This window comes from Protopterus annectens, chromosome 12.part0 (assembly GCF_019279795.1).
Source record: "Protopterus annectens isolate FY-2018-M chromosome 12.part0, PAN1.0, whole genome shotgun sequence".
NCBI classification, from domain to species: domain Eukaryota; kingdom Metazoa; phylum Chordata; order Ceratodontiformes; family Protopteridae; genus Protopterus; species Protopterus annectens.
Window position 1 is genome coordinate 1323770818 of NC_056746.1, and position 72089 is coordinate 1323842906.

Here is a 72089-nt window from a genome sequence, read left to right on the forward strand (position 1 = left end):
CATGGCACTGCTGTTTACTGTCATACTATTTCCCTACCATTGTAACCTATGGGTACATCCATTGGGGGCCCAAGCCATACAGATGCAAGTACAGACAGACCAGGTGTGTTACCATAAGAGTTTCATAGTTTGCAGCACTATGTAGCAGACCCGTGATACATGACTTTATTGTTACTGTTTTTTACACAGGGATATCTGGCCAACAGGTGTAACATCCATCATGTGAGAGTCTGCAGCCCCTGTTACTGAGTCATATATGTCAAGATGTCAGCATTCCGTTACCTGCACACATGACCATGCTGTCTTTTTCTTTACTTTCTCACTTCACTATCTGCAGTACAACCCACAAAGTGACAACAGCAGGAGTCTGTCAGTGATATGCTCTTTACCTATTTTTCATATGTGTTATTGCTGTTACTCCTGTTTTTATCCTGCATTAATACTGTGTCCTTCTACCCATTCCAAGGCCAGATCACATCATCATTAAGGACACAAAGAAGTGTTATGTCTATGCAATACCCACTATATGTTTTAACGTTGTTTGAATGGTTCATGCTGGCAATAATGTGATTAATAATGCTGTTTGTTTTCTTCTACAATAGTTGAAGTTTATCTCTCTTCTTATAATAGTTTCATAGGTTGATATAGTAGTACCAGACCAACTGTCCTTGTTGGCCATTTTAAACCTAGCTAGTTACTGCATGTGAGGATCAAACCTTGTACCTTGTGTCTGTGGTGACTGAAGGCCCTGTCAGTGTGCTCTGTAATTTTTATTTATTTATTTATTTTATTTTATTTTACATTTGTTTAATGTGAAAGTCCTACAACTTTGAAAACCTGAAATAAACAAACTGGACAAACAGATTAAGCATAGTGTGAGACAAGATCAATAAAAATTTGAAGAAAATGTATATAAAATGTTGAGCATAATAGGAAACCTTTTTATAGATAAATAAGATTTGGAAGCAGTAAAGGCACACAAACTGATAAACTGTGTGCAGATTCCAAAATGTATTCTCAGACACAACTGATTATATAGTTACAAAATCTTATGCAAAACAGTTTGGATCCACAAAAGGGGTAGTAAGTTGTCCTAGTGACATTCAGGTAACCCCAGATACTGGAATCGAATTAGATTATATTGAAAAAGAACTGCTCAAACTTGATCCAAACAAAGCACAGGGAGGAAACAGAATCAGTAATAATGAACTGAGAACACTTCAGCAAGAACATACAGTACCAATTATATTTATTATTCACTAGGTCATATCAATATGGGGAGATTCCTCAAGATTGGAGACATGCACTTATTAAACCTGTCTTTAAGGGAAAGGGGAGTAGGACAAACCCAGAATCATATAGACCCTTAAGCCTACTTTCATGTTGTGGAAAAATAATGGAGAATGTAATATCCAATATGTTATTGTCAGAACTGGATAGGTTGGGACTTGAAACCATATATCAGCATGCATATGTTGAAAACAGATCTATTATCACCTGTAACATAATGTTCTATAACAATATAATAACAGCTGTGAATAAAAAATTGTAATGTGATATAATTTATGTAGATTCAATTTCAGCATTTGACTGGGTCATACACATAAAATTGATCAAAAATTAGTGCAGCTAGGTATTGATGTACTCTTGATAAGATGGATAGCTGCATGGCTTACAAATAGGACATGGCAAGTATCATACTGCAACTGGACTGGCAAAATCCTTGGTTACAGTCAGGGTGTTCCACAGGGTTCTCTCCTAGGCCCTTATGTGTTTAGATTGTATCTTTCAGATGTAACATTTTCATCTGAGGTGTTCTACAGTCTATATGCAGACGACCTGAAATTGGGTAAACTGATTACAAGTGTTACAGATGAGGCATGTTTGCAAAATAACTTGACTAAATTGACCATTTGGGCACAGGAGAATAATATGCTGATAAAAACATCAAACACTAAGCATATGAGATTTGGTAGGCATAAACTGAAAGGTGAATATTTAATACAGCACACAGTGATTGAAACTGTAGACTCATTTAAGGACCTGGGTATATGGGTAGATTCAGCTATGAGTTTTTATAATATCAGCCAATTGGTCAATGATAGTTATAGAACTATAGGCTGTATAAAAAGATTTATAAAGTCTAGGAAATCAAACATAATGAAGTCATTGTTTGTTAGTTACATTAGACCCAAACCTGAGTATGGAATAACAATATGGAAACTCTATAGGAAAACAAGCATGAATAAACTGGAAAAAGTACAACAGAAATAATACTAAGGTCATCCATGGATGTGAAAATCTAAGTTATTATGAAAGACTAAAATATCTGAACTTGTACAGTGTCTCTTACAGATATTTAAGAGGAGATCTTATTCTGGTATACAGGGCATTTAGGGACAACTACCTCTGGGAATGTTTGGGGTTATCAAAAAGTGCTAGAGAATCATCAGATAACCTATGTAGAAGATTCTACAGGAATGAGAAGTGTACTAATTGGTTTTCTGACAGAGTAGGTGATGCTTGAAACAGACTACCAAATTACATTAAAGCAAGTACTAGTTAGATATTTTTAAGAACAGCCTGAATACTTATTATGGGAACAAGTGTTTTGGTATATTGGCAAGCTAGAAGGGCATTAATGCCCATGCTTGAAATATTTGTATGTATGTTTGTAAATGGCTGTGAGCCCATTTTCAGGGGAGGCGCAGGGAGAAAAGCTCAGACATATAAAATAGACAAAAGTTACATGAGAACATTATTACAAAGACATAAAATAGACAGGAGTTTACATGAGAACATTATTACAAAGACATGTTGGTCCCTACGTAAGTAAAAATCTTAATAACAATAGTTAAAAGAGAACAAGAAATAAAATGTTCCTGTGTATACAAGCATAGTGGCAAAAATAGGGGTGCAGCAGTTATACAACAGACATAATAGTATTTTATCATATTTAGAGCACCATTGGATAGGAGCAGAAACAGAAGTTAAAGTATAAGCAGAAATGAGCAGAAGTGTACCCTTTTGTCAAGTAGAAAGTTCAAAATATAGTTTTAAGGTAGAACAGTACTAAGATATTATGGGTAAAGTACTTATACAGAATAGAAAAATGTTTTGTCTATAGGAGCTGCTTTACGTGAGTGATAAAGTTAAGAAAAGTGATCGGAATATTATGGCTGGTGAGATAGCAGTTAGAGTAAAGGAATTCAGGAAGACAGTGATTTCAGAAATATTTAATAGATTCTTAAAGTGTGTTAAAGTAATCGGAAGCAGAAATGAGGTTTGGGACACACTAATTTGTCCAGGGACATCTTCAAGGATGGGGGGGGTTAGATAAATAGAATAGCAGGAATTAGGAGGATAGGGGGAGGATAGGGTTAAATAGAAATGGATAAGGTTTGGGAAGAAGTGAGGTAGGGGTAGGGAGGAAGGGTGTTAGGCAAGTGTAACCGGAGTAGGAGTCACATTTCAGCATGAACTTGCTTCAGAGCAGGTCTACGTCCATGATGACCTTTAAGAATCTTGCTGGTCAGGTAGGCATTGAGTGAGTATTGCTACGAAGAATGAGGTAAGTATGGGGGTGCAGTATTTTTGTTTTCTATTCTTAGGTTTTAAGTCTGTTATAGTCATAATGGGGCTGTTACTACATTGGAGTTCCAAGTTGCTACAATTAAATTTTAAGGGATCATGAGGAACGGTGTAGGCTAAATTAGTTGGAGGCTATCCATAAGGGGAATATTGCTGTGTTGCCTTGTAGTTAAATTATGAGATGTTTTTGAGCTATGCCACAGGAATAAATAGGCTGGTATTAATAAAATCTTTCATTTCCTTCCATTTGTTGAATGTAGGGGGTTAGCTTAGGTGATGTTGGTGGTGGGAGGATAGGATATTCAGTGTGATTTTGGCTGGTTTCATGCCATGAGGCACCGTGAGTTGGAGGGTCACAGAATGCCTTGGAAACAACTTAGAGAAAGGTTATGCCTTTCCACGGTTAACACTTGTATATTATATAAAAATAAATAAATAAATAAATGGTACGTCTGACCGCTCCTTTTTAAGGTTTATAGGAGCAATATTTAACATTCACTCATCAAACGGCAAATAAAAAAAAAGTGGGGAATCATGCAGTTGGGAGGCAAGGGATCCTTTCAGTTAGATGGTCACTAATCTCCTAAAGTACCTGGTCTCCCTATCCCTCTGTAATGGCAGCTGGCAGTTGGCTGAGTTAAGTTATCTGTGGAGTTGGGAAAAACACACATTTTCGATCACTGAGATATAAGGCCAGCAACAGTCAGGTGCTGCACATGCGCACTAAGCAGTAACGGCTGCAAGAGGGAGGTTAGAAGTCTTTTGGGAGTCATTGGTACCTTCTAAGGCATGAATTTTCTCATGGTGTACTGGCTGTCATGGTAACTTTTGATGGTATCCTTATGCTGTATCTTTCTGTGGAGAAAATACAGTCTATTTTCTTTTTACAAGGAAAAGATTTTGTAGTTGTAAAGCGAAAAATAACTTATCTGAAAAAGCTTGGAGTGAGTGCTGTTCTTAAAGATGCATTGAGCATATAATCAAATCTTTAACCTGTTTAGGCAAGTTAGAAAGGAAAAATTCTGATGGCTGGCAAAGTGTAGGTTAACTGGCACTAGATGGACATCAGCAACAAGTACATAACCATGCCACTATTATTTAAAAGAGATATAACTGAAAGTGTTCGTATACAGTATATTGTCATTGTGTGAATGTGACTTTGACATATAACTGTGCATTGTAAAGTAGTATTTTGTGTTGGTAGTTATGATTTTTTTTTTAAGTTATAAAAGTATGCATTTCGATATATTGCACTATATGCACGAATGTAAGTTCTCATCCATCCAGATTATGCTGGGACAGTCTCCATCATTAATCATGTCATTTCAGAGGCTTTGAATGGTTCGGGCTTCCAGGAATTTCATGTGAATGCATACTTATCTGGTCACTTTAAAGGTATAAGTGAACAGTTGTGTCTCCCCCATTCTGTCTCTTGGCAACATTCCTGTGGCTCGGTGTTGTAGTGTGGAGGTTTAGTGTCTGTTTGCGGGCTTAGGAACAGCAGTTCAGGACTTTCCTTGGTCTGGATGTTTGTGAGCTTCTCATCCTGTGAGGGTATGGGGGATTTGGAGGCAGTGTCCTTAGTTACATGGAGTGTGGGGCCTCTTTCTCTTTTTGGAGCTGAGAGGGAGGATGGGGCTTCCTGATTTTTTTTTTTTGTTTGTTTTTTTTTTTTTTTTTGCAGCTGGTGGCCCTAAGGTAAAAACCTTTCGGGCCTTTCTGGTTGGGCAGTGGATGTGTCCACTTGACACCGCAGATGATGGGTCACACAGTCTGGGGGGAATTATCATTACTGGTGACAGCTACTTGCTCTCTTTAACTTTCAGATACATTCCTTGGCTTTGTTTGCCTGAGGATGGAACATGATTTGCATCAGTCAGCTTCTCCAACTAAGTGGGAGAACTGCAGTAAACTGAAACCGCAGTTTCTTTAACTCATCTTGGTACACTACTAATGTCATTGGTGTGCGAGGCCATGCTGAAATAGTTAAACATGATTAAAAAAAAAAAAAGGATCGTAAAGGAGTTGAAGTCAATCTGCTTGTAGGCCATCTAGGTGGGAAAAAGAGGGGAGTGATAAGATAGCATTTTGTAAGACCTAGTAGAAGAGTTCAGCTTTGGGTTGGACAAGTTGAAGCTAGTACGAAATTGCATCTTCTGTAAGGTAGGTGGAAAATTACTACATTTTATAAGTATATATATATATATATATATATATATATATATATATATATATATATATATATATATATATATATATATATATATATATATATATATATTTTTTTTTTTTTTTTTTTTTTTATCACAATATCATGTGAAACAGTTTGAAATTTGAAAGGAACTTCTACTTGTTTGATGAATATGAACTGGTAAGCTCATCCATGGTGAAGTATTACAGTCTAAAGAGAAGTCTTCTTTATATATATATATATATATATATATATTAATTATTATTTACTCTGACAACACTTGTGGGTATTCTTCTGTTTCTAAGAAAAGCCTTTATGTTCTGTGGTATCTTCACACATGCTTAGAAGAAATGTATAGAGGCTTCTGTCTGAGAAGAAAGAGATGGTTAAGATGTGTCACAGGCAGTGTGGCACCTGCAATTAACAGCCCTTCACTACACATGCACTGTGTGGCATTAACCATTATGGGGGAGGGGGAATATTACTATTGTAAAAACATTTGGATCATGTCGAGTTCTTCGCTATCTCGGTCCTAAGATGGGCGTTGGCAGGTTTCTGTTGAATTGTACAGAATATAGATTTTTCATATACGTGAGCTTATAAGAACAATACAGATGGCGCTCTTTGGTAATTTATGACTTTGCTTTGGGGAACTGAAAAATAAAAATGGGGTGAGACCAACAAACTTGTGGGAAGTTATTATGCAATAAAGGTGAGCAAACTTTCATTTGTTGGAGTATATTACATGTGGTAGTGATCGATTATGGACCTGAAGGTTAAAAGTTATACTAGGCATGTTTGCCATGGACCATTGGGGAGAATATAAACTAGAGCAGAGGTCACTAATGTTGGAGGTATCACAGAGTTAGAAATTGTTGAGGCTGGGGGTGGCAGAAATTAAGGTACTGGAAGGGATTCAGATACATGCTTGGGTTGCATCAAGCTAATGGCTCTGATTTTGTCAGATGTTTTTTGTATCCCTTCAAACTTATGTAATCGATTGAGGAAAAAATGCATCAGGAGATGCCTGTTAATTCAAGCCCTCTTATTCTGTCTTTCTAAATTAGCAGTAAGGTAAGAGCTATGGTAAAAGGGTAAAAGGCCCTTGTTATTATTGGCCATCTGTTTGTAATTTTCCTGCTGCTTATTGTACCTGTAAGGGTGCTACTGTGCCTATCAAGGTTGGGAATGGCACTGCTGCATTTTCTCTATCCATATGCTTCAGTGGAGCATTTTACTGTGATAGTGCTTGATGGACATTGGGGAATACTGATGGACTTTAAGTGTGCTGATTTAAGGGGTGGGGAAGGGTATCTATTAAAAAGTGTGGCAAATACTGTATGTGATCCTCATCACAGTTTGGGCATTAATGGTACTTTATGGAAATAGTTTATCTGGGTTGTTATTGCTACAAAATGTCATTTGGATGTAAAAATGACACACCTAATTGGCCATTGTGGGTTGATATCTGCCTTTGATTTTCACCGGACATGATTTTAATTTCACAGTTCTCTTTTCTTTACAGATTGATGTACATATGTTGGTGCTACATTGGGTGTTCCAGCAGCCAGAGTGCTATGAAGGTGGTCACATATGCTGTCATCGTGGAGTGCATCAGCTGGGAAGGAAGTGGTCTCATTGGTTGATGGGTGTGGCTGCAAAAGGGGGTTTTTGACTGTAGGGGTATGCACAGAGTGAGGTCTCAGGTGGTGATACAAGTTTATCTGTTCATTTCAATAGGTAGATGATTTGTTAACAAGTGTTTGTTTTGTACTCATTAAGGCATTTCAAGGTTGGTGAAGCTGGATAGTGTAAAGCCAAGGGAGGATAAGGTATGTTGAGGGCAAGTTATAGCAGGGTCTGATATTTGCATAGGGGTAGTTTAGGGTTCTTACTGGTGGGAGGAGTTGCACCAATTTCAGGAGTTGGGGTAGTTACTACGTTAATAACTCTAAGGTTTTGATGAACTAGCCAGCTTCATGTAAGTAAGATTCCTTAATCCAGAGTGCACTGCATGCTGCTCTTATTTAAGAGGGGCATGGGTGATTGTTGCTCATGTCCAAAATGGATATAGGTAGAGCCATAGGGGGGAATTTCCACCTCAAGTTTGATAATAGGCTATACTAGCATGTCTATGGATGTTTTTGTTTTGTTTTGTTTTTCTCTTTGCCTTAATTATGGTTAAAAATTTTGTTGGGAACTACTTGGCTGGGAAAAGAGTGATATATTTATTTATGGAATGAGCCTTTTACTGCAATCGTTTGTTTTATTTTGCATAGGTACCAGTTGCATCGTGAGGTATGGAGGAAATCTTATGGGCAGTTTTGTTAACACATCTTTAGTTTCATTGGTGTTTTGTATGTGGTAGTAAATGCATTTTTAAGCAGTTGATGAAGAAGATATGCCAGTGGTGGTGCATACTGTCATTAAGAAGTTGTGATTATGTGTGACTGAAGTATTTACAGTTTTTTCTTTTACAGATCCCTCGGAGATTGCAAATGGAGACAGGCTGACCGGGCATTACTTGGTAGGTTGAAGGAAGGTGGCTTCAACAGGTGAGAGATTGGGTCGAGGATGATGTTGGTTGATGGAGTGGTGTGAAAATAGGTCATGGTCTTCCAGCAAGTGGCCACATATGCAATTGTTTGTTATATTTTTTTCCCAATAGTTACAAAGTAATAGTTTGTTTTGCTTGTTTTAGGTGCAAGCATCAGGAGTGAATTTACACTGTATTATTGGTAGCTGGGTTTTTTTCTTGGATTGGCTCAGGTAGGATTGCAGCCTTCAGGGGTAGGGGATTAGTTGGTTGCACTGAATAAGTGGGTTCAGGTGGTGAGCTAGATGGGGTGGGGTTTAAGTTCCTTACTGTTTATAATGGGTAGTCGGTGTTAGCAAAGTGGCTGTTAAATGGTATTTGAAAGTTTTTGGGTTGTTTCTACATATCACTGGGCAAGTGAAAGGGGTTGTTATGGGATGGGTGGTATGCAATTGCTTTTATTTAGTTTCGGTGGCTGGAGGTTGAGCAGTTCTGGTCCAGTGGCAGATCATGCCTGGTAATCATTAGGTAATTGCCAGGGGCTGGTAATGTCCTGTTAATTATTGTACATCAAATTATGTTTGGCCTTATCTGCTAATGGTGGCTAGATGATGGAAGTTTGGTGGAGAGAGGGGGAACAGCCTGGTCAGGCTGGTGGGCGGAGAAGAGGGGCATGCTTGCCCTCTTCTGTTCCCCCTCTGGTGTTGGATGGTCAATTCAATAAGTTGGGAAAGGAAAGTGAGCAGTTACGCTGCTTAATAAGTACATAAGTAAGCAGAGAAAGCTGCTTATTTGGTTGATGGTATAATGCAATAAATACCACAAAAGAAACGGATGGTGCAAGTAAAAAAAACAATAAACTGAAGTCAAGCACTGTGGACTCAAAACAGGTGGCAAACAGGCTTTAATAACTAAATCCACCACAGTACGAATAACACAAATGTTTTCACAGCAATATCAAAGCAGCTTTAACTGATAACCCCCTGTTATGCAGATTCCATGACCCATACACCAACATGCCCTAATGATAAGTCAGTATTACTTGTAACATTGTAGTGATATACATGTGTCATATGACATTAATGATATACAGCATGTCATGTTAGCACATTCTCTTGATCATTGTCATCTGTCTCTTCTTTTAGTACATCAACTGTCTGTATCCTCCATTAGCCCATCCAGTGATCAAGATGTTGGATTTGATGTGTCTCAGTATGGCAGCATGGCCTGTAGTACAGAGGACAGCTGACATGTTGATTCATTTTGGCCAAGATGGTGACAGTCTTGTGGATACAACTGTAGCCCCAGATGTAGAGGTAAACCTGTCAGCCATTCTGACTATGAAGGAACATCAAATTATGGACAGGAAGAGCCCTGTGAACAACAGACTGAAGTTTAGACTGCTGCTGATGTTGACAGCTCCACACAACACATTTATACTTGCCATCTCAGTAGACATAGGAGTGCAGCTGGTCTGCATGGGCAGGTGTCAGAGGGTATACGTCTACTCTTACAGGCAAATGAACAACCCCAGCAGCATCATGCATCTGACATCAGTGCACTTGCCCACACCACAGATTATGTTGCACACCGGCTGGGTGCACTGCATGATGGACAGTAGCACAGATACGATGAAGTAATGGCATCATTTGCTGTTCAGAATGAAAGTGTATTATTGTGGCAAGGTCAAGAGATTCCCTGTCCTCTACAGTACTACAGCAGTGCCATAGAACAAGCAGGGTTCTGTGTACCATGACTGCGCTTAGCTCATTGCCAGATGGGAGAAGCAGGCCCCCTCTCAGCAAAACCAACCTTGATCATTGGACATTAATGTCAACTTTTCAATGTGCACACACTTCAGCTGCTGGCCCATCTGCTATGGGTCCAGCAATCTTGAACAGATAGTCAGGTTGCAGTCATGCTCCTTCACCTCCACATGCTGGTGTCACCCCATCAGTCTCCTCTGTGGAGTAACCTGGAGCCAAGTATTTCCACATATGGTAGGTGCAGACAAGACTGCTGTGTGAGCCATCAGTATGGGTGCCCTAGACTGTGTTAAAGTTACACAGTTGATCCACTGTGTCTGGTAGTATCAGCCTCACCATGTGGCAGCAATGATTATTGTGCAGAACATAAATAACATCATCTGTCTATGTTTGTTGACAAGTCTGATGCCATGGCAGTCCAACAGTTCTAATAAATATAGCTGACTCCATTTATTACATTACTTTATCCAAACTTTACAGTGATATATTTGGCTTGTGATATTAACAGTTCTGCATTATACCTGATTTATTGACCTGTCTGCAGCATTTTGTAGTAGAGAGACAGGAATGTCTTGGGCTGGTGTGTGGCCCTTATTCTGTGCCATACACTTGTACAACAATCTGAGTCTGCATGCTTACTTGTGTCAGTTGTGCCCTCACTTGATGATCTGTTCATAATGTTATATGCTATGATTATGGTTATCTGATGCTCAGTGTATACATCTAATAGGAAATTGCAATTAGATGCAACTCACTGTGGTGGGGAAACACCTGAATATTAGTGTTTAATCTGTGTACTTAAGTATGTGTGACTTGCTATGACTCAAAGTTGTGTGTCAAGTGTTTCCTGGGCCTGCACTTGTGGTCACACCCTACGTTGCTTATGGCTGTGTCTTCTGTCCCCTATGTCCTCCTACTCCTGCTCTGATAACTGTGGGTTGTCATCTTCAGACATATGGGGTTCCTGGGGTAGTTCACCCTCACCTGAACTGGAAGACTGCCATGTGCTCATGCTCAGCATGTTGTCCAGCATAGCACACACTGTTATCATCTGTGCTGCCTTGTCGGGTGTGTATTGCAGTGCACCACTGGATGTATTCAGACATCTGAAACTAGCTTTCTGTACATTGAACACATGCTCTATGGTGTTTCTCATTGTTGAGTGTAGTCTGTTGTATACCTCTTCACCAGTGCTGGCTGGTTCACCGTATGTGGTCATTAGATCACAGTCAACTATTGTGGGTAGTAAACACACATCTTGTCAGCATGGATATTGTTGGGAAGAATATCCTTACCCTACGTAGGTTCATAGGTTCATAGGTTGGTATTAGGCTATCGGCCCTAGGGCCTATACAAGCCTAGCCATAACAATCACCTATATATTTCTTCCTACAATATTTACTTCCCTGGACCCCTGTTTAGCAGGGCGACTGATGTGATCCCCAAGGTGAATTTCCTATCTCCCATCCAATCATCAAGGTTACTTTTGAAGAAGACCAAGAAGGTGTTCTGCTTGACATGTACGGGCAGTCTATTCCAGAGTATGGGGAGTCCCTGGGTCAGGAACTTACCCCTCCAGCATGTTTTGTTCATTGTGATGACAAGGTTTAGATCCCTGGAGTGTGTGGCTCTGAGGGATTGGGATTTCTTTAAGTGGAGCATGTCCAACAGCTCAAGGTTTGACATGGCCTTGTATGTTAAGCAGAGATCACCTCTGAGTAGACAATATGCCACAGAGTATAGCTGGAGTTTTTTTTTAGATGGTCAGCATAGGGCATTTGCTTTAGGCCTGCAATTCTTTTAGTGAGGTATTTCTGTGGCCTTTCCATCTGTTGCAGATGTCTTGTGAGGTACATACCAAACAGGGCATTGTACTCTATAATGGGTCTTATGAGGGAGGAGTACAGTAGAACAATGACTTCCTTTTTTCTGGATGAAAAGCCCTTAGTGATGAGGTGTGCCACATAGAAGGATTTCCTGACTGTAGTGGCGATGTGGTTTTCGAAGGTGAGATCACTGTCCACCTGTGTCCCCATGTCTCTCATCACACTTTCGGTGTTTAGTGTACTGCCACCTATGTGGTAATTCACGGGTACATGTTTTTTCCCAAAGTGGATAACTATACATTTCTTGGCATTAAACTTTAGCCCATGGCTCTGGTACCAAGCATCTGTTTCTGTATGGTCCTTTTGTAGAATATCAACATAATTTGGGGATTCAATAATGGCTCCCAGTTTACAGTCATCTGCAAACTTTGTTAGCCAGAGTCCCTTAGTGTTTGCCTGTGCTTCAGAGAAGTAGATGCCAAACAAGAGCGATCCCAGGACTGAACCATGAAGTAATCCACTTATCACTTGTATGGAGCTGGATTTACAGTTGGCTACTTTTACAGTCTGGGTTCTGTCAGTAAGCCAGTTGGCAACCCATCGAGTGATGTAGGGATTTATGCCCAGCTTAGTAAGTTTATCTATGTTTCCAGAGTGGGGGATGGTGTCGAAGGCCTTGGCAATGTCCAGATAGGATGTGTGTACTGCCTTACCCTCATCCACAGCTCTGGAGACTGATTCAAAGAAGTCAATCAGGTTTAGGAAACAAGATTGGCCCTTCACGATCCCAAACTGGGTGGGGTCCAGTGTTTAAAGGTTGCCAATATCTTTGTTTATAAGTTCCATGATAATGTTTTCCATGCCCTTGCAGATCAGGCTCATCAGACTGATGGGACAGTAGTTCCTGGTATCCAAGGTGGATCCTCCCTTGTGGAGTGGGATAATTGTAGCTGTGCGTCACTCAGTGGGCATGAAACCTGAGGTGAGGCTATGATTAAACATGACACTTAGGTGAGGTGCCAGTTCATTTTGTTGTTCATGTAGTACACAGCCCGGGATGTCATCTGGTCCCATGGATGCTATATTCTTAGCTTTGGAGAGTGCTGTTTTTACCTGTGTGGCCGTGATTACTGGAATTTGGCAATCTTTTGTTATTGAGATGGGCACTTTAGGGGGTGAGTGGGGGGTGAAGTTGGCACTAAATCGATCTGCCAGGATATTGGTAATATCCTTGGGATCAGTATATTTAATGCCATTCTGTTATAGCTTAGAGCAGATCTGAGCATTGCCATTTAGATTCTTGACATAACTATAGAATGCCTTGTGGTTGTCTTTGGAATCTTTGACAATTTTATTTTCATAACAAGCTTATGTCCTAGCAGTTTTCCTGCACTTACCCAGTAGTAGTCTCTTGGGTATTTCACCTTGCTGTAATGAGGTCCTCAGCCCACTTTCCCCCATATGGCAGCATCATGGACATTTCCAACGTGTGCTGCCATGAGATTTTTTATTCAGCCATCTGCAGCATACAAAGACTGTCAGGGATGGCCAGCCCTTTCTGTTTATGTATCGATCTGCTTCAGGATGTACTGTTGGCTTGAAAGGTGTGTGTGTCTTTGTGTGTGTGTGTGTGTGTGTGTGTGTGTGTGTGTGTGTGTGTGTGTGTGTGTGTGTGTGTGCGCACGCGCGCAATCTATTACACTGAGTACATGGGGGAAGTTTGCAATGCTTTGCATTACAGTTCACAGCTCCAACGAGGTGAATGGAAAGTGGATGTAGTCATCCACATTGCTGCATGTTGCGGCCAGGAATTTGCTATGATATGACTGGCAGCTGTCTGTGACACTCCCACAGCATCCCCACATCTCTCTGGAATGTCCCAGATGAAACTACAACCAGTCTCAGACACACTTTGGTTTGAAGGAGGCTGGGGTTTCCTTACTGAGTAAGCATAGACATATTTGGGGTACACACAATGCAGACAGCTTGCACCACCTTTCTGTCTAACCAGTACCTGTTGATTAATTGCTGGTCTGACAACTGGTTTAGATGCATTCTTGCCCTCACTCTAGCTGGCTGCCTTCTAGGGCATACAGACACATTCTCATTTATGGCTTCTATTACTGCAGCCTGTTGCAGTTCATTAACAGCAGGTTGAATTTTTCTTTCTTTTTTTTTTTTTCAGTATTGTTATAGAATACAGCAGAATCTGTAGTATTAGCTTCTATTCCTGGGATGGCTGAAGTATAGCATACTCCAAGGATGTTGAAAATGGAGTCAGGATTGCAGTTTGTTGCATTTAAGTTCTGTTGGGTACACGCAATGTGTTTTGGAAACAGATGGGTGTGTGCAGAATCTGTAATTATCCTATATTGAACAGCTAAGTGTTCGGACTGCTTTCAGTTTGTCTTCTGAAATCACATCCACAGCTGGTATGTGGAAGTCTTCCTTCAGCATGCTGTGCTTTCCGCAACTAGCCTTTGGAGTCCATCCCATAATCTAAATCCCAGACGAGCTACAGAAAGTCTTAGATTTAAATGGCCGACAGACAGAGATCTATTTATTAGCAATCGCACTGCTCTGTGGAATGCATGTTCAGGCCATTGATGAAATGATTCCAAATTTTAACCAATCACTGAAGGAGTTTATATCGGGCCTGAGTTTACAAAATCCATGTTTATTTTGTATGGGGCATCTTGACAGAAATGTTAAAACTCTACTCAGATCATTATGGATAGAAGAGCAAGTAATGGGAATTGCATTGGTTAGGCTTCTAATGGTCAGTTTTACTGGCAGTTTAACATTCAAGTATGAAATTAGGAACTAATTATCCTGAAAAAAATAAATTGACAGGAAAGAGAAAACAGCTTCCTATTAAACCAGATACCAATACCCAGAATGTAGAATAACTAAATCATTTACAAATAAGAAAAAAAGGTGTGCTTTACTTAATCTTTATGCAAGTAGGCTATAGTGATAAAAACAACAGGGAATAGTCTATAGAGATTGAAACAATGGGGGAATAGTCTACAGAGATAGAAACAATGGGGAATAGTCTACAGTGATAGAAACAACAGGGAAAAGTCTATAGTGATAGAAACAACAAGGAATAGTGTATAATGATAGAAACAATAGGGACAATAACTTGTTGGAATCAGAATTGTTTGACTACTGTTATAGTCCAGTTGGATTTCTTTGATTATAGCCACAAAGTAATAGAGTATTTCATCCATATCTTGTTGTGTGACCATAGCATTGATAGATATTGGTGGTGAGTATGCACATGTGTGCATTTTGTTTTTTTCTAGGAAAGTTTGAGCAAACCAAAAACATAGTTTGTCAACTTGCTAACTTTTTATTTTTTATTATTTTTTTTTATTATTTTGAACATTATCAAGTATCTAAATGTGATGAATAGTCAATTCAGTGTTTATGTGGGACTGTGTCGATAAGTTTGGTTTTGTGGTACATATTGTATTTGGGTGCAGAAGTGTGTCTCATTTATTTGTGTGGGTGGTTGGGTATTTTCTTTTTGATGGTGTGAGTGTTGATAGGTTGTGTATTCACTGTTTGATGAATATTTCTACAGGCATATCAAAATATCAATGCAAGTAACAACATTTAATGGTATAAGGCCATGGGTTTTAAAATATGAACCCAATCTAAATGGTTAAAAAGGAGATCCCAGAAAATAGTAGTGCTAGGTATCGCACATATTGATTATTGAAAGTACAGCCAGAGAACGACAGGGGTCAGTGCTGGGTCACATGCTCTTGAGCATTCATGTCAGTCATCATTGATTGTGCTGCAGAAGATGCCACCTGTTGGTGTATCTCGGTAAGATTTACATATGAATGTAGAGTACTGCAGAATAAATTAACTGATACAAAAAGATGCCAACCTGTTTAGAAATATCTGAGACTTAATGAGAAATGTGCATATCTGTGCACATGCATCTTATCAGAAAAGGGATGTCACATCCACTTGTAGGAGAGTACTGGATGTCCTAAAGAATCCCCAACACTTTAGAGCAAGAAATGCCTCTGTATAATGCATACTTGATAACGCAAGGCATTGTTGCACAAAGAGAAGAAATAACTACAGCAGTGTATACTGACCTCACAGTTCTTATAATGGTAGAATATAAAAACAGAATGTTTATGAGCTGTAAAAAATAAAAACATAAATAGTTTAAGTATGCTTAAACAAATTTGCTCAATAAAAAAGGTGGGTGGTTTTGTGATGGCCTTAATGATGTGGACATTTAGAAAGAATAGTATTCAGTAAGAATTGTTATATACAATGTACATGGCTATCCCAAGACATCTACTGGACCAGCATACTACCATCATGTTTAAGTTTTAGAAGTATGGTGAGATGAACAGTATTTTCTAATTAACTTCAAGGTTAAGTAACAACTGTATGCTCTTCATAACCAAACTACTCTTCTTCCTCCAAAGATGATGATGTGACATCTGTCTAAAAGACAGAACAGCATGTACTATGTTCAATTCTCTTGTCACAAGAAGTAATCAGTCACCAGTATGTCTTTTGGGGCTTTCCAGGTAATTCCCAGTTAAAAGGTATGCTTGGGGACCTATTCTGAATTGTTTGCATTGAGTGTACTATGATTGTTACATTTTGTTCACTCTATCTTATTTGGCAAAGATTTTTCTAAGGTCTGTTTTGTCCCCAAAAAGATGACAGACAAGTGTGCTTGCTAAAGACAAATTCCACCCAATGGCTACCATTTACAGTGCCTGTTCTGCCTGGGAAAAATCACCAAGGTTCTTCCTGTTAACACAGTGCATCTTTTAACAGAAAGGCCTTACTTATTCACAGACATAAACTTGTAGTGGCTTGGTTGCACAGCTGTGGTTTGTGGGGCTAATCCACATACATTTTCTTACAAATGAATGTCTTCTAGCACTGACATCACTCATACAGCTTAAAGCATTGGAGCGATGGTGGTCTGGCAGCATGATTAGGGTGAACATATCATAAAACAAGTGGATAGAATTTAAAAAATGAAAGGATTTGGGGACTCTTAACTGTTCAAACTCTCTGATATCCATCTTGAGGGTTGAATGATTGACTCTTTGATACAGTTTTCATAAAACAAATGTTATTGTTACAATAAGTTAATAGTTATTTATTTTAAAAAAATCTCAAACATTATTCACAGTTGTTTAAGCTTTTGATTTTATAACACATGACATCAGATTTAATATTCTATTGACTTACTTATTGATCAGTCATAATTTATAGTAATCAGAATAAGTTATTTTTTATTTCTGAAGTCATAATTTTATATCTACTATCATAGGCTTGTTTAATGTGGTTGATGAGCTTATTATAGTTTATATTATTAAATTATAAATAATTTTCTATTAAATGGCGGAGGAGAATAAACTGTTTGTGGGATGGTTGACTTGAGCAGTGAAGCTGTTCAGGTTGGGAGTTTTTAACTCTATGAAGGGAGACTGGTGATTAGATCATATTTCAATGGGCATGTTGGTGAAGGGAACAGATGGGATGAGGAAGTGATGGGTAGGTATGGTGTTAAGCAAAGAAATGCAGAAGGTCAGATGGTAGTGGATTTTGCGAAAAGGATGGACATGGCTGTGATGAATATGTATTTTAACAAGAGGGAGGAGCATAGGGTGACATACAGGAGTAGAGGAAGATGCACACAGGTGGATTATATCTTATGTAGAAGGGCCAGTCTGAAGGAGATTGGAGACTGTAAAGTGGAGGCAGGGGAAAGTGTAGTTAGGCAGCATAGGATGGTGGTTTGTAGGATGACATTGGTGATCAAGAAGAGGAGGATGAGTGTGAGGGCAGCACCAAGGATCAAATGGTGGAAATTGAAAAAGGGTAATTGTGAGGTGATGTTCAGGGAAGAGTTAAGACAGGCACTGGGTGACAGTGAAGAGTTACCAAATAGCTGGATAACTACAGCAGAGCTAGTAAGAGGGATGGCTAGAAATGTGCTTGGTGTGACATCTGGAAAGAAGAAGGAGGACAAGGAGACCTGGTGGTGGAATGAAAGAGGTTGGCGAAGAAGAAGTGGGATTGTCAAAGAGATGAAGAAAATAGACAAGAGCATAAGGAGATGAGGTGCATGGCAAAGACAGAGGTGGCGAAGGCTAACAATAAGGCGTATGAAGAGTTGTATAAAAGGTTGGCACTAAGGAGGGAGAAAAGGACCTGTACCGACTGGTTAGACAGAGGGACCGAGCTAGTAAAGATGTGCAGCAGGTTAGGGTGATAAAGGATAATGAGGGAAATGTACTCACAAGTGAGAAGAGTGTGTTGAGCAGATGGAAAGAGTACTTTGAGGGGTTGATGAATGAAGAGAATGAGAGGGAGAGAAGGTTGGATGATGTGCGGATGGTGAATCATGAAGTGCAGTGGATTAGCAAGGAGGAAGTAAGGATAGCTATGAAGAGGATGAAGAACAGAAAGGCTGTTGGTTCAGATGACATACCTGTGGAAGCATGGAGGTGTTTAGGTGAAATGCCAGTGGAGTTTTTAACTAGATTATTTAATGAAATCTTGGAAAGTGAGAGGATGCCTGAGGCATGGAGAAAAAGTGTTTTGGTACCGATTTTTAAGAATAAGGGTGATGTGCAGAGCTGTAGTAACTACAGAGGGATTAAACTGATCATTAAACAGCATGAAGGTATGGGAAAGAGTAGTGGAAGCTAGGTTAAGAAGGGAGGTGATGATTAGTGATCAGCAGTATAGTTTCATGCCAGGAAAGAGCACTACAGATGTGATGCTTGCTCTGAGAGTGTTGATGGAGAAGTACAGAGAAGGTCCAAAAGAGTTGCATTGTGTCTTTATGGATTTAGAGAAAGCATATGACAGGGTGCCTAGAGAAGAGTTGTGGTATTGTATGAGGAAGTCGGGAGTGTCAGAGAAGTATGTAAGAGTGGTACAGAATATGTACAAGGGTAGTGTGACAGTGGTGAGGTCTGTGGTGGGAGTGATGGATGCATTTAAGGTGGAGGTGGGATTACATCAAGGATCAGCTCTGAGCCCTTTCTTATTTGCAATGGTGATGGACAGGTTGACAGACGAGATCAGACAGGAGTCCCCGTGTACTATGATGTTTGCAGATGACATTGTGATCTGTAGTGAGAGTAGAGAACAGGTGGAGGAGACCCTGGAGAGGTGGAGATATGCTTTAGAGAGAAGAGGAATGAAGGTCAGCAGGGCTAAGACAGAATATATGTGTGTTTATGAGAGGGAGGCTAGAGGAATGGTGAGGATGCAGGGAGTAGAGGTGGCAAAGGTAGATGAGTTTAAGCACTTGGGATCAACAGTTCAGAGTAATGGTGAGTGTGAAAGAGAGGTGAAGAAGAGAGTACAGGCTGGATGAAGTGGGTGGAGAAGAGTGTCAGGAGTGATTTGTGACAGACTAGTACCAGTAAGAGTGAAAGGGAAGGTCTACAAGAGGGTAGTGAGACCAGTTATGCTATATGGGTTGGAGACAGTGGCACTGACAAAAAGGCAAGACTCAGAGCTTGAAGTGGCAGAGTTGAAGATGTTAAGATTTGCACTGAGTGTGACAAGGATGGACAGGATTAGGAATAAGTATGTTAGAGGGTCAGCCCAGGTTGGAAGGTTTGGAGACAAAGCCAGAGAGACAAGATTACATTGGTTTGGACATGTGCTGAGGAGGGATGCAGAGTATATTGGGAAAAAGATGCTAAGGATGAAGCTACCTGGTAACAGGAAAAGAGGAAGGCCTAAGATAAGTTTTATGGATGTGGTGAGAGAGGATATGCAGGTGGTTGGTGTGACAGAGCAAGATGCAGAGGACAGGAAGAAATGGAAACAGTTGATCTGCTGTGGCGACCCCGAACAGGAGCAGCCGAAAGAAGAAGAAGGGGTAATGGGTTACATATATGTGTTTTTTTTCATCTACGTTTTTACAATTTTGATTAATATTAATGTTTTCTACATATTTGACTATAGGTTTATTAAAATACTTGCTTTTTTGGTATCTACTTTTTTTACAATTTTGATTAATGTTGATGTTTTCTACATCTTTGACTATAGGTTTATTGAAATACTTGCTTAAAAAAACAAATTAATGGTTATTTTACTTGCAAATTATTTTTATACATTATATGACTTATTTAAAATGCATATCTATTAATATTAATGGTTTGAATAATAGCTGCAGGAGGGGAAGTTTATAAATACCTCAACTTATTTAATTCCAATGCTGTTTTTTTTTACAAGAAACACACCTTTTATCTGAAGACATAGATAAACTCAATACTAGAAGTTATTCAGTGTTATCTAGTTCTCACCATGAAGAAGGGAAGAGTAGCTGTACTATGGAATAAGTATTTACCTTTTACTAAAATCATTGATACATATAAAGACAATAAAGACATGTTTGTTCACTTATGTTGGAACTTAATAAAAAAAAATAAAGTAATTTTGTGTCTCCTTTCAGATCATAACACAGTCTCTTTTGTATTACTAATTAGTCCAAACTATCGTGTTCAGATGTAAAGAATTCCAGCTTATATAACCACAGTAACAGATTTTAAGGACTTTATTACATCAAAAATGCAAACATTTATTAAGTCTAACAGTATTGGTGATACTTTGTATACATATATATATATATATATATATATATATATATATATATATATATATATATATATAGGATGCATTAAAAGCCTACATGTATGGGAGAATTACAAGTTTGTATATCAATAAAAAAACAATGGGACAGAGAATTAAATGAGCTTCAAGAGACACTTGATAAGTTAAAACTGCACAATCAAAAAGGTAAAAGTAATAAAACTGAAGAAATTAATTCTTTAAATAGTAAATATTTAGAAATCTTAAATCATATGACTATGATTAATTTAGTGATGTTTAAATTTATAAACTTTTCTATTAATTCCAAGTCACTGGGTAATCTGGCTGTCAAGACTAAGAGACTTAGTAAACTTAAGCATATTAAAGAGATTTTCTCACCTAATAAAAAGGAAAATGTAACTGAAATAGGGGATATATTAATGGAATTTAGAGAATGTTTTAACAAAATCGATCAGAATCCAGTTTTATTAGATTCCAAAGAAGTAGTTGGATCCTTTATTAAAAAATATCCCAAAAGTAAATTATCAGATTTACAGGTAGATGCACTTGATAAACCATTTTCATTGTCTGAAATTCAGTTTCAAATGAGTTCTTTAAAACAAAATAAGGCTCTTGGTAGTGATGGAATTATCCCTGAATTGTATAAAATAATGCCCAAAGAAGCTCTGACTTTACTATACAAAGTATTCCATCCATGTCAAGATTTAATTGATGTCCCTCCCTCTTGGAAATATACTCTTATATTTCCTATATTAAAGACTGAGTAGGACCCAACTAGATGTTCTTCATATAGGCCAATTTCTCTTTTAAATGTAGACAGCTAAATAGTTCAGTCTATTTATGCTAATAGGCTGAAGAAATTCATTTCATTTTTGGTTGATGAAGACCAAACAGATTTTATTTTAAACAGGAATACATATGACAATATTAAGAGATTTGTTGTTATTCTTGCTGTTGTGTCTTTCGACTTTTCCCAGTTAGGCGTCGCCACAGCGGAACTCCGGTCTGCTAATGATTGGTAGTTGATTTTTACGTGCCGAGTTACCAGCCCTGATGCACAACCTTCAATGAAGGTACGTCCATTCACGCATGTCTCCACGCAGAAGACGCTCTAGCTGAGAATCGAACCGGACAGAGTCTTACTGTGAGGTGACAATGCTACCTCAGCACCACCCCATAATTGATTCTGGTTGTAATTCAAAGGAAAATGTAGCTCTTATTAGCATGGATATAAATTGTGCTTTTGATTCTGTTAATTGGGATTATATCTTTTGTACTTTAGAAGAACTAACTTTTTCTAATAATTTTATTCAGCTCATTACTTATCGTTTTAGAGGATGTCAGGCATACCTCAAGATAGGCACTTACACTACTCAAAAAACATTCAAATACTTAAAGGAACTAAGCAAGAATGCTCTTTGTCTTCATTGCTCTTTACCCATGTTATGGATCCTTTAGCTAATCATATAAGGATGAATTCAAATACTGAGGGCTATAAATTAAGTCCTGAAATGACGTCCAAAATACAGTTATTTGCAGACAGCATCCTTCTCACTGTTAAAGGAAATCATGCTTCTCTTTTTGGTATTTTTTATCTTCTTGTTTCGGCTTTTTTCCAGTTTGGGGGTCGCCACAGTGGATCACCTGTCTGCTCATGATTGGCAGTGGAGCGTTACAGTGTTGAGTTGCCAGCCTGGTGCCCAACCTTCCATGGAAGGCACACACGCACGCAGTCATGCCTAGGGCATATTTAGAGTATCCACCTACAGCATGTCTTTGGGATGTGGGAGGAAATCGGAGCACCCAGAGGAAACCCATGCCACCAAAGGGAGGACATGCAGACTCCACACAGAAGGCACCCCAGCTGATTATCAAACCAGAGAACCTCTTGCTGTGAGGTGACAATGCTAACTGCTGTACCACTGCAGCCACCCCTCTTTTTGGTATTTTTGACATTATGGAACATTTTCATAATAAAGCTGCTTTAATTTTTAGTAACAGTACAACAAAAATACTTCTTATTTATTCTAATATTAATATTTGGAATAAGAAGTTTACTAAATATTTGGTACAAACAGGCTAGTTAACTTACTTATGAAAAGTTTTAGCTAATAACAATAATGACATAGTAAACTCAAATTTTAGCAATAGTCTATCTTTGATAAAGAATCTTCCAAATACATAGAATGAACTATCTTTTACAATGAAAGAGAGGCTCTCTATCATTAAAATGATTATATTATCAAAGATACTGCACATCGTACAATCCATATCTCTATTTCCTCCTAAAGTGTATAAAAAATAACTTAATTCAGTGATTTTAAACTTTTGTGGTTTCCAAATAAACCTAAAGTAGCACTCACACACCATACAAGAGATTGGTCTATGGGAGGAATTGGTTTGCTGGATCTGGAATTGTATTCAATCTCTTCTGTAAACAAAAATATTTCTCTATTAATTAATGAACATTATTCAGCTAAATGGAAAAAGTTTCAAGAAGTCCTTTGCTTTAATGCTGACAACATATCTAATTCTAATAAATTGTTAATATTAAACAATTAATTTATTTGGATTTAAAATAAGTATTTAACAACAAATAATCTTCAAATAAATATTTCACATTACATGTCACTTTTACTAAATGCATTTTGAAATTTTGTTTATTGAAACACACTCTATAAAAATTAGATGTTTCTTCTCTTTCCTATTGCTTTCACACAAAACAATATTTATTCCTTAAATCTTGCTAACATCATCTTATTTAAGGATAAGAATCTTATCTATTGATCTCAGTTGTTGACTAAGAGCAAATTGAATTATGTACCTTTCTTAATTATTATATGTAATTTAAGTAAGGATATGTGGTTAGAAATACAATCCTATAGGCAGTTTGTGATTGATAAAATTGACTTAATGTCACCAAGTAAAAGAATTTCTATTTCTAAGTTATTAAATTCTTTTTAATATTTACAGAGCAGAACTCACCTAATGATGGCAAGCTTTTAAAATATATAAAATAATTAGAAATGAAACAAAAAGTTACTCATAGAATTATTGGGACTACTTTTCTTCAGTTAATAATAATCTTTCCACTGATAATGATAAGAAAATAATATTGGAATCATCTAAGCTGACTACTTCTTCACTTAAATGGAGAATGTTCTCTTGGAAATTTCTTTACAGAGCATGTTTTATACGCCACAAAATGGAATCAGTTAGCAAGAACAATGTTTTGTGCTGGAGATGTAAAATAGAGACTAAGGCATATTGGTCTCATATAGTTTTTGATTGTGCAGTTCTTAAATCCTATTGGGATAACATTAATAGTTTTCTTCAAGCTTTATTCTCGGATAAGTTTGTTTTCTCAAAACCTTTGATCTTATTTAATATTCCAGTTCCTAATTGTTTAAAAAAATAAATATCCTTTGTTGTGGTCTATTCTGGCAGTTGCTATAAAGGTTATAACTAGGAAAAAGGACATCTGAAATGTCTCCCTCATGTATGGAACTCAAGAATATCACAAATGAACTATGTCACTTAGACTTAATGACCATTAAATCAAGATCCATCAGAACAACGTCATCTTATAACCTGTGGTCTAAATTAAAAGACTTATTAGACAAGCAGTTACCAAACTTTCAAGAATAACTGAGATGTTTAAATGCTTCTTGTTAATTTTTACCTAGTGGACACCTTTGTAAATACTTTAGATATTGTTGGTTATTGTAACTTAGTTGTTGTATGATTCTTGCTCTTTGTATTATTTAAATTCTTTATTACATTTTATTGTTAATGATTATTTTTTTGTTAAAAATGTAATAACTTTTTTAAAGAAAGAATAGTATTCAGATAGAAAAGTAGATTACATGGAAGGAATATAAGAGCAATGGAGTAGCTTGATAGGATAAAATGTCAGAGGAAAAAAGAGTGAGAGAGATAGAGAGAGTGAAAGAAAGACAGAGAAATCTGAGTTAGCATGTCAGGTAAAGATGAAAGAAGACAGCCCTAGAGAAATAGAACTAAAACTCTAATGGAAGGAGCTGCTATGCTTAAAAAATTAACCCTTATGAACTGTAAAATATCATACCCTCCTCAGCAGCCTGCACACATTCTTAAATTCTATTGAATTTCCTTGAGATGGAAAAGCAAGTTAAAAATAATGCACCGAACAAATATAAATAATGCAAACAATAAATGCTATTAAAAAGCTAAAAACAGCAATGTTATCATAATAGTCATCTTCCCAATGATAGTAGTTGATTCACATTCTTCTTTTTTTATATTAAATACTGGCAAAGCCAGTACAAGTGGTTGAAAACCAGCTGATTAAGCTGTATGTTTTTTTTTTTTGAGCAAGATTATGGTATATCTAAGGAGATCTATGAAATATTACAGAAAATAGGGAACTTAGATAGATCATTAGGTTAAGGGCTGATTATGGAAAATGATTGAATGAAAAAGCTTCCATTAAGCCCATTCTGGAAGGAAGGGGTTAGTTGATTCTTACTAATTATTGTTTTTTATTCTTAGAGGAAATGATGTAATATTAATTTTCTGATGTATACTTTTACTGGATGTTAGTTGGCTTGTATTTAATTGATTTTATTTAAATTTGTTAATTAAGGAATTAATTTGTAATAGTCTGAAGAAATTGTTCATGAAAGCGTTTACCTCTCTGTTTATTAATTCAATAATTGACCTCCATGCCATGGATTTACTAAGTTTATTGCATAGTTTTATGGATCCTTTGACTGTGTATTACTCAATTGTCTTTGTTTTGGGGTTTATTGTTTTTTTATTAGATTACAGAGTATTTATTTTCAAAGCTGTTTCTGTTTACATTTCATTTTGTTGATTATAAATGTAGTGTCATTTAGTGTCAGGATACTTTTGTTCAAATAATCTTGAGAAACTCCTTTCTCAATGCTTGTTCACTGAAACATTTACAGTAATATGAACAAATATCCTTATCTGTATGATTAATGGCAAAAATAATATGTACAACTTACAATACAAATATCAAAAACTTTCTTGAAAATCATTAATGTTTTCACCTGATGTCATACAGTAATTTGTAACCCACTTGGTTTGGAAATACTAATATGCAGATAGTACATAACATATTTTCAGAATTATTAGCAAATAACTAATACTATTTCCAGTATAATGTGTTATAAACATATTATGGCATTTCACACCATAAACCATAATAATATATAAGTTGTCTCAGTTATGAAAACTGAATATAATATGGAAATATAAATAACAAGTGAAAAACTGTGATTTTTTCAACTGCAGAACTTCCTAGGTTAATATTAATAATCTTTGCCTCATTATTTTATTTTTAAGTTTGCAATTTCTTGTGCTGCTTATTATTAGTCAGACAGTTAAAGAAGTTAACCCTAAGATGTCACAATGTTATGGATATTAAGTGAAGGTATAGAAAAAGGAAACATGGGCGTGAATGAATTCATGAACTATTGTTTTTCTCAACGACTGCAAGTGGTCAACATGAAAATAAATCATCTACTTCCACTTATTTGAGTATGACCACAAAAAAATGGAATTGGGAAGTCTAGAGTAGACTATTATGATACTACAGTTTTTTTTTTTTTTTTAGGATCTGGTCTGATCAGTAAGTGGAGAAACAAAGAAAAGTTACTTTTGACCAAGTAATGGTGTTTGATCGACTATCACAACTGCTGATAGATATCGTTATTCTCAGTACTAACTTTGTTAGACTCTACTGAGGTCACCAACAAGTAACTGGTAATGGATTTTTGTTTTTCACATTCAGCAGACTTAAATTGTGTGGTTGGTGGTGTTGTTGGTCTTGTTCAGTTGGATGAACTTATACGTGAATGAATCAATATAAAATATTTGAACAACAGGCCACTACTGCTGAGTTATAACTATGATTGTACACCAAACATTATATTTGCTATCTCAAGAAGTTGGTCCTGAGTAAAGCATTAGTGAGAAAAAGTAGTATAACTATATATAACTGTTTTGTTTGACTAAGACTTCAGTGCTTTAGATACTGCCAGTTCACTACAGTCATTAATGAGTTAAGGAGTACTGACTTAATCAGTTCTATAATTATTTAACTGATAATTACCTTAGCTGCTTTAGATTCATCAGCTGGCTGAAACTTGTCCATCATATTGTACATTAATGCAAAATATATGTGGTAGTGAAGGAATAACTCAATGGCTGCTTTATGTGACTAAAGTTCAGCTGATAGATATTATACCATTTTAACAACTAATGTAAATCTACTAGATTTGCCATGAACCTTAGTTATCCTGTCACATTTAAAAGGACAGTTCTAATTTTACTTTATTTATAACAACAGTATTGTCACTTAAAAGGTATTTGAATGTGTCATTTTGAGTGACTGACTTACATAGCTTAATTAGCTTGTTTTGATTTATTTCATGATATTTGATGGAAAATAACAGCAATACAAGTGATATGTTTTCTCTGTAGTCTGTATCATGGAACAGGCATCCAGAGTGAAGGTACACTCCAGGTATACCCTTAATATCGCAGTCAGTAGAGAGGTCACCTACAGCCCTCATATGCAGCACTACAGATGCATTGGGGAAGTACTAGTCAACACCAGAGAGTGTATCCAAATATTACATTTGTCACATAATAGTCTGAAGGAGCAGCATATCTGGAATGTACTGAGAATTATATACACATGACACACCAGTGCAAGATATTATGGATACAACATAGTAGCCCACACATATAGGGGACATGCACATCATGTCCAGACATACAGAGCGTGCATAACAAACGACAGCAGTGAGGCCATGTAAAACCACTACACACAGGTCAGGCAGGTAAGGTAGCAAGAGGCCTTGTGTTGTGGCCACTTGTGCAGGCATTTAGAGGACTGAGATGTTAATGAGTGGTATTAATGTGTGTATGTTAATAAGTGTGATGCAGGATGGGGTAACGCATGGACATATATGTGTGACTGTCTGTAAAGCCATGGGAAGGTAGTTATTATGGAGGTGTGTGTGTATGTGTGTGTGTGTGTGTGTGTGTGTGTGTGTGTGTGCATGTGTGTGTGTGTGTGTGTGTGCATGTGTGTACTGTTAGGCAATACTGTACAGGTTTTAAAGTACGTTTATTGTTTTCCCCCCACAGGTGGTGAGGTGGGTCAGGGTCCCTCCTGCATGCAGTCTGATGTTGGTGTCCATACAGACACCGAAGATGATGCTAGTACTGTTGAGGCACAGGTGGGGTTGTCAGGGGCTGACACTGCATCAACATTTGACATCCCCCTTTTAGCCACCCCATCCCCTCACACAGTTTCAGTGTCTACACATACCTCATCACCAGTGACCATAGCAGAGGAACAGCTGGCGTTTTGTGGCAGTGCACAGGGAAGTATGGTAACCATGCCTACTGTGTCCAGTCGCAGCAGGCATAGCCAGATGGCTGGCAGGCCACCACATAGGCAGATGTTCCAAGGTGCTTGTAGTAGGGCCACTGGACATCATGCCCCTGGCAGAAGTGACATAGCTGGTACCAGCAGAAGCATGTTTCAGGCTGTCATGGTGGTGCAGGCGCATATAGAACATTATCACAGACAAGGCCTGAGGCTGCAGAGGGCTGCATTCACATCTTCAAATGACAATGCCTGTGAACTGGCTGGTGCTATCCATGGATTAACTGAGTTCATGGATAGACTGTCTGGTGAGATGATGGCCTTCATCGACTGTGGTCTGTATGTGCTTGAAGGTGTGGTGGGAGTGCGGTGATGGCTGCGTGGATGTAGGCCAGCAACGCAAACAGCTGGTAGTCAACATGGATATGCTAGGACACCAAGGAGTTCCCATAGTGGCAGTAGCAGGCAGTGGGGGGGTGCTTTCCAGACCACACCACAGCAGGCCATGTGCAAGTAGACCTGGCCAGTCCCAGGAGGGACCTGGTGCCAGCGGACAAATGTCATCAGCAGGTGAGAGTAGCGCATCGAGGCCTGTACTTGGACGTGTATGTGGAACCCCTGGCAGGCACAGTCCACGTGTCCATGGTCAGAGGCAGTGAACTGCACACTGTGCCATGTATGGTCTGCAGCTGTCCATAAACACCTGTGTAGGGCAGCCACATGGCAGAACTGTGTGCATGCATACCCACACACTATGCAAACACACCTAGGGCAAACCCATACCTACACACACCACATCACCTCGCCCAGCTCCCAACAGTACACCCCTCACCCACACACATGGTGTCAAATGTAAGGCCCACTCTCGGCCTCTGGCAAACCAACATCACACCCTGTCCATATGATGATACCTGTGCCACATCCTTGTCATCCATACCATCAATGCAGGTAAGGCTGATATGACTCTGATGCACACAGTGACTGTACTACAGTGTACCACAGTACAGTAGTGTAACATTTTGTAGGGAGTAAAGTGTAATGCATATTTGTTGGGTAGTGTAGCCATCCAGCAATGATGCATTATAGCTGGTAGTAACACTGGTTGATTGCAGCCCTATAATGTTATCCATTTGTGTTGTAGGTGTACATGTGTCAGCATGAGGATGGTCTGCATTCATATTCCACAACGGGGTATGTCACTGTGGTGACACCATGGCTGTGACATATCTGGAGTACAGTCAAACACATTTCACAGGTTACTAAACTGGTTATTACCTGTGCCACATGGACAGTTGGCCCGCTGAGGTGCATATATACCCTGCAACCTGATGTAGACCCATCCACATACACGCGCACTGTTACTTGGCAATACTGGGACTAGACCCATACCTAGCTATGTAGTGATAATGAAGTGTGTGGTTTACATTGCAGACACCATGCAGCGTTTAGGGTGAGGTGGGTCCCAGGTTACATGTTACATGCAGAACATCCCCCGACAAGTACAGTACGTTAATGGGGGATATAAGCTGATTTGCACACTGGTAAGTGCTGCCTACACTGTGTAAGTGCCCATAAATTTACCCATAGCTTAGCACCACTTAGCTTCATGCAAACCCACGCAAACGTGCTTAAAGCAGCACAAAACTGTCTTAACCACTCTGTATCTGACAGCCCTTTTTCTGCCCAACAACAAAATGAACAGCCCTTGCAGGTCTTGAACCCGGACCCTTTATACTGAAGTCACAACACTTAACCACTACGCCATGACCACTATGAATACAGCCGTTGTTTTGCCAATATAGCTATCAATACACATATTGAGTAGTATTGAACAATCGCCTTTAGTTCCTAAATTGTGTAGTCCTTGTTATTATTATGACTGTTGCATCACATATGTGTGCAGATAGCAGATACATACAGTGTGATTCATGTGGGAGGGTATACACAACCGTGGCTTTTACTCATGACAGGAATATGGTTGTATACATATAATAGGTCTATATATGTCTACATGTACATACACATGTATACTCATACATATGTCTATATACACATCTGTACAGTGCTAATATATATGGCCATGTTCATAGGTTCTTCATACTAGGCTATCTGCCCTAGGGCATTTACAAGCCTAGCCAAAGTTTGTTTGGCTTTTGCCACCCATTTTAAATTAATTTTGCTATGCCCTTTTTCGAGGTTAGTATACTGTGCCTCTGTCTAACAGTGACACAGAAGTGATACCCGGAGTATAGATTCATGTGTACATCTCTTTGTATATATATATATATATATATATATATATATATATATATATATGTGTGTGTGTGTGTGTGTGTGTGTGTGTGTATAACGTATATGTATATATAGATATATGTCTATATAGCTATATATGTATGCACATCCTATGTGTACAGATATGCCTAGTTATGTTGGTATATATGTAGATATCTATAACTATATGTGCATGCATATCTATTCTGATATGTCTAATACTGTCAGTACATATGTAGATATCCATACGTATATATACATATGTATCTCTATCTGTATATGTGTAGATATACATTGCTCTGTATATGTATATATCTGGGTGCTTATATGTATGTGTGTATATATATATATATATATATATATGTGTGTGTGTGTGTGTGTGTGTGTGTGTGTGTGTGTGTGTGTACATATACATATCCATCTATATATGTCAATATGTATATGTTTATATATCTATATAGATATCTGGATAATTATATTTAAATATATTTTCACCATATGTCCTGAACATGGGGTGTAGCTATACCTCAGCCCCTATAGTCCCAACTCCGTAGTGCAAGGGTATGTCAGGTGTGTATAGCAGGCATATTTGTAGACTATTGCTATTGTAATAGGGATTGTCTTCATAGACATGGTGTGTGTGGGAGGTCACATCTGCTTTTAAAATGTGCACTATTGGCTACTGACAGGCTTCCTAAAGACATCATAGTACTGCACCGCTGCTAGCATGTAATGTTCCTGTGGACTACAGCAGACATATTGGCTAATATATGTGAACATTCTGTCACACTCTGGACAGTCCAGAGGTATACACAGAACCCCTTAGTGCAAGTATACATTCACACACCCCTGTTTGTCTTGACACATAATAACCAGTGGTACAGAGGTGCCATGGCCACATACTACCCACTAGATATTGACATACATCTGTACAGCATCCCACTGCTCTGTATGACATACATGACTGTTAAGGGATGACCAGCAGCAGTACATCTGGCAAGTATCTGGACATGACATTTCACTGGGTACATGCACTGGGCTGCTAGGCATGTAGCAAAGCACTGTGCAGGCTACAGGCAGACTGGCCCAACACTGGCCTACATTTCCTATCGGGGATTGCACATGTACATGCATGTATAGCAGTCTCTACAGGCATGTCAAAGCATAGAGTAAAATACATCAGTGAGAAAGTGCATAACCACAGCCAATGTGAACACAGCTACAGCCACGTATGGTAAGCTAGCATTATATTACAGTATATCGACTATTTGTTCAACACCATCCGCACATGTGCTACTCACACACTAACCTACATATACTGGGCCACTACACAGTGTGGTCTGGTGCCTGTCTGTGGTATGGGATGTGTGTATGGACCTACAAACATATAAGCTGATAAGGTAACATACAGTGGAGCAGCATGTAATATCAGATAGAACAGGGCCAAAAACATAACATCTACCACAGTATGTACACAGGCCAAAGTACATATTGTCAGTCCACACACTTTGGACATTCACCTTACGTACAGACCCCAGTACTGTACACACAACCACAGAATGCCCAGGTGATGTCATCAGATATAGCCCCTACTATACATAAAATGTGTAGCAGTCTGATATCTCACTGGCTTTTTATCAGTTATGATGTCACTAATTATGGTGTACAGCACGTATCCACCTCTTACTGCATGACATATGTACAAAGGTTGACAGAGTTGTGGCTGGAGGCACATACACAGGGCCAATGCTGACATGTTGCTGTGATAACCTCATACATTTACCGTTGTAACAAGGTTTGTTGCAACTTATGTCCTATGAGGGATGTGAAGTCAGCAACTCTCACAGCTGTCACCATCTACAGACTGCAATCCTCACACTACCTTCTGCAGTACACGGATAGGTGCTCTGTGGGTAACACATGAAATAAAAGGCACCACACACTGCCCAGTCTGCAGATGACCTACAGATGGGGTTCCCTCATAAACATAGCACTGACATGGCAGTTATTAAAACATATAGGACAGCCATATCCACACACACCCTGTTAAACCAACATTACTCCAAATGCAGTATAGCAGCACTTACAGTCTATAGTCAGGTCAGGCACACCTCCCTCCTGTGTGTTGCCCTGTTTCCACAGTGCATGCTGTTAGAGGTAAATCCCCAATCCATCTGAGATGCTGTTTGCCAAACTACAGAACGAGTTCCTCCTCACAGTGAATGAAAAGGCCCAACACTAACATGATGTTCCTAGATATTGAAGTGTGTTTCCATGCAATTGGCAATGGGAATGTTACCACAGCTGTCCCACATGCAATCAGCTAGAGGTGGGCTGCAGTTCATGCAGGCGATCAGCGGATCATGAGCATCAATTTAAATAAACATGCTGCTGCCTAAGCAAAGCAGGTGTAGGTCTCCTCATCCACCAGTGAGAGAGTGAAAGAGGCAGACAGAGACAAAGTAAAGTCAGGGAGGGGTGGAAGAGTAAGACTTAAGCATGTTTGTGTCACACACTTAACAGCACAGGGTATCAAACCCCTGATGACTATGGACCATGCAGCACAGTGGTGCAGCGGTTAATGCTGTCACCTCACAGCAAGAGGTTCTCCAGTTCGATTCTCGGCTGGGGTGCCTTCTGTGTGGAGTTTGCATGTTCTCCCTGTGTTCGCATGGGTTTCCTCCAGGTACTCCGGTTTCCTCCCACATTCTAAAGACATGCTTCTGGAGCATTTCTCCCGGGCCTCTGCTGAAAACAGGATCTGTGGAACCTAGTAGGACTTTCCCAGTCAACAAATGTTAAATAAAAATAAATAAATAAAATAAACATTTCTATGCAGTTATTGGATGCACACATAGGTTACATGTTGAGGACCCTCAAAATGTATATGTGATGGTGAGTGGCATCTGCAACAGGAATATGGTAGCTATATGGTAGATGTAGTACACGTGCCTGTCTGCATGAACAGGTGCCAGTATCAACACAGCCACACTCTCACAGGGATTCACACACATTGACACACATGGCAGGGCCAGGAATACAACTCATTACTAGTGAGATTGCCACAACACATTACTGTGCAGGTATCACATGCACCACAGAGGTCATACAGAGGTTATATAGGCAAAGGGTATGTGGAGGTGTCTGATATTGGACAGCATGTTCGGTATGTCAGTTTCATACACATCATACAAAACACACACACACTGTGCCAGTACTGACATGCATGGGTACATTGCTTCATGGGTGTGTAGTGTTCGACTTTGCCAGACAGCTATACAAGGCCAAGTGATGGGTACATCTTGGCATCAGCCCACATGACAATGGTCTACATTGTGGCTCAGGGGTGTAGTTTCTGGATTTGCCCACAGAGGCAGGTATTGTACTCACCATCCAGTCACTTGGGTGACTGCTGTGTGGCCAATGCTGTGCATTTCTTGCCATGTATGTGTTCCTTAGTCAATGATTTGGATGTTGTCTGGGATGTGCACACCTCCCACATGCAGGTACAGTGACATGTGCAACTGTACCTAGGGTGTCTGGCCCAGGTTGTTTACACAGATTATCATCAGATGTACCAGTCCTGGCCTCATGTGGTGGGAACTGGTAATGGTCAGCAGGTTTACCCTGCACCCACATTGATAGCATGATACCGGCATTCCCTGGTGTCAGTGGTATCTGTCCATACAGGACATGTTTTCAGGCATGGTATGTCCTTTGTGGGTCACATTTGATGGCACCACAGGTGTTGCAGGTTTCCACTGGGGAACATGGGGAAGGTGCACTGTCAGCATGTACGTGCCATTGGAACAGATGGACAGGGTGCCATGCCCTCTGTAGCCCACTGCAATCACACCTTAGTTACTATCAGTGGGCAGTATGCAGGGTACTACCAACATAGCGGCTGTTGCCTAGGCAAGTGTGTGTGTGTGTGTGTGTGTGTGTGTATGAAACATGGGTTGAGAGTGTTCTCTGGGTAATACTAGGGTTGCTAACTTTGTTTGCCTGGCCTTGATGTCACATGTATGGGTATGGATTTGCACACCAGCCTCTTGGTTATTTCACATCTGTTATCCCTGTATGGTGGACATTGTGATATATACTAGGGCCACCATATAAGAAATTTGCAAAACCCACTCCACATTGAGCCCAGTTGTCCCACCCTCACAACCACCTCCACACAGGATACGAGATACAAACAGGAACACACACAAACACACACACACACACACACACACACACACACACACACACACACACACACACACACACACACACACACACACACACACACACACACACACACACACACGTCATGTCTGGGATTAGAACTCCTACCTAACTAGTTTATTACACTACAGCACTATGCAGTCATAGGATGCGCAATGGAGATTACTGGAGTACTCCTTCCCCAAAGGTGTATTTCACATTGGATGACATCAGCAAAATTGTCAACGTAGGCCATTTGACTTGTAGTGATTGTGGCTAGGCTAAAATGCATTGCTCCCTACACCGACATTGAAACACATACAAAACATCCACAACCAACATGTTCGTTTATTACACTACAGTAGTACACAGTTATGGACGCGCCACGCAGATTACTGGGCTACATCTTCCCGAAAGGTGTATTTCACAGTGTATGACATCAACAGCCTTGACAAAGTAGGGCAATTTCATTGTAGTGAGTGTGACTAGCCTAAAAAGCATTGTTCTCTATACAGAAGGTGACACACAAACACACACACACACACACACACACACACACACACACACACACACACACACACACACACACACACACACACAGTTGCCCTGTCTGGGATTAGAACAACTACCTAACTAGTTTATTACACTACAACAGTGCATAGGTATAGGAGGTGCCATGGAGGTTACTGGGCTACAGCTTTCCAAAAGGTGTATTTCACAGTGAATGACATCAGCAGCCTTGACAAAGTAGGGCATTTGACTTGTAGTGAGTGTGACTAGCCTAAAAAGCATTGCTCTCTACACAGACAGACACACACACACACACACACACACACACACACACACACACACACACACACGGTTGCCATGTCTGGGATTAGAACTCCTACCTAACTAATTTATAACACTACAGCAGTACACAGTTATAGGAAGCATCACAGAAATTACTGGACTAAACCTTTCACAGGGGTGTATTTCAAAGTGGATAACCTCAGAAGGCTTCTCATTGTATGGCTATGGGGAGGGCAGTGTGTGTGCATGGGACATAACCCATTCATCTAGAGGTTGACACACCATATGTGGGCACACGCAGGGTTATATTCCACAGGTACGTGTATACAACTGCTAAATGACTACTTCCTTGTACAGTCATGTTGCACAGCTAGCACTTTCACCACATAGTCCATCATGCTGACAGATACCAGTGGCTAAGGTCTACAGTGAGTGACATCCGAACCTCATGTGGTTGTAGCCATTTGGCTGGGTGTTGGGTGGGACAGGCCTCTTAATGGATGGCCCCTTGTGACAGTCACTCTCGTCCACACATCAGTGTATGTCTACGTGTTGTCTTTGGATATATGCCTGTATTCCTATCCAGTGTGTGTGCAAAGCATGAGTGATGCATACTGAGGAGTGTCTGCACTAACATCTGAAAATGCCAGATATGTCTGGTCCACTGTTGCTTGCAGACATGGCCTTCATTTGTTTGTGTGTGTGAGCATGCCCAGTATGACCTTTCGGTATGTTGTTGGCTGACATTGCCTTCATTTCTCTAAGTATGTGAGCATGCCCAGTATGGCCTTCTGTACTGAATGTGTGGATCGATTCCAGGTAGTGTGTACTGCAGTGTAGACCTTTGTATTGTACACCTACAGGTAGCATACTGTTTCTGCAGGGTGTTCTTCGATCATTTAGCAGTATGGGGACAAACTGTGCAGGGGATAGTGTGTACTGTAGGTGATTGCGTCTGTGCAGCTTTAGCTGAATGGTACTGCTGTTAGCAGAGATATTCAGACATGTGTACTGTTATACACAGTGATGTTTTCTGTCCTCGTGTACTGTCAGGTGGACATTCTTGCTCATAGTGATGACTTGGAGGACAAGGGTGACTGCAGCTGTGTTCAGTATTGTGGGCAGACACATATGTAGTCATGGTAAGTTATGCCATGCTGGAGGGGGGAGCTGCAGGCACCTGGTGCTGGGTTTGTTTATCCAGTTCAGCACCTAGGTACACTGCTGGCAGAGGATCCCATACTTGTCCACCCATCAACATGGCAGTATGGCCTTATCTTGCTGTGGCAATGACTCACAGCTGTACAGATTTGCACATGTTAGCCAGAGGGTCAGGACATTTACCCTATTGTGGTGTACGGGCACATGTTTAGCCACCCATTTATGTGTTTGCAGACAGGGATAGTGTGTGCACACAGGTTGGTGTCGGACCATGCACATTCCATGCTGCCCATGCTCCCACACCTCCCTCTGTTATTCTAACCTCTTCCATACATTATGCATACATTCTCTGATTCTTTCCCTAAGGGTATCACCACATCACAGGTGTGTGTTATTGTTGGTCCACAGTTTATGCAGTGGGACATGGTGGACATGTTACTGTGGTTTGTCCACACGGCCTTGCATATGGCTTATATGGAGTGTGTTATGTTGTTATTTGGGTGTCCATGACATAACATGCATTGGCAGTACACGTGAGACATGTGCCTTTGGCAGGCACCTGTGGGGCATTAGGTGTTGATGCAGGCCAGATGTGGCAGGCCATTGCATTCTGTCAGTCCTACAGTCCCAGACCACCATGCAGTATATTCCCCTGGGGTGACAGGTTAGATGTGATAGTTATTCATGCCAATACCTTCTATCAGTCTTGATCGGGTGGTGTGGATGCTAGCAGGGTGCTACCTGCAGCTAGGGACACACTTGCATGGGACACCTGCACTATATGCTGCAGTCTTCCGCTATTGCCATATACAGGTGGGGTCATACTGTACCCTTTCCCCATAGCAGGGATATTGCCAGAGAGGTGCCTTTGGGTGGTGTTTGCATGGCTGGGTGCATGTGTGCTATGGACACTACTTGCATCTGACACACAGATATGCATGGGGCATTACAGTTATGCTTGCATGTGCAGATACATCAGCTGATTCCCAATACATCAGTCCTACCTCCTTTGTGATTTGCAGGTGTTCAAGGCAGTCATCACCGGTATCCCCTACTACAGGTCCTGTTACTGTGATGCATACCTATATGTATAAATCCAAGGGTGTCACCATTTCACAGCGACACAATATATACTGTATGTCCGGGGTACTTTTCCCTTTGTACTGCTTGTATATCTAGCCCAACAGCCATGCCATGTCAGTCTTTCACACACTGACACATATTACCACCATACATTTACAATGGCTTACTGCTAGCATGTGTTATACTGGTGGGATTGTCTTTGGCACTGCAGTCGTGAGGGCTTGTCCCTGTTATCAGCAGTACTGGGCAATGGCCACCAAGCCTTATCTCAACATGCATACATACTGACCACTCTCACACATTATGAAACACACACCATCCTAACACACATAGACCTGCATATTGTGCAAATACTACAACCTATTCTGCTGCCTCGGCCACCTCTGGCCATCTCTGCTCCACTCATATTATACCTACTCATACATGTTACTACATTTCTACACAGGATTGGGGGGGGCACACCTGAGTGTCACTACATTTCTACACTGGATTGGGGGAAGGGGAAGAACAGTCTGCTTTCACATGTCTACATAGGCGTGGGGAGCACACCTGACTGTTACTACATTTCTACATAGGATTGTGGGGGGGACACCTGACTGTTTTTACATTTCTATACAGGATTGGGGAGGCACACTTGACTGTTACTACATTTCTACACAGGATTGGGGGGTACACTTGACTGTTACTGCATTTCTACACAGGATTGGGGGGGCACACTTGACTGTTACTACATTTCTACACAGGATTGGGGGGGGACACCTGACTGTTTCTACATGTCTACATGGGTGTGGGGGGGCACAGGATTGGGGGGCACACCTGACTGTTACTACATTTCTACACAGGATTGGGGGGCACACCTGACTGTTTCTACATTTCTACACATGATTGGGGGCACACCTTACTGTTTCTACATATTTACATAGGATGGGGGGCACACCTGGCACTTGCACACATTTACGATGACTGTACTGGTATGTCAGGTACTCCATTTCATTATGTTTTCTAACCTATCATACTGACTAGAGGCACATCAGTGTACTACAGGTCTTAGCTTTGGTTGCCCTACATATGAGTGTATGACTTCCTAACTTTCAGAACTAACATCCCACTGCCTGACCTGCTGTAGGATGTCTGTGTAGGCCTGGGAGGGAGGTTACCCATAGGCATCATTCAGAGGCCATAGTATAGGCTCTGTTTGGGTATGTCTACACCTGTCCTGCTGGCTGAGACTGTTGTTGGGTATGTGAACCTCCCTGACTGGCATATGTGAGGCATATGGACATGCATGTCACCCAGCACATTTGCTGCAGTGGGTTTTGTCACCCTATGTAGCACTGGCTACTATGATGACTCCAGTATGTGTTTCAGATGTCATGGTGCCACTATGTGTGTCTACTATCTGCTGCCATAACATTCAGCCACCCAGATCCCTTGCATGCTCACATCCATACCATAAATACAGATAATGACACATTCTACTCCATTTGGCAATTGGTAGGTTGATTGACTTACCTTGTGGGTGTGCCAGGATTGAGGATGGTGCTGAGGGCTGCGTATGTTGGATGCACATAGTACACTCCCTATACATGGTTAAGCACAGGTAGTGTCATGTTTGGCATCCCTTTTACTGCATGTGCGAGTCAGAGAGAGGTGTCATTCCCCGGGTCCCTACTGTGTCAGTATATATGCTATGCCTTGTCTCTTTGCCATGGCCAGGGCATAATGAACATGCCTCCATCTCCCTACTGGGGCAGGCTCAGGTTGTTCCTTCTCTGAGTCACTCTGTGCCTGTGCAGGTCTTAGCATTGGTGCGGGGCTGTGTGGCCCTGCCCCATGCTGTTCCTGCTGCAGCTGTTTCCACAGGATCATATTGCGTAGCATGACACATACCATAGCAATTTGAGTACATGTAGCTGGTGATTACTGCAAGGCTCCACTGGATGTGTCCAGACACCAGAACCATGACTTGTGCATCCAAAACACATGCTCTATTAGAAGTCTGGTCTGTGTGTGTGCCTCATTATGGCATTCTTGTTCAGGTGTGTGTACATTTCTGATGGGTATCATCAGCCACGGCTCCAGTGTGTAACCAGCACCCCCCACTAGGTGACCATAGTGGATGTCCCCATTAGAAAATCTCTGGTACAGCTGTGTCAGATGCCAAATGTGGTAATCATGATAGCTTCCAGGGCAGCCAGCACACACATTCATTATAATGCCCTGGGCATCACACACAACCTGGCAATTGATGGAGGGGAGGCCCCTTCGTTTGATGTAGGCTCTACCCTGATCACCGGGTGGTGCTTTGATGCATATGTGCGTGAAGTCTATAGCACCCACTACCTCAGGGTATTCTTCTATTTGGTGGAAGAGAAGCATATTGCTAGCCAACACCTCACGGGTGTTGAGAAAACATACGTGCTCACTGGCATGTGCTGACATGGCCTCTGGGAACTGGTGGAATACTCTGGATGCTGATGCCTGTGAGATACCCATGATATCCCCAGTTGAGCTTTGGGAGGAACTTGTGTCTAGTATTCCTAGGCCTACACATACCTTGGTATCCACTGGGATGGGTTCCCTTCGGTCAGTTCAGTGTGTCAGGCATGGCTGGCACAGCTCAACAATTTGCTGTAGGAGGTCCTGTCCACCCTATAGCACTCCACTATCTCCACATTATGTAGCCGCTGGAAGGTGACCCTGGGTCTGTACACTCTTCTCCATCTCCTCACTGTGGGTTGATGAGCAGCATTCACATCCTCTTCACCCTCAGCCTCTTGCACATGTTGTTCTATGTTGCCTGCTGCACCCCCTATCATTTTGTAGTTTTGCTTGTTAAAGGTTCCCTGCTTGTATACACTGGTGGTGTAGAGTGTGGGAAAAACCAGAGGGGAAGGTGTTTGCATAGTTCATAGTAGTGTTCTGGGCTTGGCTGTTCTGCTGCCTGTGTAATTGGCTGATTCTGATACATTTCATCTGCCAGCTATGCTAGTTCTCCTTGATCACCTTCCTACTGCTGTTTTCCCTTCCCATTGTCTTCTTGTTTAAGCCTCGGGGCACACCATGCAAACAGAGTGCTCAGATGTGCACAGTGCCACTATTTCCTGGTTTAACTTTTTTTCTTGCTTTAAAACATGGCGTGCAGCGCACTCACCCGCTTAGGCAATGTAAAGAGTGCTAGGCAGATTCAGACACACCCCTTGCTTAGCTGTGCTAAGCTAGGAGCAAATCAGAGCCACAGGGCTCCAATCCACTTACAGTATGCCTGACCCCCCATGATGTCAACTAACTCCTAGGCTTGCACCAAGCTATTCCTACTCTTACACTGTTGGGACCTGACTAGCATGCTAGGGAAAACTGGAATTCACTATCATTCCCCTCATTTGCATAGGATTGCCTGCTAATGCATAGTTACATGTCTCACACTGAGCCTCCCCCCTTAGCAACCACTACTCACTGCCCATGTTGTCTTTTGCCTTCCACTGACTTGCATGGCAGAATAGTGATTTTAGTTAGAATGCTTATTTTAGGTTTATTTTATTATTTTCCCCCTGATCCCGTTTGAACTCCGCTGCCCTACGCTTAAACAGCTGAGATCGGCAAAAAAAAAATAAAAGTTGATTTTTTATTTTTTAGGCTGTTTGCAATGCCAGTGGCCTTATACTTGACCATTGTCATGCTTCCTAAGTGATATGGATGCTTCCTAAGTGATAGGGATTTGGAGCTGTCACGGCTCCGTTTTGGATTTTGCAGAAATGCACTCGATTACTAACCGAGTACATTTCTGAAGATTGCACTTGCTCTGCACGAACGGTTTCAAGCTTTCTGGATTGCAAATTCAACTCATTTGCATGGAATTCTCCTGCAAATGGGGTGATTTGCATACAGGGGCTTAGTCTGTGCAGGACTAGTGCAGGAGCGCATGTGCATGCCCCTACAGGCTGTTCCTGGATCGCACGGCAGATATATTGCCTGCTAGAGCTCCTGCACTAATCCTGCACACCGTGCAAGGCATGCAGAATCCAGGGGTATATCTATTAATGTCAATGGGTTGAACAACCCCATAAAAAGGACTAGTTCAGTAACAGAAGATGTAAACAAATTAACCTTTACAGATGATAAGATTTTGGTAAATTTAAACTACAACCACAAAAGAAAATGTGTCCTAATTTTGCACAGAAGATCAATATGAATTCCAGAAATAGTTGACATGTGCTCAAGCAATGATGGTATGCTCGCTTTAGTCATAATAAAACTAGATAAAAGGATGTACACTTTTGCAAACACATACTGGATAACGGGTATTGGGACTAAAACCATGAAAAAGTATTTAGACACCATAACATTAAAGTCTAAAGGTGAGTTACTATTAGTAGGTTATTTTAATTGTATCTTCTCATCAACAGATACTACAAGCTCTAAGCCCTTCAAGATATCTCCTGTTGCCAAGCACTTGAGCAACTACATAAAAGACAGAAACCTAATTGACATCTATGTTATAAAAATATTATCCTCCCTGAAGTATTCCCACTACTCGTACAGATTTGACATGAAGACCAACATAGACAAAGTCTTTGTAAACAGTTCATTACTGGCCAAAACTGATAAAACATCATGCCCTATGTCTAACCATAATGCTATCACCTTCATTGTAACACTTAATACTGACCCCTTAAACTTCTGCCAAAGACTACCTGCTTATCTAGTAACAGTACAAGTATTTAAAGAATGGTTTCTAGATGAAATAAAGCTTTACCTAGACGTCAATAATAATGGAGAGGTTTTCGATATTATCCTATGGGACACATTAAAGGTAGTCTTACATGGTATATAAATAAAAGAAAAGAGTGGGATAAAAACTGGTAGACATACAAAAAGAAACTGAAGAACTAAAACTAAAACTTACATGAAATAACAAATCTGCATTAGCTGACATATGTAAACAGAACAAGGAATATCAAGATATCATGCAGCATAAAATATCAATAAATGTGGAAAAATCAGATTACAGTCCTACTCAATTAATCCCAGAGTATGCACAGGATTGTGATTAAATCTAAACATTTAAATGAAAAAAGTCATAAAAGAAATAATATACAGTAGAAATAATCAGGCTATCAAAGTTACAGATCTAAAAAAATCTTATTATGTTTTAAAAGCCACTACAAGAATATTAACAATAATAATTGGGTCTATATTAGAACCGTGAAAGCCCATTTAAGTGAATACATAAACGTCAACACATATTGCGCAAACCGCGAGTACACCGAATGCCTGAAACTGCAAAATTCAAAATCTCAAACCGGCATAGTTGGTCCTTCTGCAGTATAGCTCCGTAAGATAAGTGTGCGATAGTTATGGACCTTAGGGTTAGGGTGTGGGTTAAGGTAAGTGCATAGATAGTAATGTATGTAAGGTTTAGTGTAGGGTTAGAAGTAGGATTCGGTTAGTGTATGTATGTGGTTTATTTATTTTGTTTGGGTGGGTCGTATGTAGTGAGCGGTGGGGTTGGCCATCTATGCCGGTTCGAGATTTTGAATTTCACGGTTTTGTGCGTTCGGTGCACTCGCGGTTCGCACAATATGTGTCAACATTTATGTATTCGCTTAAATGGGCTTTCACGGTTCTAATATAGACCCTAATAATTCATCTAAGTTGATAAAAAAGTATAGACAATTTTCTTGCTAATAACATACAAAAGAAGCTATCCAAACACAATATTAATAACATAGGCAAACCCCTTTCCTTTAAACAATTAAAGGAACAAATAAAAAATCTTAAGACAAAAAAGGCACCAGGGCTGGATGGTTTAATTCCAGAGTTTACAAACTCTTACTTGAGAACATCTTGAAAATCTTACTCAGTGCATTCCAAGAAGTTAAAACTAAAGCAAACATCCCTCCCTCAGGGAAATATTCTATCATCTCTCCCATCTTAAAACCAAATAAAGAGTCCAGCCTTTGCACATCATACAGGCCAATTTCTTTGCTCAACATTGATTACAATACATTCATGTCTGTTCTAACAGACAGAATAAATAATATCCTTTCAATGTTAATTCATGAAGACCAAACCAGGTTTATCAAAAATAAATAGTTACAAGACAATGTAATTAGATTACTGTATTTAATAGACTGAGCAAACAAGAAAAAAATTATCTTTCTATTTTAAGCCTTGCTATAGATAAAGCTTTTGACTCCCTAAGCTGGCCATATCTATTCAAAGCTCTGCAAAAATACAATTTCTCCCCAAACTTTATAGGATTAATTAAAAAACTATATGAAAAGTCCATAGCCTATGTAAAGATTGGATCTTATCTATCTAGCACATTTGAAATATAAAGAGGTACTAAACAGGAGTGTGCCTTCTCCCTGTTACTCTTTTCCCTGGCTAGTAAGCCTCTTGCAAATTACGTTAGAAAGAATGATAGCATTAAAGGATATAAAGTGTCAGACAAATTATCCCCCAAGATACAACTGTTTGCTGATGACCTACTAATAACTTCTAATGATATTGAAAATTCAGTAGATCACCTATTCCATAATCTAGACTTCTTTGCAAACATCTCTGGTCTAAAATTCAATCACAATAAAACTCAGGCATTTTTAGTAAATAAAAATGTTACTATGAAACTTAGATCAAAAAGTGATATAATCTGGGAGGCCATGCATATTAAATAGTTAGGTACCAGTATTGAATCTAATTATAAGAAAATCACTCACATCTAATTGCCAACAACTTATAAACTCAATTACTAGTCTAACTGACAGTTGGAACAGACTCTTCTTCACATTTGAAGACAGATTCATTTTAATCAAAATGATGCTGTTACCTAAAATCTTATTCATTGGCCAAGCTCTAATAATTCCCCCACCTGTCAAAATTAAACAGAAGTTTAATAATTTATTACTGAACTTCCTTTGGTATCGCAAAAAAAAAAAAAAAAAAAAAAAAGAATTTCTTTTCTCTGGCACACCACAAGCTGGGATAAAGAAGGTATAGGGTTTCCAAATACTGAATTGTATTTAAACTCTGCATTTATTAACATATTGTTGCTTTGGAATAATACTTCTTATACATCATACTGGAAATCAATACATGAAACCTTACTTCTTAATAGTAATAGGGCATTGCTTGAACCATATACTCAAATGAGTCTCCTTCAGATCACTGAAATCCCATTTCACTGAAATTCATTTCACTGAGACCAAATCACCTAATTTTCAAAATACTGAAAATTCATTTGACTGAATCTCATTTCACTTACAGTGTTGAGTGTCAGACTACTGATAGTAACACAGAAAGTGGTGTTGTGGTGTTTTTAAATGTGGGTATGTATCTTTACATTTGTATGGGAAGTATCTAAAGTAATATGGCTGATGTTTTGTGCATTCTCAGCAGTAATGGCAGCGTGTAGAGTACTGTGTGGCAAGTAAAAGGTATATGCCGTTTTCCCCACTGTAGTGAGATCCTGGAGTTAGAATATATAGTTTGGGGTGTGTGGAGGGTGTAGTCCCCCACATAATTTGGTTTTATATTGTCTGGTTTCTGTTAAGAGGATAAGTAAGTAGTTTTTAAGTTGTGGAACGGGGTTCCTATTAGATGACTGAAGACGCGTCTTGGTCGAACTTAAAACAACGAAAAGGCAAAATAGCAATGCGGCTTTTAAGCAAATTCTTTCCCAGGGAAAGAATTTGCTTGGCTGCTTCTGTTACTTTGCTGTTTTCAGCACTGTAGTGCGATCTCAGAGTTGGTATATTTAAGTAGTGGGGGTGTGGGGGGCAACCCCCCCCCCCATTTTATGTATTCTTTCAATTTTTTTTTTTTTTTTTTTGGAACAGCGATTTTTTTTCCCTTGGAAAAAAATCCCTGTTCTGAGCTTTTGAGATTGTAAGCTTTCAATTATATAGGGTTGATTATTCGTTGGTCACTTTTCTAAGCATTTGCTGATATAATATAGACCCATAAAAAGAGGTAGTCATTAGTGTTGTGAATGTGTTTGCCTATGGTTTCCAATTTAGTCTTTTGAAATTTAGCATTGTAGTTCAGTGAAATTAGTTATCAGTGTTGTGAAATTTAGGTGATTTGGTCTCAGTAAAATGAAAGTCAGTGAAATGGGATTTCAGTGATCTGAAGTCGACCCACTCAAATACATACAAAGATCTTTATATGGATTTTAGAAATCTACATTCAAAGTGAAAGATCAAAACTTGTTCTCACACATCTTATAAACCAAATATTGCTATTGTTTAAAAAGCTTATGTTTTCTAATCAATTAATTAAGAATTTATTAATAATTATGTTTCCTATTGCTTACACAAATGAATGTTTGATATCTTTTGATACTCAGAAAATGTTAGAATTTAAGAAGGGTGACCTATTACAATGGAATCAATTTATCTCAGCTAATAAAATAAGTTGTGCAGACTATTTCATCAGCAGATATAGTCTGCAAATTTGCAATTGGCTGGACATCCAAACTTGTAAGGATTTTATAAATACTAAGCTTGCACCCTCTTTAGAGGCATACAACAAGAGTAACTTAAAAATCATGGATTTTATCCCAATATTTTTTAATAGCTCACTCAAGAACATTTCATACATACCTGTTATAAAAGTTTCAGAAATGATTTTAGCAAAACAGATGTTTTTTAGGAATGACTTCAGGAACAGAAGCATTGAAAAGGATAAGGGAGTCAGAAATTATACAGTTGTCATTCCATAGAGCTTTACAAAGATATTTAAAAAAACTTTGTTTACAGTCAGATAAGGATTCCACATCTTCCGTGTTCTGGCATGTATACACATGGAAATTTTTACATAGATGTTTTTTCACCCCACATAGACTAGCAATAATGTACAAAAAAGATGAAATGAAATGTTGGAGATGTGGACAGCTTGATGCTGACTGGATATATATGGTTGTTAATTGCAAAATAATTTCCCCATTTTAGTTAGACTCTAAATATCTTTGTAAAGCTCTGTGGAATGGCAACTGTATAATTTCTGACTCCCTTATCCTTTTCAATGTTCTTGTTCCTGAAGTCATTCTTAAAAAACAAATATTTTTACTATGGTCTATCTTCTCTATAGCAAGGAAAAGCGTTACTAAAATTTAAAATTCCCAGTCTACTCCTGTCTTTAAAGTTGAATTTATTCATCTTGTGAAATACATTTGTAAGAATGAGTTTGATACTATAAAAGCAAGGACTAACAACACAACTAATCTTTTAATTGCTTAGACAACATTGTCTAATCTGTTAGATAAATATTAAGTGTTTTCTTATGTATGTTACTTTTTTTGTTGTTATGGACATTGCATATAGTTTGTTTTTCTTGTCACTATACTGTTAAGTTATTGTATTATAAAATAGATAAAAACATTTTGGAAAAAAAAAAGAAGTAAACTGGAGTTAGTCGCAGTAAGCAGTCTGATCTAAAATATAAAATTCCATGAGTGGTTTTGCTATTATTAGTATCCATGCAGTAGAAATGATAGAACTGTAGCATTTTTTTCCTGAAAAATGAGTAAAACTGGCCTTAGTCATGCTGTGTTGCATGCAGCCAGACAGGATGGGAACAATAGTATTTTTAGTGATGTGATAAAGGCATTGTTGCAGCTTGCTTATGGAATCTTCTTTGTGCATGTTTAGTAAGTAAGAGCCATTCTCTAATGTCTATGACTATCTCATGGGAATGTCATACAGGAATGTGGTAACCTATATTACTTGTGGGAGTTAATGTGAAACACTTCCACAACTGCGTTACATTAATGTCCTTCTCTATCTTCTTTGTATTCTGTGTAGTTTATGGTGTTAGTACTCTGTTCCACACATATAGAAACCATTCTCTGACCATGTCCAAATCTGATGTTACTACACAGCATTGTGTTCTGCATTTACTACTTCCTTTCTGTTTTGCACATTCCTGAATTAATATGCATGCTTTGTTTTTGATCAGCTGAACAACAAATCTCAAACAATGCATTTGCATGTTGTTCTTTTGCAACCTTTATCAAGCTGCTGGCCAGGAGCTATCATAGCACATGTATAAAACACTGACTGAACCTAGTTTTGCACCATGTGCAGGACTCACAGAATGCAAGACACCAACAGAAATGACACATGCTTCCTGCAGTTCAAGACGTCAGTAGACATTCTGGCTGGTATCTGATGAAAATTATTTTGCAGATAATGCATGTACAGATGCATGCATACTTTGTATAGTCAGGTTATAGCCAGCTGACCAAAGACACTGGCTTGTAGTTATTAAAAAAATAATGATTTTTTTCATGTGCTAAAATTTCAGCCATTGTTACATTGAATGTTATTATACTGTACTAACATTATGCAGATTCCTTTACAATGTGAGTGTATTATTATATAAGCAGAATAAAAAAAAAACAGATGTTAAGTGTATAGCATTGAAAAAAAACAAAGTGGCTAAACCAGAAGAGGAAAATAAACTGAAAGTGCAGCGTAAGGAGGAGTATAGCACACTTACATAAATGTGTTTTCATATATGAAGATGCTACCATATGTCAATACATTGTTTTATGTTAAACTTTTTAAGGGAGGCCTGCCTTCACTAAACCATTCATCTTGCTTGTATAACAGTAACAATATGATTTTTTTTTTGGGGGAGGTAGTTAGACTTTAGTAACACATCAGAATAGCAGTAACACAACTAGATACCATTCACTTTGCATGGCAATTCATTCACTACGTGGTATTAAACTAACAACCTAAATGCGTAAACACATGCATAGTGTGTTGAGTAAGTGTTCTGGTCAAAGATATAAGAGACGATGGAATTTAGTGTTGTTAGTGGTATTTGTGTAGTGTAAAATTAATAAAACTACCGGCTTTACTGAGAAAATGGGGGAGGGTTGAAGTGGCAATTCATGAAATGTAGTTCCTAAGTCTACAAATGTAAATATATGCATTACTTGTTGACGCTGTGGTGTAGTTTCTGACTAATCTGTTATAATGCTTTGAAAAAGATTTTTTAAGATGTGTAAAGTACCATATTGAGGAAACATAGAAATTCAGGGTGCAAAAGAAAAGAGTACGTAGTCTGTCTTTACAGCTAACTTCTACACATCACACATCAGTAGAAGGGTAATAATATTTACCACAGAGATTACGATTACTATTACGAATTTGGTCCAGGGTTTGTGCATCTTCTGACATGTATGATAGAAATGCATAAAGAGTTCCTGGTGAATGTGCCTGCAAACCATCCAGTTGAGTCTATTTCATGCTCCAGACATGGCAACTGAGTTTTCTTATGCCAGGGAGTTAGCAGGTTCTTTAGCAATTGCCTGGGTTCTCCATCCATGTCTCTACAACTTCAGTAACAACACTAAGAATTTATACATGACTTCATCTCCCTCTATTTAGGAACAACTTGTCAGTTCTACACGCATAGGTTCATAGGTGTGTACTAGGCTAATGGCACTGGAGCCTTTACAAGTGTAGTCCATAGGATTACCCTGGCATCGTGCCGCCTGATCTTAGTTTCCAGTGCCTCTGTCAAGTACAGCCACTGGAGTGATCCCCAGGGTGAATTTTTTATTTCCCATCCACTCATCAAGATTTCTCTTGAACAGGGCCAGTGAGGTGCTCTGCTTGACATGTATGGGAAGTCTATTCCATTGCAGGGGCAGTCTATGGGTTATGAACTTGTCCATCCAGCATGATCTGTTGATTGTGGTAATGTGGTTGAGGTCTCTGGAGTGTGTGGTGCAGAGGGACTGTGATTTCTTTAGATGTAGCATTTCTAACAGAGCTGGGTCAGACATGGCTTTGTAAGTCAAGTAGAGATCGCCTCTAAGTAGATGATATGAGACAGAGAATAAATGGAGTTTTTTGAGTCTGTCCATATAGGACAAGTGTTTAAGGCCTAGGATCCTCTTTGCGACCTCTCCATTTGTTGCAGGTGTCTAGTGAGGTGCATGCCAAATGACGTATTGCACTCAACGATTGGCCTAATGAGGGAAGAGTAGAGGGAGACAATGACCTCTTTCTTCCTGGATGCAAAACCCTTAGTAATGAGATGTGCCACACAGAAGGACTTTTTGACCACAGTGGCAATGTGGTGGTCAAAAGAGAGGTAGCTGTCAACCTGTGTTCCCAGATCTCTTATAACACTGTCTGTGTTCAGTGGATTACCATCGATGTGGTAATTCATGGGAACTGGGTTTTTCCAAAAGGGGATGACGACACATTTTTTGGCATTGAGGTTAAGGCCATGGTTCTGACGCCAGTTGTTGGTCACAGTGAGGCCTTTCTGTAGGATGTCAATATCGTTTGGGGAGTTAATAATAGCTCCCAGCTTGCAATCATCTGTGAACTTTGTCAGCCAGAGACCCTTCATGTTGGCCTGGACTTCAGAGAAGTAGATACCAAACAGGAGAGGAGCCAGGACCAAACCCTGTGGGACTCCACTCATGACTGGTTGGCGGTCTGACTTGGAGTCAGCTACTTTTACACTGTGGGTTCTATCTGTGAGCCAGTTCACAACCCACCTACTGATATAGGGGTGGATGCTTAGCTTAGTGAGTTTTTCTATGATTCCTGAGTGAGGAATGGTATCAAAGGCCTTGGCCAGATCAAGGTAGGCTGTATGAACCACCTTGCCTTCATCCACAGCTCTGGTGACTGACTCAAAGGAATTGATGAAGTTGAGCAGGCATGACCTACTCTTCACAAAACCAAACTGTCTGCGATCCACAGTTTGGATATTCCCTATATCCTCGTTTATTAGGTCCATGATGATGCATTCCATAGCTTTGCATATCAGACTCATCAGGCTAATGGGGGTATATTTCCCAGGGTCTGTAGTCACTCCTCCTTTGTGGAGAGGGATGACTGTAGCAGTGCACCATTCAGTAGGGACAAAGCCTGAGTTGAGGCTGTGATGGAACAGGGCACACAGGTGAGGTGCCAGTTCACTCTGTAGATTATGTAGAGCACAGCCAGGGATATTGTCAGGTCTCATAGAAGCTGCAGTCTTGGCCTTGGGCAGTGCTATTTTCACCTGTGCAGCAGTAATACTGGGTGTTGGGCAATCTACTGGTATTGTGATTTGTCTTCTGGGGGAGAGAGGAGTAAAGTTGGCACTGGATCTTTCAGCCATTATATTGGCAATATCTGTTGGCTCAGTATAGGAGGTACCATTGTGCAGTATCTCAGAGAAATCTGGGTATTGCTGTGGAGATTCCCTACATAACTATAGAAGGCCATGTGGTTGTCTTTACTATCTGCTGCAATTCTGTTTTCATAGCTAGCTTTGGAGGATTTGATGAGGGATTTCAACTTTTTGTTGAGCCTGATAAGGGAGTTTTTCCAGTCTTGGGACTTCACCTTATTCTGCATCAGTTTCCTCCTCTTGTTGTAGAGTTTGTTTATGGCAGGGGACCACCAGATTGGCTTCCTTTTTTTGGAGGAGAGCATCTTGGTTCTATTGGCTATTGTGAGATCCATGCATTTGTGTCTGTGTTCGTACAGTGCATTGGTGTATGATTCGGCAGTCATGCAACTATTCTCCATTTGCATGGGTGCTGTAAAGTTAGCCACCTCTGTTTTTAGGAGCCCAAAGTTAGCTTTGGAGAAGTTTTTCATGGTGGTTTCCTTTGCAGGGCGGGGGTGTGGGATGGATGTGGATATCCAAGGTGATTAGTTTGTGGTCAGATCTAACCAGGGAAGAGTTGACTATTGGTTTAGAGCAGTGTTCACACATGTTGGTAATGACCAAGTCAAGGATATTTCTACCTCTAGTAGGGGTAAGAATGAGCTGGTCCAGTGCATTGGAATTAATTAATTCCAGGAAACGTTGGGCAAGTGTATTGGTACATGAGTAGCTTCCCCAGTTAATGGAGGGGTAGTTGAAGTCACCCAGTATAAGGGTGTTAGGTTGGACCCTAATATTCTCTAGGGTGCTTAGGAATGTGGAGTATGAGTCTTGGAACATGGTTGCGGACCTATAGCAGGCTACAACCTGAATCACTGTCTTATCCAATGTTAGCTGTACCTGAAGTATCTCAGATGCATTATGTTGGGTTACCAGTCTGGACATGTGTGCATCCTTTATGAATATGGAAACACCACCACCTTTGGAGCTTCAGTCCAAGTTCTGGGGTCGAAAGGTGTGGAATGAGTTGTAGCCTGGTAGTGCAGGGGTGCTTTCTGCTGCCTTGAACCAGGTCTCTGTTACAGCACAAATATTGATGTTCTCCATTTTAAGGAGTGCTTTGAGAGAGTACATTTTGAGATTTAGACTTCTAGCATTGAGCAGCATGACCCTCAGACTGCATTTGTTTGTAGCTGTTACTGTGGTAATTTGGTCTTTGGAACACTGCCTATAAAAAGGCACTATAGGGGTGGCAAGAGCCTTGGCCAGTACCCAGAAGCACAGGGGTGACAGATGGAGGCCATCCCTGGCAAAGCATCGAGGTCTGTCAATCATGTCATCCGAGGCAGACAGATACTGGATCTCCTTAGAATGACACCAGAAACTTAGCCAATTGTTGAAATCAGTCATTTCCTGCTTGTACTTTGGTATCATTTTGGGTGATGGTAGGATGCTGATCAGGGCTAGGGTCATACCTACTTGGGCTACATAATCCAAGAGCTCCTTCATGTCTCCCTTCATGTAGTCCAGGGAGGTATATCTCAGGTCATTTACACTCACATGTTCAATTACAGAGTCATATTTGTACCTATTGTTGAGGGACCTGAGTGTGTGTGTTATGTGGCAGATCCTGGCACCTGACAGACAGCTAACTGTTACTTTTTCCTTATTCATCCTAGTGAGTGGGACATCAGTGTGCCTCACTATTGAGTCATCTATGACTAGTGTGTTGGGCATGACTAGTGTGTTTTGTCTTGGGGGCTTTGTTTGAGTGGCACACTGTTTAGGAGAGTTATGTGTCTCATGATTAGTGTTCTATTGTGGTGGTCAAGTGCATTTCTGTCTTGGAGGTCTCTGTTGTTTGGGTAGATTTTTATTGAGAGCCTCTGAGAAGGTGGGGGTGTGGTTTGTGTTTTTATGTGAAGGCAGTGCCAGTGTGTGTTCTGGAGGGCTATGTGTTCCATGTGGTGTGGTGCAAGTATTGACCTTCTCCTCTTGACCAGCTATTCTGGTCTTGGCTGGAGAGTGCATGGCTTTCAATTTGGATATATAAGTGCATCTCTCACAAGTATGAATGTTGGGAGGCAAGAGGAGAGGGTTGTCAGTGTACGTGAGGCAGTTGCTACATTGCCTCAGGATGCCCAAGTTCACCAGCTTAATAGGACAAATCACAGGAAACTGACTTTTAGACATGACTGGAGGGGTGGGCATTAATAATAAGTACTGGAGCTGTTTCCTTGTAGAACATTTAGTGCTGGTAGCACTTTTGTGTGCTACAATAATTGCTACAAGAAATCTGGTAAAGTGCTAGACAAAAAAGCAAGTAAAAGTGCAGAAGAGGAGAGAATGAGCAGCTCTAAGGGGAAAAATTGAACAGCAGACTTTCGCACTGCTCAGAAACTTACAAACAGTCCTGCTACAGATACAGCAAATCTGTATCAGGACTAGACTAGTTACAGGAAAGGCAGGAAATAAACTCAAATGCAGCTTTTAAACCAGAAAATTTAAAGAGATTGAAAAAAACTGCCCAAATGGCCAATAAACTACAATCTCTGGGCCAGAAACCAGTCCTCCTGTGGAAGATGGGCTACCTGGTGCTTACCACTCCCACTGATAAGCTAAAAGGCTTCTCTCAACACAGAAAGACTTGGGGTGCTCAGAAGCTTACAAACAGTCCCAGATACAGCAAATCTGTATCTGGACTAGACTAGTTACAAGAAAGGGGGTTAATAAGCCCAAATGCGGCTTTTAAACCAGAAAGTTAAAAGAGATGGAAAAAACTGCTCAAATGGCCAATAAACTACAATTTCTGGGCCAGAAACCACTCCTCTTGTGGTAGATAGGCTACCTAGTGCTTTCCACTCCCACTGATAAGCTAGACACTGATTGTCCAACCTGAACTGCTTTTGGTTTGGATTTGTTCAGCCTTTGTTTTAATTGGCAATTTTGTATAATATACAGACATTTTTGGCATGCTCTAAGTGCATTTCTCATGACTATGACTTTTGTCAGCTCCCATGATGCTCAGTTGTATTTGGAGCTTTAGTGATATTGTCCCACCTACTGTGTGCAAATGACTACTTAGTAGTAAAAATATGTAACCATATTTATGAGCCCTCTGTGTTCTATATTGGCATTCTTCATGTTCATGCTCACACATTCTGTAAATGCTTAATAAATAATGGATTTTAACATCAGAAAACCAAGTATTATGCACTATTTTCATTATGAATTCACAGACGAATGCAACATAGCTATAATTTATTAATTTATACATATGTTCATTTATACTCTGATACTACCTTTACTGAATTCATGCTTGAGAGGGAGCTGGAGCCAATCTTAATCCAAAGTGGAGAAACTAATCTTTAGTACATAATAAGTCTTTTACAGGATGCACTCATATAGACACACACACACACACACACACACACACACACACACACACACACACACACACACACACACACACACGCAGCAAGTACACCAATGGGTATTTTTTGGAGAATTGTCACTTCATCTACAGTAGCTCTTTGGAAAGTGGGTGGAAACTGCAAGACAGTGACTTACAAGGACACAAAGAAGGTATGCAGACTCCAAACGGTATGCATCTTACTAGACATAGATTAAGTAACAGAAAGTACACAATATATATCATTATATTATGACATGTCTTCATAAACAAAATATAAAAAGCCTGCAATGGATATGAATTGTACAGAAGTGATCTAAATAAGAATTCTTTAAAAAATAATTTCTGTTAAAATGGCAAATCACGTTGGATATTACTGGTAAATACCAGAAACAAGTCAATCTTTCTAATCAATTGCAATAAATACGAATGCAACATGTCTACAAGAAAATGCTTTTGCTTTTATGATTTCTTGGTAACTTAATGCAGAAATAAGTAGAGCACCAGCACCAGTATCTTTTAATTTGTATGATGCATAACTGCCATTTGTTACAATATACTTATGTATAACAGTACCAACAGCTTTATATGTAGTGCTTTAGCTACTCAGTATAACTAGATAATCAGTGGTTTAATTCTAATACTTAGCTTCCAAGATAAAATATAAAAATAAAAATGTGGAAGACATAGAAGGAAAAATGATGTCCCTCATCTGCGTCATGCTTTGGTGGTAGATGTCTTGGGTCTATATTATATTATCACATGCTTACAAAAGTAGGCGATAATTAATCAACCTCATGTAAGTGAAAGCTTACAATGTCGAAATCTCAGAACAGCATTTTTTTCCAAGGGAAAAAAATTGCTGTTCCAAAAAAAAAATTAAAACATTACATAAAGTGGGGGCTGTGTCCCCTACATCCTCCCTACCTAAATATACCAACTCCGAGATCGCACTACAGTGCCAAAAATGGCAAAGTAACAGAAGCGGCCAAGAAAATTCTTTCCCAGGGAAGAATTCGGTTAAAAGCCACTTCGTTATTTTGCCTTTTTGTTCTTTTACATTTGACCAAGACGCATTTGACAGAATGCATCTGCGATCACATAATAGGAACCCGATGTCTTCAAACTGGACTTCACATTTTGAGCAAAATTAGCCATCCATCAAGCATTATGGTTCATGACATTACACATAATATTCAAATCACTTTTTAACTAGTTTGCAAGCTCACAGGGTTATTAATAAATTATAGCTCAATGACCTTCAAGAAGCAAGATGGCTGTTGGCATGCACTGAAGCTTAGAGAGCTAATGTTCCTTGCTCCTTTTTCTGTTTAAAACTTACTTTCATTTTGTGGCTCACTGCTGTTCTTCTGGTGTGATAAACATTTCTGTAGTGTTTACTGTTTAAAAGAGTGTAGGCTAGTAGCTGCAGTATTGTTCCAGTTAAGATTTGCTGTCTCTGGGCCTATTTGTTTTTTCAGTGGTTGTTCTGAGCACATAGCCAGGCCATCTTGAATTAGCAGAAGCCTTTCTTTAGCTTTGTGGCAGGATTGTGCTGATTGGCTGCTGGCTGGTGGAGGTTGGATGGTCTAGGGCTTGGAGTAAGCACTCATTGATTCTGCTGAGCTATTTTTAAAAAAGTTGTTTAAGGTTGCATCTTCTGGTATTTAAGCGCTAACTTTGAGAGGATTTCTGTCTATACATACTGAGTGGAATGGAGGAGGGGCATTGGCTACAACTCTGATCTGAGATATATAACAATAAGTATCCTGTTTTTTTTTTTTTTTTGTTGCTTATTTTTACTAGTTAGTGCTTCTAGCAATTTACATATAGCACTTTTTTTTGCCTGCTGCATACTTTTTACTGTATTTTATTGCTATTAACTAATCTGCATGGTTAAACTAAAATTGTCTGCTTTACAGGGCCTGATAAATAAGATTTTTACTGTCACACTGTAAAGCTTTTTAGCTAGTTTCACTGTGTGAAAGGTATTAATGGGAAATGTTCTCTACTTGTTAAGCACCTGTTTGTTCTGATTTTCGGCCAATGAGTGTATCATAAAACTGATTTGTTTACAGTTAAAAGCATTCTGTAGAGTTTCCTTGCTCCTTTATCTGTTTAAAAACTTTTATTTTGTGGCTCACTGCTGTTCTTCTGCTGTGATAAACATTTCTGTGGTGTTTACTGTCTAAAAGAGTGTAGGCTAGTAAAAAGTGTAAGCTAGTAGCTGTAGTATTGTTTCCCCACCCTCCCTTCCTGTTGGTGTCTTGCTGTTATTTATTTATTTATTTATTTATTGCCGTTGGTTTACCAGGATAGTCCATTGGGCCATAAAGAACCCGTTTTCAATGGAGTCCTGGGGAGAAAAGCTCCATAACAGAAGGTATTTTCAACATTTAACAGTAACAATATTAGTACAGAGAGTTATTAATATTGTGTAAACAAACAAATGTAGAATTCATCAATTTAGAATAGCAGTCATAACAGTTAAAACAATAGGAAGAAACGTACTAGTAATTAAATAAATGTAACATAATACTGATTAGAGAATAAATATCATAGCTATAGAACTAGAATATGGTATTGAGGGTGAATTAAGTAGAGTTAGTTATGTGGGGTGGGAACAAGAGCATTCCCACTGAGAAGCTAGATGAAGGAGAAGAGACTTTTTGAAGGCAGAGTGGTTAGAGGTGGTGCGGATGAGTGGAGGTAGGGAGTTCCAGAGGCTGAGGCTGAAGGAAAGAAGGTTTTTGCCTGGGGGTGAGTCGGTTTGTGTACTTTGAGTAGATTTTGATTATTTGACCTTAGAACTCTGTTAGGTAGGTGCATTTTAAAGGCAGAAGAAAGAGAGGGACAGAGGGAAGGGTTGAGAATAAGCTTATGGGCTAGAGTTAGTTGAGTATAAGTTAGTTGATTGGGAAGTTCTAGCCATTTTAGCTTATGGAGGGAGATGCAGTGGTGGGTGGAGGACTTTTGGCTGGTGGCGAATTTAGCAATTTTTAGCAATTTTGGTGGCTTTGCAGTTGCCCACCCCTACAGTAAAATCTATCTGGGACATGCCTCCCAGTCTAGTGTCATTAGCTCATTCTACCTAATACAGAGAGGACATTTGAGAATGCCAACCCACTTATTTCCTAACCTTGAATTATCTTCTGCTTCTCCTCTCTCCCTTTACTTGACAAAAACATTTCTAGAATCTCACTGTGTTCTGCTTAACTGTAACTAGTCTAGTCTAGATACAGAATTGCTATATCCAGGATTGTTTGTAAGCTTCTGAGCCCCCCAAACCTGTGCGTGTTGGAGGGAAGCCTGCTAGCTTATCAGTGGGAATGGTAAGCACTAGGTAACCTATCTACTACATCAGGAGTGGTTTCTGGCCCAGAAATTGTAGTTATTGGCCGTTTGGGCAGTTTTTCCATCTCTTTCAACTTCCTGATTTCAAAGCCCACATTTGCACTTGTTTCCACCCCATTTCCTGTAACTAATCTAGTCCATATACAGATTTGTTGTATCCAGGACTATTTCTATGCTTCTGAGGTCCCCAAGCCTTTCTATGTTGCAGGAAAGCCTGTTAGCTTATCAGTGGGAATGGTAAGCACTAGGTAACCTATCTGCCACATAAGGGGTGGTTTCTGGCACAGAAATTGTTGTTATTGGCCGTTTGGGCAATTTTTCCATCTCTCTCAACTTTCTGATTTAAAAGCCAGCATTTGCACTTGTTTCTTTCCTGTAACTAGTCTAGTTCAGATACAGATTTTTAGTTTTAGCACTTGAATTTGCTTATTTGTCCTCAGCATTTGTTCAGAACTTGTTATAAGCACTAAATAAGCTGCAAATTACTACAGCACTCTACCTTCCTCATTACCTAGAGAAAAACAGTTTTTGTACTTACTTTCCTCACTTGTCTAGAGGAAAATAGATTTTTTTTTCAGGCATGTCCAAGGGTCAGCTCCCAGTGTTCCCTCCTGTCTATCTGATGAATCTGGACATCTTGGGGCAATGTAGCAATTGCCTCATGTACACAGACAACCCTCTCCTCCTACCACCCAACACTACAACCTGTGAGAGATACACCTATCTAGCCAAACCGGAGGTAAAACTCTCTCCAATCAAGACTGAACTTGACAGTCAAGAGGAGAAGGTAAACACTTGCGCCACACCATACTCATCACATAGTCCCACTAAACCTACACCACCAAAATCCACACATAGAAACACAAAAACATTCACAGAGGCTCTCAATAATAATCTGCTCAAGTGACAGAGACCTCCAAAGAAGAAATGTAAGCAACTTCCACCCCCCCAACACAACCCAAATGACACATAGCCCACAGACTCAATGTGCCACTCAACCATAGCCCATAAGGCAAAACAACATAACCAACACACTAGTCATAGTTAACTCTATAGTCAGGCACACTGATGTCCCACTTACCAGGCTAAACAAGGAGAAGGTTACTATCAGCTGCCTGTCAGGTGCCAGGATCCACCACATAACCAATGCACTCAGGTCACTCACAACAAACACAAATATGACTCTATTATTGGCCATGTTGGTGTGAATAACCTGAGATGTACCTCCCTGGACTACATGAAAGAGACATGGAAGAACTCTTTGATCTTGTAGCCCACGCAGGTATGACCCAAGCCCTTAGTAGCATCCTGCCATTGTCCAAAATGATACTGCAGTACAAGAGCAAAATGATTGACTTCAACAATTGGCTAAGCTTCTGGTGTCATTCTAAGGGGATCCAGTATCTGTCTGCCTGGGATGACATGGTTGACAGACCATGATACTTTGCCAGAGATGGCCTGCACTTGTCACCCCTGGGATTCTGGAGACTGGCTAATGCTCTTGCTGCCCCTATAATGTCTTTTTTAGGCAAGGTTCAAATGACAAATTCACCACCGTAACAGGAACAGGCAAGCAAAAACTGAGGGTAATGCTGTTCAATGCTAGAAGTCTAAATCTCAAAATGCACTTCCTCGAGGCACTCCTTAAAATGGAGATCATGGATATCTGTGCAGTGACTGAGACCTGTTTCAAGGCTCCAGAGAGCATCCCTGCATTACCAGGCTATAACTCATACCACACTTTTTGGCCATCTAACCTGGACGTGAACACCAAAGGCAGAAGTGTGTCCATATTCATTAAGGATATCCACACCTCCAGGCTAGTTGCTCAGCATAATGCATCCAAGGTTATCCAAGTGCAACTAACTCTGGGCAAAACTGCAATTCAAATTGTAGCTTGCTACAGATCCCCCACCATGCCCCAGGATCCCCACTCCTCTTTTCTTGATATACTGGAAAATATTAGAGTTCAACCAAACACCCTAATAATGGGTGAATTCAACTACCCCACCATTAACTGGGAAAACTATTCATGTACCAACTCCATCACAAAATGCTTTCTGGACTTCATAAATTCCAATGCTCTGGATCAACTTATCCACACCCCCACCAGGGGCAACAATATCCTAGACCTAGTCATTACCAGCATGAGTGACCGGTGTTCCACACCTGAAGTCAACTCCTTGTTGGTCAGATCCAACCATAAGCTAATCACGCTAGATATCCACATCCCACCCCCAACCCCCATTAAGGAAACCATGGTAAAAAAATTCTTCAAAGCTAATTTCATGCTTCTTAAGGCAGAAGTAGTGAACTTCATGACACCCATGCAAATACGGTTACGATTGCTGAATCCTACACAAATGCACTCTATAAGCACTTACACAAGTGCATGGATCGTGCTACCCCAAACAGAACCAAGATGCAATCTTCCAAAAAAGGGTAGCCAATCTTGTGGTCTCCTGCCATAAACAAACTCTACAATAGAAGGAAGAAACTGCTGCAAAAGAGAGTAAAATCCCATGAGTGGAGTAGCTTTCTGGACAGCCTCAATAAGAAGCTGAGATCCCTTATAAGATCCTCCAACGCTAGCTATGAAACAAAATTGCTACAATTCTAGGGACAACCACAAAGCATTATATAGCTATGCCAAGAATCTCAATGGCAACACCCAGATTTGCTCTGAGTTACAGTACAACGGCATAAAAATTACAGAACCAACTGATATTGCCAACATCCTGGCAGATAGGTTCAGTGCTAACTTTACCCGCCTCTCACCCCTTAAAGGGCCCATGTCTATACAGGAAGAATGCAGAGTCCCTGTAATCACAACTACGCAGGTAAAAGCTGCACTCTTTAAAGCTAAAAACACAGCATCCATGGGAGAGGACAACATCCCAGGCTGCATGCTACATGAAATTCAGAATGAACTGGCTCCCCACCTAAGCACCATGTTCAGTCATAGCCTCACGTCAGGCTTTGAGCCCACTGAATGGTGCACAGCAACAGTTATCCCAGTCCACAAAGGGGGAGTAACCACTGATCCCGGGAGCTATTGCCCTAAGTGCCTGACAAGCCTGATCTGTAAGGCCATGGAACTTATCGTCATGGAACACATAAACAAAGACATTGGTAACCTCCAAACTCTGGACCCCACCCAGTTTGGGTTTGTGAAAAGCAGATCATGCCTCCTAAACCTGATCGACTTCTTTGAGGCAATCAGCAAAGCTGTAGATGAGGGTAAGGTGGTTCACACAGCCTATCATGACCTTGCCAAGGCTTTCAACACCATCCCCCATTCTGGAATTATAGCTAAACTCACTGAACTAGGTATAAATCCCTACATCACAAGATGGGCTGCCAACTAACTTACTGACAGAACCTACAATGTAAAAGTTGCAGACTACAAATCTGACCTTAAACCAGTGACGAGTGGAGTGAGTACTACAACGTTCAGTCCTGGGACCTCTCCTGTTTTGTATCTACTCTCTCAAGTACAGGCTAACACAGAAGGCCTTTGGCTAATGAAGTTTACGGATGACTGCAAACTAGGAAGCAAAGTAGAGACCCAAAATGATGTGGACATCCTACAGAAGGGCCTCACTGAGCCAGATGCCTTGTGTCAGAGCCATGGCCTCAAGCTCAATGCCAAAAAGTGCATTCTCATCCCCTTTGGTAAAAACTCCGTACCCATGAAATACCACATATGTGGCAGTCTACTTAATGCTGAATGTGTGATAAGAGACCTTGGGACCCAGGTGGACAATAGTCTCTCTTTTGATAATCACATCACCACAGTAGCCAGGAAATCCTTCTACATGGCACACATCATGACAAAAGGGGTTTCATCCAGGAAAAAAGAGGTAATTGTTACCCTCTACGTGAGACTCATTAGACTCTTTGTAGAGTACAACGCCCCTTTTGGAATGTACCTCACAAGACATCTACAGCTGGAAAGGCCACAGAAGTACCTCAAAGAGGATTATTGGCCTCAAACAGATGCCCTATACTGACCATCTCAAAAAACTCCAGCTTTACTCCATAGCATATCGCCTACTCCAAGGTGATCTCTGGTTAACATATAAAGTTATGTCAAACCCTGAGCTGTTGGACATGCTGCACCTAAAGAAATCACAATCCCTCTGAGCTACACACTCAAGGGATGTAAACCTTGTCACCACAATAAACAGGACATGCTGGAGGGATACATTCCTGTCCCATAGGCTTCCCATACTCTGGAACAAGCTACCCATCTATGTCAAGCAAAGTTCCTCAATAGCACTCTTCAAGAAAAATCTTGATGAGTAGATGGGAAATAGGAAATACACCCCAAAGATCACTTCTGTGGCTCTGCTTGACAGGGGCACAGGAAAATAACTTTCTTTGGTGGCGTAAGCCAGGGAATCTTGTTGGCTAGGCTTACTTAGGCCCTTGGGATGATAGCCTGGTACCTATCCATGAACCTATGAACAAACAGTGACTATGAACACTATCTAGCCCATTCCAACTCTTTCAAAATATCAGAAGTCCTAGAACGACGTTTATATGTATATATATATATATATATATATATATATATATATAAAATGCAAGATTACGAGGTGTTCTTTTTTCCTCTGATTGTTTAACCATCAAGTTATATTGCTCAAACATTATCTACAGCGTTAGTGCTTATGTTTGTTTAAATGCACTTGATTCCTCCAGTTTGCTGATGGGAGTTAGCATTTGACTTCCTGTAGTGGGTCCATTAAAGACTGAAAAAAGGTTCAATTTATAATTTTGAATAGGATGGCATTATTTTAGAGGCAGAAAAGCAACACTTAACAAAATTAAATTCCTTCTGCAAGCTATTCCAATTTCTTTTACCATGACAGCATTTAAAATACAATACAGGACAAACTAATTTAAATGCCCTGGTAACTCTAATCAGTTTAAATGGCTCTGATTGGATTTATAGTAAAACTGTAAACTTCTCTTGTTTAGCTTTATACATCTATCTATCTATCTATCTATCTATCTATCTATCTATCTATCTATCTGTCTATCTATGTCTGTCTATTTATCTATCTATCTATCTACATACATATGTACAGTTGCACTTTCTAAAATCAATATATTTTAAACAAAATGGTTAAACCTTGAAGAAACACACAAAATATATCTTTTATGGAGAAGTGCTCCCATTATCCATCAATTTCTAAGCAGATTAACTTTAATCTGAAATCACATAAACTTGTAGGAAAGAGGAATTGATACAAAAGAAAAAAAGTCATCCCTTTACTTTAAGTTTATAGGACATGGGGAGAAAATTAACACTATAGAACGTATTTGTAACAAAGCAAAATGAAACCAGATAATTATTCAACAATACCATCTGGTGGCATAATATCCATGTTTCAAGCCTCAATAAAATGAGTTGCATGAAAAACATTGTGTTCCTTCTGATTTGCAAAAGTATTTATAGATTATTATGATGGACAAACCCATTCTGGAGAATAAGACAGACAATCATACTGTTTGCTTGTAACATAAATAAATGTTTCTTATAATTAAAAAAGAAATTCCTCATTCCAGAGTTTGCCAGCATGAACTTTAAAATATGTGAAACCTGCCCTTTTCAGTAGATGTTTTTTGTGATGTTTAAAATATTGCCTTTTTCAACAAATTATACCATTCTCTGCAAGAGAAATTAAGCTTTTATTGTGGATATTTTTTAAAATGTGTGAGCTGTTGGTGTAATATCTTTGGAAATGTCATTCAATATAAATAGTCCAGTAAGTGAATTTTGTGAGAATATATAGGAGAAATCAAATAACTTTCAGCAATGATACAGCAATGACTATGCAATGTGTTTGTGGAGCCTAAAAAGTATGTTTGATTAAATAACAAAACAGATTGTACTATTTACATTTGGGATTAGGACAAAAGTCTATCTGTTAAAATTGCATTTCCAATTACTCTTAAAGAGTTTGATATGATTTTTTAGGAGGCTACCTTACCAAGAAAACACAGAAAAATCATGATGACATTTTCTGTTACTTGAAACAATTTGCAGAATCTATCCCTTTGTTATTTAAATTTAAGTCACAGTACTGACGTTTCGCAGGCTGTACTGTTTCACTTAAGAAATGTTTATAAAATTTATAACTAAAATAGAATAGTAAGAGAAATGAAGTTTTTGATATCAAACATATATCTGTAAATAAATTTCATTATATGATAGTTTAAACGTTTTGTATTTTGTGTACCATTAAACTGACTCTTTATTTCAGATATATGTCAGACAGATGGTGTGTTGGAAAAAAAGATAGCAGAACATGTTTTCAGAAATCCCTAGGTAGATTATATAATTAACAGTGTCATTTTTGCATTATATTTTTATAACGTGCGTGCCATTCACAAACATTTAACATGAAAACATAAAAAATAATATAGTATTTTATACTCTGTGCTAACTGTATAATATAATTATACCAGTAGTATCAAAAAAATTAATTATTTAGCAATATGTGCCATAATTACATTAAAAATAATATAAGAAAAGCATCAATATGTTTAGAAAAGTAAAACTTATATGACACTTGAGTAGTTATTAGAGCAAAAAGATGCATATGCAAAAAATATTTGCAAATGTACATATCCTAGATTAATTAATTAAAACATGAAACATATTTTTTGAATTCATTTAAGGGGACCAATACAAGTGCTTACACTTCATTCACACACAGTACATTTGCTCACTACGACTTGGTTGAAAAAGCAAATGCTCTACCTCCTACTAGTTCAGTCTTCCTTAACTATTTAGCCCTCTCAACACCTGACCTTATTAAGCTGTATAGCCCTACAAGAGCCTTAACTCTATCCCAAAAATTCTTACCTAGCTTCTAATTCAGTTGATTACTCCCAAACCCTAAAACTCTTTTCCTCCTCCCTAAACCTAAAATGTTTGAGCACTCCCAAAACCTAAAACTCCAACCTCCCTCCCTAAGCCTAAATTCCCCATCCACTTCTTAACCCGTAACTGCCTTCCTTCTCCTTAAACAAAAAACTCCCCTCTTGCTCCCTAAACCTAAAACCTCTCTTCCACTCCCATTCCCTATACCTAAACCTCCATTCCAATTCACTAAACCTAAACCTCCCTTCCAACTCCCTAAACCTAAAACTCCCTACTTGCTCCCTAAATCCAAAATTCCTCTCCCAGTCTTTCTCTGTGTCTGCTGCAACTACCTCGCTAGAACTCATATAATGTGTTCTGGTGAAGTGCGGCACGTACAAGTTCAGCCTGCACAACTTACAAGACCTTCAAGTCCCTGACTTCAAGACAGTGGCCTTTGAATGCTCAGGACCCAACACTTGTTCTAGAACCACATTTAAGCTGAATGACAATTTGTGCTCATGAAAAAACATTTTGTGACTCAAACTTGCTAACATTTTCAAGTCTGAGACTCAGGAAATACGCCATTGTTTGAAGGTTCTGCAAATAATTTGTTATCATAAAAAGATTTCCAATGCAACTATTTAATAACATATTCTTATTGATGAAGAGTAAGCAACTCATATTTGGCATTTAAAATCTTGCTACAAAGTATGTAGAGGAGCAGCATTAGTAAAGTCAGCCAAGAGTATATTTGGATTAAAAATGGAATAGCAGAACTGTTTCAGTTTACAGTTGAGAAAACAAAAATAATACATTGCAGTGTATTACTGTGCCATATTCTTTATTCCATACAACATTTCAAGGGGTTTAATCGGTTTTGTCAAGAATTAGATTGACAAAACAGAAATGTCTAAGCACAGTGTATATTAGAGTAACAGGTTGAAAGGATATTTCTTTTTGCAAGCTGTGCTAATGTACATACTGATTATATAATTTAGCAGGAATGCGGTAGCAACAAATTATTGCTTTAGTAAGTGTGTGTGTTTGTGTGCCTGTTTGCTGGCATGTGTGTGTGTGTGTGTGTGTGTGTGTGTGCCTGTGTGTGTGCAAACATCTGGGGCCAACTGGGATTTCATCTCACAACTGAAAAGTGAAGGAAGATCTTAAAAGCATAGAAATATGTAAGATAAATATTTGAATGGTACACAAAATATTAGGCAAAGGAAAATAAAGCAAACACTCCATCTGCTGTCAGAAAGTTTAATGTATGTGTCTATGTTATAAGATAGGAAGTGGTCAGTGAAAACACAACTAAAAGCAGCATAAGTTCTTATCTCACATCTCTGATATTGAAGTTGCTGTGATATATTATATATGTGATAATTAAAATAAGCTATAGGTATTCATTATTTACATAAAACTTTTCATTAAACTCCCATGTACAAATAGTTTGTTTCCTGTTTAGTTGCATGTGGGTTTGTCTTGGTTAAACTAAAAGGATGTCTGACAAATAAATCAGTGAATTGCATTTACCTGTTGCAGCTTTATTAGAACATACTAGAAAATGGACTAATGTTTATCCTAAGCAACACCTCCATATGCAGATATACAGTAGACTAGCTTCGCTGGTGGCAGTGCTTCTCTTTTTTACTTTTAGAAATAATTCCAGAGTTTAGGTGGGTGCTAATGCTACTGAACATCAAAGAAAAAAAAAATCCTGTATGCCAACAAATATACTGAAGAACCAACACTGTCTGGGATTTTGAAAACACTTGCAACAAGCTACCATGAATTACAGGTACAAAGTAATGTCTTTGGAATATTTTAAGAGTAATGCAACAAACAGTGTTTATGAGTAATATGCATGTGAACTGTAACATTGATTATACAGATTTGTGTTAATGTACTAATGTAACTAATGCAGTGTATGTTGGCTTTGCTTATTTTATGTTTATACACACGCACACACACACACACACACACACACACACACACACACACATATACACATATATATATATATATATATATATATATATATATATATATATATACATATACACGAATATCGATATTTGTTACAAGGAAAAGCCAGCCAAGCTTGAGTTTCCAATGTGCGATATCTTAAACCTCCTCTAGTGGAGACCCATGGGATATATTCAAATGACCCCTTGAGGACATCAAGTGTTTCTACTGCATGGATTATGAATGTCCATGACTTTCAGTTTTTAAGTCTTTATGGCTGCATTCAAGCCAATAATGCCAAACAATGCAAGTTGTAGACATGCATGGTTTGGACATTTTTTTTACCTCATCAGCACAACATAAATGAATAGTTTGGCAATACTTGAAACACAGGGTGTTTTAACCTAGTTGATTCCAACAAAGATTAAGTTGCCTGCAAAATATCCCAACTAACATCAAGATCAAAGGGTAAAAAGGACACACAGACAAACCATTCAGTAAAAACTGCAAGAGCAACCCAGCCAAGCTAGAGTTTTCACTGTGTGGTACCTTAAGTAATACCCCATGTTCACCCTCTGGTTTGGATATATGTATATTTATATTTATGAAAATCTATTCTAAATTAACTTACTGTGGTTCCTTTTTCAGTACAGCCACCGTGACATGAAAATACTTCTGGATCGGATGAGTAAGTAGAAAACTGTCTTCATCAGCTGTGGACAGCAAACAATTTTCTATGCTAACAATGTAACATACCTATTGACAAGATACATGTGTGGGAAAATATGCATCACCGTTGACAAAAGGTGCCTGCAACAAGCAGTACAGTGGAGATACCACCATCTTCATGGAGTAGGTTCCAAAGGAAGCCTCAGAAATGTAAGTGATATAATAGCATACAGGTAGAATATTCCATCTTCAACTTCAGTAAACATATGGCAGGAGCACTATCGTCATGTACATATTGAGCAGAGACCTAAAAAGTGATACTGTACAACAGATATAAAACAAGTGGGCATGCATTGGAACCAGGCAGATACCTCCCCATGCAGAGGTAACCCCATATAGATGAGCTTCTCAGGATGCTACAAACGTATATCACTAATCATGTCATTAACATGCAGTGTTACACAACTTTAATGACTCAAACCACTCAGCATCAATATATGACAACCCTTGCTGAATCCAAAAATGTGTGCCACAATCCAAACATCTTGCAGAGGTAGAAAAGATCAAAAGCTGTACCCTTGTCTACATGAAATGGCTGACTAAGATCCTACAGCTGTAAATCTCTGCACTAACTGTCTACATGAAATGGTTGACAAGATCCTACAGCTGTAAATCTCTGCACTAACTGTCAGACTTTCACTCGTGTCTTCATTTTCTGATAAATCACTGAAGTTTAAAGACCACTAAGGTTTATAGAGAGTCAGTCAGTAATGCTAGTTATTAGAATTTTATAATTTTTTTCACAAATGTTCAGAAATGCGTGTGTGACGACCGTGCCCTGGCCAGGCATTCAAGGAGCCTCGATCCTCACCACTAACACGAGGGAGGTCGTCTCCTAGAAGAGAGGAAAGGATCAGAGCTTTGGCCGGCTAACATCTACCTGAAATCAGCTGGACGTATAAGTGAATATAAGTACACTTTTATCTGCTCTTTTGAATATAGTACTGCATTTAATTTATTTATTTGTGTTTTTTACTGAATATTAACTCAAATGAAGTTGTGGCTGTCTCTCAACAGAGTACTTTTAGAATTTCTGTGTAGCCATTGCTAGCAGGGGGGGTAGTTTCAGCTCATCACTGACATCCTGTCTTGCCTTATATAAGTGGTACATTTTGAGTTATCTCTGCTTAATATCATAGCTTTGTCCGGCTAACATCTACCTGAAATCAGCTGGACATATAAGTGAATTTAAGTGCACTTTTATCTGCTCTTTTGCATATAGTACTGTATTTAATTTATTTATTTGTGTTTTTCACTGAATAGTAACTCAACTTAAGTTGTGGCTATCTCTCTATAGTTAGTTCCCTACCCACCCTCCCTGTTCTTGTTTTGGTGTTAATGTTGGTGGCTTTGAAATTGCCTGCCCCTCTTGTAGATTTGTATTTGGATACTCCTTCTGGGCCCATCTCATTTGCTCACTCAACTGAGTGCAGTGAGATCATATTCTGACCTACTGTGTACTAAGAGAGCATTTGGGAAGGACAACTCCTGTAACATCTTAATCCTGCTCTGTTCCCTCCCTCAAAAAAAAAAAAAATATATATATATATATATATATATATATATATATATATATATATGTATATATATATTTTTTTTTTATTCAGCTGCTCTTACTGTAACTGTCTTAGTTGCTCTTCTGCGTGCTATCTTTTCAGTCACTCTTACTCTGCACTTATTACTGCTTGTTAGTAGCCTTCTAATTTACTGCATTCTGCACTTGTTTTTTAGTCATTTGTTAATTTAATTGTATTTATTTGAACTGTATTTGCCATAGTGTTGCTACACACTCGGGTGTTCTGGCCTGCACTATAATTTGAATTGTATTTACTGCTGTTTTAGCTGCTTTTCTGTAACAAAACAAACAAAAAAAAAAATCTAAGCTTGTTTCCTGCCTTTCCTGTAACTAGTCAAGTCCAGATACAGACTTGCTGTATCCAGGACTGTTGGTAAGCTTCTGAGCCCCCAAGCCTTTCTGTGTTGGAGGGAAGCCTTCTAGCTTATCAGTGGGAGTGGTAAGCACTAGGTCGCCTATCTACCACAGGAAGAGTGGGTTCTGGCCCTGAAATTGTAGTTAATTGGCCATTTGGGCAGTTTTTCCATCTCTTTCTACTTTCTGGTTAAAAGCCCGTTTTGCATTTGGTCCCTGCCTTTCCTATAACTAGTGTAGTCCAGGTACAGATTGGCTGTATCCAGGACTGTTGGTAAGCTTCTGAGCCCCCCCCCCAAGCCCTTCTGTGTTGGAGAGATGTCTTCTAGCTTATCAGTGGGAGTGGTACGCACTAGGTAACCTATCTACCACAGGAGAAGTGGTTTCTGGCCCAGAAATTATAGTTTATTGGCCGTTTGGGAAGCTTTTCCATCTCTTTCAACCTTCTGATTTAAAAGTCTGTGTTTGCACTACTCTCCTGTCTTACCTTTTACTAGTCTAGTCCAGGTACAGATTTGCTGTATCCAGGACTCTTTGCAAGCTTCTGAGCCCCCCAAGCCTTTCCGTGTTGGAGGGAAGCCTTCTAGCTTATCAATGGGAGTGGTAAGCATCAGGTAGCCTATCTACCACAAGAGGAGTGGTCCCTGACCCAGAAATTGTAGCTATTGGCTGTCTGAGCAGTTTTTTTCCATCTCTTTCAACTTTCTATTTTGAAAGCCGCACTTGTGCCTGTTTCCCTCCTTTCCTATAACTAGCCTAGTCCGGGTACAGAGTTGCTGTATCCAGGATTGTTAGTAAGATCCTGAGCCCCCCAAGCCTTTCTGTGTTGGAGGGAACCCTTTTAGCTTATCAGTTGAAGTGTAAGCAGTAGGTAGCCTGTCCTCCATGGGAAGAGTGAGTTTTGGCCTAGAAACTGTAGTTTATTTGGCTGTTTGGGCAGTTTTCCATCTCTTTCAACTTGCTGGTTTAAAAGCCTACGTTTGTACTTGTTCTCCACCTTTCCTGTAACTAATCTAGTCCAGGTACAGATTTGCTGTATCCAGGACTCTTTGTAAGCTTCTGAGCCCCCCAAGCCTTTCTGTGTTGGAGGGAAGCCTTCTAGCTTATCAATGGGAGTGGTGAGCATTAGGTAGCCTATCTACCACAAGAGGAGTGGTTCCTGAGAAATTGTAGCTATTGGCCATTTGGGCAGTTTTTTTTTCCATCTCTTTCAACATTCTGGTTTAAAAGCCGCACTTGCACTTGTTTCCCACCTTTCCTGTAACTAGCCTAGTCCAGATACAGAGTTGCTGTATCCAGGACTGTTGGTAAGCTTCTGAGCCCCACAAGCCTTTCTGTGTTGGAAGAAAGCCTTCTAGCTTATCAGTGGGAGTGGTAAGCACTGGGTAGCTGTATACCACAAGAGTTGAGTTTCTTGGCCCAGAAATTGTAGTTTATTGACCATTTGGGCAGTTTGTCCGTCTCTTTCAACTTTCTGGTTTAAAAGACCACATCTGCACTTGTTTCCCATCTTTCCTGTAACTAACCTACTGGGTAGTACTAGAAAGTCTTAAACTGATACAAGCCTTCTAGCTTAGAAGAGAGACTTTGGAGTGATTAAGTATCAGTTTTCAGTACTTTCTTGCTGTACTTAACTGTCTTCCACCTACACGCAGATTTTCCAGCATTTATTGTGATTTAAAAGCTTGTTTTTTCACATATTGTACTTATTTGACTGCCTGCACTTTTAAAAAGTTGTTTTTTTTTAAATAATTTGTTTAACTGTTGTAGGCTACACACTAAAGTGCAATAGCCTTTTCTGACCGTTTGTAGTCATTTAAAGCTGTTTTAAGTGTATTTTTTTACTGTTTTTGCCTTATCTTTTCAAAGAAAAAAAAAAAAAAAATTCCTTGTTTCCCGCCTTTATAAGCTAGTATAGTCCAGTTTTCAGGCTAGTGCTGAATTCAGGGCTGTGATACTAGTTTCTGAGCTGCCCATACCTTACTTGGATAGAAGGAAGTTTCTCTGTTCCTGTCAGAAAGGGGAGTTTTGAGCAACCTGTCTGTCCCTGGAGGAGTGGTTCCAGCCCAGAAGTTAGTAGTTTATTGGCCATTTTGGGCTAATTTCTATCTCTTTCATTTCCCTACTATAAAAACTGCGTGTGCACAGTTTTGCACCGACCGGGCAGTGCCGGTTAGCTACGATTAAATTATTCCCGGCTCCACTAAGTCTCCTCTTCATTTTTTTCCTTGAAACTAGTCTAAATCTACACCTAAGCACTCAAAAAGCATCTTACATCCCAGCACTTGCTCAGACCTAATAGCAAGCAAGCACTAATATACCCTGACACTGATTGCCCAGCAGGGCAAGGTTCTTTATTCACCCCTCACCAACCAAGCAACTAAGCAGCTCACCCTACTATTCAGGCATGACCAAAGAGCAACTTCAGGTGCACTCTCCAGTCCAGCTGGTGAATCTGGGTATCCTGAGGCAATATTACAACTGCCTCATGTACACAGACAACCTTCTCCTCCTACCACAAAACACTAACATATGCGAGAGATGCAATTATACAGCCAAACTGGAAGCTAAGCTGTCTCCACCCAAAACTGGAACAGACAGTCAAGAGGAGAAGGTTAACACTTGCACCACACCTCCAGCCGCACATATACCTACTAAAACAGCACTGGCAAAAAGTACATATAAATACACAAAATCATACTCGGAGGCTTTAAATAAAAACATGCAAAAGCATCAGAGACCTCCAAAGTAGAGACCAAAACAACCTGCCCTTCCCGTCACAAACCAGACAACACATAAAACACAAAACCAGTGTGCCGCACAATTGCAGCCCTTAAGGCGAAATAACACACCTAACATACTAATAATAGGTGACTCTATAGTCAGGCACACTGACGTCTTACTCACTAGGCTGGACAAGCAGAAGGTTACTGTTAGCTGCCTGCCGGGAGCCAGAATCCGCCACATAACACAAGCACACAGGTCACTGCAGAACAAGTACAAATATGACTCTTTCATTGTTCATGTTAGTGTAAATGACTTGAGACGTACCTCCCTGGACTACATGAAAAGAGACATGGAAGAGCTCTCTGATCATGCAGCCCAGGCTGGTATGACCCTGACCCTGAGTAGCATCCTGCCCTCACCAAGAATGATATCTCAGTATAAAGAAAAAATGATCAATTTCAACAATTGGCTAAGCTTCTGGTGTTATTCAAAGGGG